We start from the raw sequence: 70,370 nt of genomic DNA, 5'->3' as shown, positions 1-70,370 counted from the left end.
TAGTACATGCGCACAGGGGGTTGACATGACAACATCATACACAGATGATGGGACTCACGTATGTGCACAAGGGCTTAGCTGAGTCATACTGGATGATGCAACCACGCATGGGTCATGGGGGTGGGTGTCCCTGGGGCCATTAGGCCCTTCTGCCTGAGAGCCTGTCCACACATGCAGGGCCCTAGAACCCAGAAGTGTCAGCCTTATATTGTGGCTGAAATCATAGCAGGTGAGGCTTATTTAGAAGTGTGGGTCACCGAGAACATGTTCTTGAGGGCTGTGTCCCATCCCAGGCCCCTTTGCTTCCTGTTCATCAAGACACTAATGGCTTTTGTCACATGCTCTGATTGCCATAGTGTTCTGCCCCATCATGGAGCCTGTGGAGCCAAGGACTATTGGCTGGAAGCTCTGAAACTAAGTCAAAATATATCTTCTCACATTGTGTACATCAACTATGCAGTCTCGTGCCACACAAATCATCTCCTTGAGGATAGGTGAGGAAGGGGGGGATGTAGCATTTACTTGTGACCGTGAGCCTCGTCTGACTCAGTCAGGTACTGTTCACATCCCTCCAGGACGGTCACATGGGCCCTTTCTCTGGGGCCCTTTTGGAGTAACATTCCCTGGTTCTTTCTGGATGCTTAGAGAACTGTCCTTCCTTTTTTTCTGTGATGACTACTCCTCAACCTACATAATCAATGTATATCCCTAGCTGTTGAGGGGGGCTGGGGAAGCAATACACCCCCACATTTGACTTCACCTATGTCTACATTCACAAGGTGGAAGGAAGGCCATTGGCCAGGCATGGCCTGTGTGCAGCTGGCATATCAAAGGGTCTGTGATTCATGTCAACACTTTGCAGTAAGAAGTAGGTTTGTTATTCTGTTTTCTCCTGCTTCCCAGTTTTGCCTTCTGTGTGTCTGTTCTAGTTATCTATTTTGTGATGAATCGTCCTAAAATTTAATGACTTAACAATTTCAGAGTTACGTAATCATTGACTTTTACAGTTCTGGTCTTGGGCCTTAGCTAAGTGATCTCACATGGGGACTCTCCTGTGGCTGTGATCAGACAGTAGCTGAGGGCACAGCCAGCTCAAAGGTTTCCTAACTCACGCTTCTCACTCACATTCAACTGGGATCTTTTTGTTTTGTTTTATTTTTCAAGATGGTTTCTCTGCATAGTCCTGGCTGACCCTCTCTGTAGACCAGGCTAACCTCAAATCTAGAGATCTGCCTACCTCTGCCTCCTGAGTGCTGGGATTAAAGGTGTGTGCCACCACCACCTGGCTAAACTGGGCTCCTAGGTTAGGATCGTCAACTGGAACATAGGGTCTGGGTGTTGTACCAGGCTTTTTCTTTTGGGCTGCTACCCAGCTCCACAATCATGACACGGAGACTTACTAGTTCTGCATGCTTTGCCTAGCTTAGGCTCCTTTCTGGCAGCTCCTTTAACTGAACCAGTTTCCCTTTATCTACCGTTTGCCTCAGGCTTTTTACTTTCTTCCCTTCCGTATGTCTTGTCTTACTTTCACTGCTTCTGTCTGGTTGGTGGCGGCACGGCTTCTGGTCCAGGTGTCTCCTTGTTCTCTCCTCTCTCTCATTCTTAGATTTCTCCTCCTATGTATGCTCCCCCCCCCAGCCCTGCCTATCCTCTCTCCTGACTAGCTATTGGCCATTCAGCTTTTTATTAGACCAATCAGACATAATTAAATACATGCAGCATTGTGGGGGCCAAATTATTCAGGCCCATATTCCATATTGTCTGGCGTCAGAGAATGTAAGTAACTTTCAAGGTGCAATTTGCACCTTCCACACAGGAGGTGGTGGCCTGGCTCTTTGATAAAACAACCTGATGCCATCCTAACAGGTGGTCAGGATATGCTAATGTCCTTCTGCTCCTTCTATTGTAAATTAGGAGGTCACCTGGGGAACAGGTGTTTTCAGTCTATGTGACAAAATAGGCATGGACAGGATGTGGCCTAAGTCATTCCCCCGCTACCTAGGAAACAATGCTAAAAAAGTCTGTGTTACCTGCCCCCCTCAGTTTATCTTGATAAAAAAGCTCTTTGGAAAATAAACGCAGGTGATTTCAGGATTTAAATAAACCCAAAACTCCCTCCCCATACTGTCGTGTAAATTGCACCTCATTTATCCCCACACCTCCACTCTAGTATGAGAAGTGTTTTTTTTTTGTTTGTTTTTTTTTTACTTATTTATTTATTTTTATTCTTTTTTAATTAAAATTTCCACCTGCTCCCCATTTCCCATTTCCCTCCCCTCCTCCCAAATATTGCCCTCCCCCCACTTCCCTCCCCCTATCCCCACTCCTCTTCTCCTCCCCCCACTCCATTCCCCCTCCCTCTCGTTACTGAAGCGCAGTCCAAATTCCCTGCCCTGCGGGAAGACCAAGGTCCTTCTATCTACATCCAGAAAGGTGAGCGTCCAAACAGGCTAAGCTCCCACAAAGCCAGTTCATGTATTAGGATCGAAACCTAGTGCCATTGTCCTTGGCTTCTCATCAGTCTTCATTGACCGCCATGCTCAGAGAGTCCGGAATCAACCCATGCTTATTCAGTCCCAGACCAGCTGGCCTTGGTGGGCTCCCAATAAATCAGTTCCACTGTCACAGTGGGTGGGTGCATCCCTCGTGGTCCTGATTTTTTGCTCATGTTCTCCCTCCTTCTGCTCCTCATTTGGACCTTAAGAGCTCAGACCGTTGCTCCAAATTGAGACTCTGTCTCTACCTCGATCCATCGCCAGATGAAGGTTCTAAGGTGATATGCAAGATATTCATCAGTATAGGATAGGGTCATTTCAGGTTCCCTCTCCTTAGTTGCCCAAGGTACCAGCTGGGGACATATTCCTGGACACCTGCGAACCCCTCAAGAGTCAAGTCTCTTGCCAACCCTAAGAGGCTCCATTAGATAGGATATATACTTCGCTGCTCCCGTATCCATCCTTCCTATATCCCAACCATCCCAATCCTCCGAGCTCCTCCCATCCTCCCCTTCTCATATTTCTCATCCCATTTCCCCTTTGCCCCATGCCACCTCACCCGCAAGTTCCCAGTTTTTGCCCTGGAATCTTGTCTACTTCCCCCTCTCCATGCGGATGACTATATGATTTTCTTTGGGTTCACTTTCTTATTTAGCTTCTATAGGATCACACATTATATGCTTAATGTCTTTTATTTTATGGTTAGAAACCGATTATGAGTGAGTACATCCCATGTTCCTCTTTTTGAGTCTGGGATACCTCACTCAGGATAGTGTTTTCTATTTCCATCCATTTGCACGCAAAATTCGAGAAGTCATTGTTTTTTACTGCTGAGTAGTACTCTAATATGTATATATTCCACACTTTCTTCATCCATTCCTCCATTGAAGGGCATCTAGGTTGTTTCCAGGTTTTGGCTATTACAAACAATGCTGCTATGAACATAGTTGAACAGATACTTTTGTCATTTGATGTGGCATCTCTTGGGTATATTCCCAATAGTGGTATTACTGGATCTTGGGGTAGGTTGATCCCAAATTTCCTGAGAAATCGCCACACTGATTTCCAAAGTGGTTGCACAAGTTTGCATTCCCACCAGCAATGAATGAGTGTGCCTCTTTCTCCACAACCTCTCCAGCAAAGGCTATCATTGGTGTTCTTGATTTTAGCCATTCTGACAGGTGTAAGATGGTATCTCAAAGTTGTTTTAATTTGCATTTCCCTTATCGCTAAGGAGGTTGAGCATGACCTTAGGTGTCTTTTGGCCATTTGAATTTCTTCTGTTGAGAATTCTCTGTTCAGATCAGTGCCCCATTTTTTTATTGGGTTCATTAGCATTTTAAAGTTTAGTTTCTTGAGTTCTTTATATATTTTGGTGATCAGACCTTTGTCTGTTGCAGTGTTGGTGAAGATCTTCTCCCAGTCAGTGGGTTGCCTTTTTGTCTTAGTGACAGTGTCCTTTGCTTTACAGAAGCTACTCAGTTTCAGGAGGTCCCATTTATTCAATGTTGCCCTTAATGTCTGTGCTGCTGGGGATAAACGTAGGAAGTGATCTCCTGTACCCATATGTTGTAGAGTACTTCCAACTTTTTCTTCTATCAGGTTCAGTGTGTTCAGACTAATATTGAGGTCTTTAATCCATTTGGACTTGAGTTTTGTGCATGGTGATAGATATGGATCTATTTTCATTCTTCTACACGTTGACAACCAGTTCTGCCAGCACCATTTGTTGAAGATGCTCTCTTTTTTCCATTGAATACTTTTAGCTCCTTTATCAAAAATTAGGTGTTCATAAGTTTGTGGGTTAAAATCAGGGTCTTCTACTCGGTTCCATTGGTCGACTTCTCTGTTTTTATGCCAATACCAAACTGTTTTCAATACTGAGGCTCTGTAATAGAGTTTGAGGTCAGGGATGGTAATGCCTCCAGACGATCCTTTATTATATAAGATTGTTTTGGATATCCTGGGTTTTTTGTTTCTCCATATAAAGTTGATTATTGTCCTCTCAAGATCTGTGAAGAATTTTGATGGGATTTTAATGGGGATTGCATTGAATCTATAAATTGCCCTTGGTAGAATTGCCATTTTTACTATGTTGATCCTCCCTATCCAAGAGCAAGGGAGATCCTTCCATTTTCTGGTATCCTCCTCAATTTCTTTCTTCATTGACTTAAAGTTCTTGTCAAATAGATCCTTTACTTCCTTGGTTAGGGTTACCCCAAGATATTTTATGCTATTTGTGGCTATCGTGAAGGGTGATGCTTCTCTGATTTCCATCTCTGCTTCCTTATCCTTTGTGTATAGGAGGGCAACTGATTTTTTGGAATTGATCTTGTATCCTGCAACGCTACTAAAGGTGTTTATCAGCTGAAGGAGTTCTTTGCTGGAGTTTTTGGGGTCGCTTATGTACACTATCATATCGTCTGCAAATAATGAAAGTTTAACTTCTTCCTTTCCGATTTGAATCCCTTTGATCCCCTTATGTTGTCTTATTGCTATTGCTAGAATTTCAAGCACTATATTAAAGAGGTATGGAGAGAGTGGACAACCTTGTCGTGTTCCTGATTTTAGTGGAATAGCTTTGAGTTTCTCTCCATTTAATTTGATGTTAGCTGACGGCTTGCTATAAATAGCTTTTATTATAGTTAGGAACGACCCTTGTATTCCTAATCTCTCTAAGACCTTTATCATAAAGGGATGTTGAATTTTGTCAAATGCTTTTTCAGCATCTAATGAAATGATCATATGGTTTTTTTCTTTCAGTTTATTTATATGATGGATTACATTGATAGATTTTCGTATGTTGAACCAGCCCTGCATCTCTGGGATGAAGCCTACTTGATCATATGGATAATTTTTCTGATGTGTTCTTGGATTCGGTTTGCCAGTATTTTATTGAGTATTTTTGCGTCGATGTTCATGAGTGAGATTGGCCTGTAGTTCTCTTTCTTGGTTGTGTCTTTGTGTGGTTTTGGTATCAGAGTAACTTCAGCTTCATAAAAGGAATTTGGCAATGACTTCTCTGTTTCAATATTGTGAAATACATTAAGGAGTATAGGTATTAGGTCTTCTTGGAAGTTCTGGTAGAATTCTGCATTGAAGCCATCTGGACCTGGGCTTTTTTTGGTGGGGAGGTTTTTTATAACAACTTCTAATTCTTCGCGACTAACAGGTCTATTTAGATTGTTCACCTGGTCCTGGTTTAACTTTGGTATATGGTACTTATCTAAAAAAGTGTCCATTTCTATAACATTTTCCAATTTTGTGGCATACAGATTTTTGTAGTAAGATCTAATGATTCTCTGAATTTCCTCTGAGTCTGTGGTTATGTCTCCCTTTTCGTTTCTGATTTTGTTAATTTGCGTATTCTCTCTCCGCCGTTTGATTAGTTTGGATAGGGGTTTATCAATCTTATTGATTTTCTCCATGAACCAGCTTTTTGTTTCATTGATTCTTTGGATTGTTTTCTGTGTTTCTATTTTGTTGATTTCAGCCCTCAATTTGATTATTTCCAGTCTTCTACTTCTCCTAGGTGAGTCTGCTTCTTTTTTTTCTAAAGCTTTCAGGTGGGCTATTAAGTCTCCAATGTGTGCTTTCTCCGTTTTCTTTAAGTGGGCACTTAATGCTATGAATTTTCCTCTTAGCACTGCTTTCATAGTGTCCCATAGGTTTGAGTATGTTGAGTCTTCGTTTTCATTGAATTCAAGAAAGACTTTAATTTCTTTCTTTATTTCTTCCTTGATCCAGGTGAGGTTCAGTAGTTGACTGTCCAGTTTCCATGAGTTCATAGGCTTTCTGGGGATAGCATTGTTGTTGAATTCTAACTTTAATCCATGGTGATCTGATAAGACACAGGTGGTTACCGATATTTTTTTGTAACTGTGTAAGTTTGCTTTGTTACCGAGTATGTGGTCTATTTTCGAGAAGGTTCCATGAGCTGCAGAGAAGAAGGTATATTCTTTCCTATTTGGGTGGAATGTTCTATAGATGTCTGTTAAGTCCATTTGATTCATTACCTCCCTTAATCCTCTTATTTCTCTGTTAGGTTTCTGTTTGATTGACCTGTCCATTGGTGAGAGAGGAGTGTTGAAATCTCCTACTATTAGTGTGTGTGGTTTGATGACTGCCTTGAGTTTTAGTAACGTTTCTTTTACATAAGTGGGTGCTTTTATATTAGGGGCATATATATTCAGGATTGAGATTTCATCCTGGTGAATTGTTCCTGTTATGAGTAAAAAATGTCCATCTCCATCTCTTTTGATTGATTTTAGTTTGAAGTCAACTTTCTTAGAAATTAGTATGGCCACACCTGCTTGTTTCTTAGGTCCGTTTGCTTGATAAACCTTTTCCCAGCCCTTTACTCTGAGTAGATGTCTGTCTTTGTGGTTGAGGTGTGTTTCTTGTAAGCAGCAGAATGTTGGATCCTGTTTTCGTATCCAATCTCTTAGCCTGTGCCTCTTTATAGGTGAGTTGAGTCCATTGATATTAAGTGATATTAATGACCAGTGGTTGTTAACTCCGGTCATTTTTCCTTTCTTTCTTTCTTTCCTTTGGTAGTAGAGTTTGTGTGTTTCCCTTCTTCAAGTTGTGCTGGTGAAGGGTCTTTAGATGTCTGAGTTATTGTGGGCATTGTTGGACTCCTTGGTTTGTGATTTTCCTTCTATTACTTTCTGAAGGGCTGGATTTGTGGCTACGAGAAGTGTTTTATGTCCGGGCTGGTCCCTGACACAGCATAAACAAAAGTAACATACCTTTACACCGTTAAAGTAATATTCTGCAACATAAACAAATTAATGCATCTTTGCCCAGTTAAAATAATATTCCACAGGGGGCTGGAGAGATGGCTCAGTGGTTAAGAGCATTGCCTGCTCTTCCAAAGGTCCTGAGTTCAATTCCCAGCAACCACATGGTGGCTCACAACCATCTGTAAAGAGGTCTGGCGCCCTCTTCCGGCCTTCAGGCATACACACAGACAGAATATTGTATACATAATAAATAAATAAATATTTAAAAAAAATAATATTCCACAGCAGTGTGTCTTTATCGGATGGCCCCAAGAGTGAACGTAGTAAAACAGATATAAGGGATTGCACGACTGGTCTCAGAAATCACAGAGCAGTCCTTCTATTGAGTTCTGTTGCTGCTGTCAAAGGTCTAGCCAGGTGCACGAAGAAGGGGAGATAGAGGGTCCCCAATGAGAGGGGTAGCATGAGTTCTAATTTGTCTTAATAATAAAAATCCAGAGTCAGATATTAGGAGGTGAAGGCTGAAACATCAGAAAAGTAGAGCAGCCAGCCACTAGAGTTCTTACCTCTATGAAATCCTCAGCCCGAAAAGAGGCCAAGCTCCTGTCTTCTCCTGCCTTTCATTCCTCTCTCCACCCAGCCATATCACTTCCTGTCTGTCTGTACAGACCTCCAGACCTCTATGGTTAAACTAGTGGTTAGCTCCACCCTCTAAACTTCGGGCACGCTTTATTTGTTAGAGTACAAACAGGATATCACCACAGAGAGAAACATTAGTGCCATATAAGGGAACATGAGATGCTGTATATGTGGCCATATCTGGAAAAGAGTCTGTCACAGTCTGGTCTCTGACCACAGGGCACATCCCTCCTACTTACAAACGACATTCAATTCCTTCTCAGAGCCTTGATCTGGTTATGGCATTGGTTTAAGGTCCAGGGTCTCATCCAAATGCAGACAAAAACCCCTGGGGATCTTTCTCAGGCAAAACTCTTTTTTACGTCCTATGAGTTCTTTGTGGCTTCTGGCTTCAGCTTTCAGGAATTCATTTATTCGTGACATGAGTCTATGTATGTGTGTGAATGTGTATGAGGGGTGTCGCACACGTGCAGAGGGCAGAGGACAACCTTTGAGTATCACTGCTTACCTTTCCACTGTGTCCTCCCATTTCTGTGTCAGCTGGGATGACTGGCCCATGGGCTTGTAGAGCATTTCAGGTCTCTGCCTCCGGTTTCTACATGGGTCGCAGGTGGTCAGGCTGTGGGCAAGTGCCTTAACCGTAGTCTCCCAGGCCAGCTTTTAGGATTTTAGCTCCCTCTTGGGAGTCATCCTTCTACCATGTTGATTGACAGCTCTCAGTGCGATTCCTGTGTACAGAAGTTGCAGGTCCAACGCTTGCTTTTGTCTTTGTACTATTTCTTTTCCTTTCGGTCCAGGCTTGTTAGTCATGAGCAAACAATAACAGTGTCAAGTCTGTACACATTGTATGTCTCAGCTCCAATCCTGCCTGTCCATTAAAACGCTTAGGCGTTTCTTTATGATGCCCTTTACTAGTTTGGATTGGAATAGTCTTTTTAAACAGGTGAGAGAGCATCTCATGCAATTCAGACTGGCTTCAAACTTGTTATATAGCAGAGGCTAGCCTTGAACTCGTGTTCTTTCTGCCTTGTCCTTGAGAGTACTGGGAAAATACAGGTAAGCACCGCCCATTGGCCTTGATTTTCTCTGTTGTCCAGGCCTGCCCTGATGAGGCTTGTCTGTTTAAAGTAGTGGTGCTCAACATGTGGGTTGTGACCCTTTGGGGGTCGAATGACCTTTTCACAGGGTCACCCCACCTAAGACCATCGTAAAACACATTTATATTGAGTCATAACAGCAGCAAAATTAGTTCTGAAGTATTAACAAAAATAATTTTAAGGTTGGGGTCACTACAACATGAACTGCTGTCACAGTGCATGTGTGTGCTGTCACAGTGCGCGTGTGTGCTGTCACAGTGCGCGTGTGTGCTGTCACAGTGCATGTGTGTGCTGTCACAGTGCATGTGTGTGCTGTCACAGTGTGCGTGTGTGCTGTCACAGTGCATGTGTGTGCTGTCACAGTGCGCGTGTGTGCTGTCACAGTGCATGTGTGTGCTGTCACAGTGCGCGTGTGTGCTGTCACAGTGTGTGTGAGCTCATGTGCACATTGTCTCTGTTGAGTCTAGAAGATTCTTCCCTGGAGTCATCCTCCACCTCTGTCTGACTGCCTGTCACCTACCTCTGCCCCATCTTCTACAGAGATTCCTGAGCCTTGAGTGAAGGATTTGATGATTGGGTCTCGTTTAGGACTGGGTGCTTCAAAGTTTCTTGCTCTCCGCACATTGTCTCATAATTCGTTTTCAAAGTGGTAAATATTAACTGTTTTCTTAATCCGTTGTGAGTTTGTTAATCGTTAAATTAAAACTTTCATCCTGTCATATTGGCATTCATTATAGTTTATGTTAATTAAACTTAAAATATATATTTAAAATATGATAGATAGCTTGGTCATGGGAGACACGATGGGGTCAGTTTAGGCATCTATTACCCACCCTCTTATGTGGAAACCCACATTTCATGATACAGGAACCCGGAAAAGAAGATCTTTGGGTGGAAGAGTGCTTAGTATCTCTCTTTACCTCACCACCCCACCAGGGCAGTCCCAGCTCTGCAGAACTGAGTAGCACAGCGCCTAAGACTTGAGATGTGCCTTGTGTTGAGCAAGAAGGCTGAAGAAAATGGACCTCGGAAGTTGGCAAGAGTAGGCAAATACTGAGCAGGAAGGAGCTGGAGAGAGGAACCCTGAATTGTGTCTATGAACTGATACAAGTCCTGGGGTCATTGCAGAGATGTGCATGCCAAGAGCAGGTTAACATTAGCATAGCAATCGATGCCGCTGAGAGACAGGATTATGACGTCATAAACCATGATTTAGGTTCCAGACCAGAAAGCAGACAGAGTCCATATGAAGCGCCTTAGGCAAAGGTGACGCTGAAAGCACAGAAAGCAAGAGAGTCGGTGAACTTGAACTCACTATCGTGTGGCTTCCCCTGGGGAATGGGGAATCACCTGAACCAGTGCGTCAACAACCAAAGAAACCGTTCCACCCAAGCTTGGCAAACATGGGCGGCTAAAAGACAGCTGCATTTCCAAGAAGCACCCCAGCGTGAGTGACCGCTCACAAAGGCTGTTTTTTTTTTTTTTAAGTTTGAAATGATGTTTATCGCCCCCCACCCCCACTGCACACATCATGTGGAAGTCAGAGAATATAGGAGTCTGTGTTCTTCTTTCAACTTGTGGATCCTACATATCAAACTCAGGTCATCAGGACTGGCAACAAGCACCCATACCCACTGAGCCAGCTCACCTGCTCAGAAAAGCAGCTTTTAGACCAACTTGTTTGATAGCTTTGGTGAGAGATCTCATGAACCTTGTGACGTTCAGGAGAGCCTAAACTCTGTTAACTTCCTTTACTTCCTGGGCCTTTTATGTCTCATTTACTTCCTGAGTCTTGTGTGCTTCCTTGCCCTCTCCAGGAGAGAGTATTTTAGTTTGGAGAATAGGGTTCACAAAGCAAAACAAGGCAAAACATCAACGTTCTCAGAAAATTTGATGGACCTGAGAATCTCTCTTTATAGTTTTCAAAATGTTTGGGATATGATTCAAATTACTCCATATAAAGAGAATCTAGAAGATTGGCCTAATGCTTAAGAAAAAAGCAATTAACAGAAACCAGCCACGAAATGACACACTTACTAGATTTTAGACGAAACTAAAGCAGCTCTTCAAACCGTTCTGTGAGGTGATGATAATGGACAGACATTCTCGCAGAGGAGTGGAGCTACCCGAAGATCTTAGAACGGAAGAAAACAGGGTCTGAAATGAAATTTCCCCGGGATGACTCAGGAGTGGAGTGGAGATGACGGAGGGGTCAATGAATGGCGAAGCGCATTTCAAGCTGATGACAATATGGAACAATGAATTGAAAATAACAATCCGTGGCTCTGTGATCCATGGGGCAACACTAAAATGTCTTGTCACCACATCACTGAAGTCCATAGAGAAGAGAACAAAATGCAGAATGGTTTTTGAACAAATAATGATTGAAACTCCCCAAATTTAGCAACAGACAAATGCTCAGATTCAAAAAAGAAACCCTGAAGCCGGGCGGTGGTGGCGCACGCCTTTAATCCCAGCTCTCGGGAGGCAGAGGCAGGCAGATCTCTGTGAGTTCGAGACCAGCCTGGTCTACAAGAGCTAGTTCCAGGACAGGCTCCAAAACCACAGAGAAACCCTGTCTCGAAAAAACAAACAAACAAACAACAACAAAAAAAGAAACCCTGAGTTCAGGCCTTCTATCTTAGTAGTTTCTGTTTGTTCTGTATTCTAGTCTTACTTTCTGTCTCACCACAAGAGAACCAAGCTACATAACTATCACATACATGCCGAGGGCCTAGGTCAGCCCCATGCAGTCTCCCTGGTTGTTAGTTCAGACTCTGCGAGCCCCTATGAACCGAGTTAGTTGTTCCTGTGAGTTTTCTTGTGATGTCCTTCACCCTTTTGGCTCCTACAATCCTTCCTCCTTTCCTTCATCAGGGTTCTCTGACCTCGGGCTAGCTAGTGTTTGGCTGTGGGTCTCTGCATCGGTTTCCATCAGTTACTGGGTGAAGGCTCTCTGACGACAACTGGGTAGTCACCAATCTGATCGCAGGAGAGGGCCAGTTCAGGCTAGGTAGCCACTATTGTCAGGAGTCTTGATTGGGGTCATCCCGTAGATTGATGGGAGTTTCCCTTGCATCAGGTTTTGACCTGACTCCAAAACGCCCTCCCTTACAGCCATCTCTTTCAGTACTCTCCCCCTCCATCCACCCCCCAATCTGATCCCTCAAGTTCTCGTCCCCACCCACCCCAGTCTACCCAGGAGATCTCTTCTATTTTCACTTCCTAGAGAGATCCATGCGCCCCCTTGAGCCCTCCTTATTACCTAGCCTCTTTGGGCCTCTGGATTGTAGCATGGTTATTATTTACTTTACAGCTGGAAATAACCTGTATGCCCCTTGATCATGTGGGGTTCCCCTCTGTATGTTGTGAATATGTTTTATTACCATTGGTTGATAAAGAAGCTGCTTTGGCCTGTGGCAGGGCAGAATAGAGCTAGGCAGGAAAACTAAACTGAATGCTGGGAGAAAGCAGGCAGAGGCAGACGCCATGTAGCTGCCAAAGGAGAAACATGCCAGAACCTTACCAGTAGGCCACAACCTTGTGGTGATACGTAGATTAATAGAAATGGGTTAATTTAAGATATATTAAATTTTATAGGTAGGAATATGCCTAAGCTGTTGGCCACATATTGTTGAAATTAAGGTAGTTTCTGTGTGATTATTTGGGACCGGGCAGCCAGAAAACCAAAGAACAGTCTCCTATTGCACCTCAACCAAAGAATGGATAAAGAAAACGTGGTCCATTAACACAATGGAGTATTACTTATTAATTAAAAACACTAACATCTGGGGCTGGAGAGATGGCTCAGTGGTTAAGAGCATTGCCTGCTCTTCCAGAGGTCCTGAGTTCAATTCCCAGCAACCATATGGTGGCTCACAACCACCGGTAATAAGATCTGGTGCCAAGTTCTGTCTGCAGGGACACATGCAGGCACACCATTGTATATATAATAAATAAATAAATCTTTAAGAAAAAAAAAACACTAACATCAGGAAATTTGAAGACAAATAGATGGAGCTAGAAAAAAAATTATCCTGAGTGAAGTAACCCAGACCCAGAAAGACAAATATGGAATGGACTCACTCATAAGTGGATATTAGCTGTACAGTAAGATTTAGTTTTATCTTATGTTTTTTAAAATAAATCTTTATCTGTTTATTATGTATACAGAGTTCTGTCTGCATGTATGCCTGGACACCAGAAGAGGGCATCAGATCTCATTATTGATGGTTGTGAGCCACCATGTAGTTGCTGGGAATTGAACTCAGGATCTCTGGAAGAACAGCCAGTGCTCTTAACCTCTGAGCTATCTTTCCAGCCCTATTTTTGTCTTATGTTTATGAGTGTTTTGCCTACATGCATGTCTGTGTACCACTTGTGTGCCTGGTGCCAAGGAGGCCAGAATATCCTTGGATCCCATGGGACTAGAGCTAAAGATGATGTGTACTGCCGTGTAGGTGCTGGGCTTGTTCAAACTCGAGTCCTCTGGAGGAGCATCCACCACTCCTAACCGCCGCGCTGTCTCTCCAGGTCCTTTCGTCTATACTAGTCACACACCAACACTCCGCTAGGCAATGCACTGGGTTGTGTTTTCAATCACTAGTGCTTATTTGAAATGCCTTGAGAGAGGAGCATAGTGCTCAGACGCTTCCTGCTGTGCTCTTCCGTCCCTGCCTTGAGAGAGGAGCAGTCTAGCACAGTGCCCAGATACTTACTGCTGTGCTCTTCCGTCCCTGCAGCTGTTCTACCTTTTAGTATCATTTTCCTTCGGCCCCAAGAAAGTCCCATCAGCACTTCTCATGGAACAGGTGTGATGAAAAAATCCTCAGTTGTATTTCATCTACACAACTGTAATCCCAGCACTCTTTTTTTTTAAAAAACAAATTATGATTTATTTATCTTTATTTTATGTGCATTGGTGTGAAGGTGTCAGATCCCCTGGAACTGGATTTTCAGACAGTTGTGAGCTACCATGTGGGTGCTGGGAATTGAACCCGGGTCCTCTGGAAGAGCAGTCAGTGCTCTTAACCGCTGAGCCATTTCTCCAGCCCCTAATCCCAGCACTCTTGTGGCAGAGGCAGGAGGATAACAAGTTTGAGAGTAGCCTGAGCTATATAACAAGGGAAATGGGTAGGAAGGGAAGGAGAAAATGAGGGAAAGTGTTTTTTTTTTTTTTTTTTTTTTTTTTTTTGATTTTTGAGACGGGGTTTCTCCGTAGCTTTTTGGTTCCTGTCCTGGAACTAGCTCTTGTAGACCAGGCTGGCCTCGAACTCACAGAGATCCGCCTGCCTCTGCCTCCCGAGTGCTGGGATTAAAGGCGTGCGCCACCACTGCCCGGCGGGAAAGTATTTTTGTACCTGAATAATTTCCTTCCTTTGGAAATAGAATTCTGAGTTCTTTTCTCAATTTTCCCCCTTAATACAAGATTGGAGTTTACAAAGATAATGTTTCGTATAGATGGACACACAGACAGCTCTTTTTTTAAAAATATGTATTTATTTATTATGTATACAATATTCTATCTGTGTGTATGCCTGTAGACCAGAAGAGGGCACCAGACCCCATTACAGATGGTTGTGAGCCACCATGTGGTTGAACTCAGGACTTTTGGAAGAGCAGGCAATGCTCTTAGCCTCTGAGCCATCTCTCCAGCCCACACAGACAGCTCTTTAAGTGCTCTGAAGGTGCCATCTATTGCCTTCTTCCTGCTCCATTCCCAGAGGGAAGTCTATGGTAGCAAACCATTGCTGCCCTGCCCTATATGTCAGGTGTCATTCTGCTCTTCCATATTTAACTGGAAATTATAGAGATTTATTTTCTCAGTCTTTGACTTCAATAATATACTTGATTCTTGGATATGACTTTATTAAGTTTACCAACTGGGGTTTAAACACACACACACACACACACACACACACACACACACACACACACACACAGTGTTTACTTATATTGTTTTATTATTAGATAAAACTCAGGAATTGATATGGGAGATATGGGATAAAAATCTGATCAGAAAAACAGTGAAGCAACCAGTATCTCCTCTCTCTCCTTCCCCAATCCAAAAGGGTCTGTGAGTCTTTCTAAGGCCCTCCCCTACTACTTACTTCCTGTGTCTCTCTGTATGTATCCTGGGTCCTCCAAAACCTTTATGGCAATTCTGGTCAGCTAGTCCCTAGTTTTGCCTTTTGATTCAAAGTAAACTTTATTGGCAGTCTTGGAGTGTCAGTGTAAACAAATATCCTGCAACATTTCCTTCTTTTTGTCCAAATAAAAAGGAAAGATTTTCACTCTAACATAGTAAAACTATTTACAATAAGAACAATTATCAAGTATTGTCTAAATAAAAAGGAAAACTTTTAATTTTAAACAAAGTAAAACTATATACAATAAGAATAATTGTCAGGGCGGATCTCTGTGAGTTCGAGACCAGCCTGGTCTACAAGAGCTAGTTCCAGGACAGACTCCAAAACCACAGAGAAACCCTGTCTCAAAAAACCAAAAAAAAAAAAAAAAAAAAAAAGAATAATTGTCAGGTAAGAATTACACTCACAGCCAGGCAGTGATGGTGCATGCCTTTAATCACAACACTCAGGAGGCAGAGACAGGCAGATCTCTATGAGTTCAAGGCCAGCCAGGTCTATAAGAGCTACTTCCAGGACAAGCTCCAAAGCTACAGAGAAACCATGTATCAAAAAACAAACAAACAAAAAATACATTTACACTGTCTAGTCCATTTGTATTTGGCAAATTCATGAAAATACTCTATTATCTATCCTATCTTGGTGAGTCAAAAGTTTTGTACCTAATTTACTTTCTATCATAACTTATATTACCAACCTAGAAATATCATTTTAGACCTTAACACATTTTCTTAAACACCTTAAGTTTTTATGTCTCTCAACCTTATAAACCTTACAACTCCTTTGTGAGTTTATCTTCTGAATTTAGTAATAAGGAAAGCTGTGATTATAACTGTTGAGTCTTCAACCCCATTACCTGAGTGAAGAGGAAATTCAGAGCAAACAGCTTTCCAAACTATAGCAATGACAGAGACATCGTGTTGCCTGGACAGTCACCTAAAGATTTCTCTGCAACACTGGTGCATCCATCTTCAGCCTAGAGGCCTAGAATATTTGATAGACTTTTCTATGAAGCAGGAATTTTGAAGGACTGGACTACTTTATCTTAGCAAAGTCTGGCAGTTGCCTTCTTTTGTGTCCTGCAAGTCCAATTTGGACAGCATAATGTCAGCAGCTGAGGCAAGGGCAGTTTCTTGCCCAGTATCTAGCTTTGCCACAAAGAAAACCAAACTTCATATGGAGGTTCTTCAATGCCCATCATCCTTTTTGAAGTAAATTGGTGCTGTCGGGAACATATATGTTTCATGGCCATGTAAAACTTTATGCTATTAAAACATATTAGCCAGGGATTGTAGTACACACCTTTAATCCCAGCACTTGGGAGGCAGAGGCAGGTGGATCTCTGTAAGTTTGAGGCCAGCCTGGTTTACAAAGTGAATTCCAGAACATCAAGGGCTACACAGGGAAACCCTATCTCAAAAAAAGCCTAAGGAAAAAAATCTTAAGTGCCATATTCTGTAGGTCTCTGAAGTGTTTAAAGACCATCTATCTACCTAAAATTTATCTCTGTTTGGCCTTGAAACTTTCATACTGTGGCCACAAACTTGATTGTTATATATGGCTTACTACTAACCTGTCTTTCTTTCTTTCTTTTTTTCTTTCTTTCTTTCTTTCTTTCTTTCTTTCTTTCTTTCTTTCTTTCTTTCTTTCTTTCTTTCTTTCTCTCTTTCTTTTTCTTTTTTTTTTTTTTTGGTTTTTAGAGACAGGGTTTCTCTGTAGCTTTGATGCCTGTCCCGGAACTAGCTCTTGTAGACCAGGCTGGTTTCGAACTCCCAGAGATCCGCCTGCCTCTGCCTCCCGAGTGCTGGGATTAAAGGCATGCGCCACCACCGCCCAGCTAACATGTATTTCTTAATTATCTTAAATAGTTTATAATAACAACCTTTCAAGGACTAAAACTTCATATTACATTGTTGAGTGAACTGCATAGGTATACTACCTTAAACAAAAGTAGAAACATACATACAGTATAAAAAAATAACCTTAAATTGTATCAACTTACAAAAATCAATACCGATGTAAAAATATTTGAGATTAGTAGTTACTTTTTTTAGTTTAAAAGAAGATTCAATAATCTACCACTTGTCCTATCATTCATTCCTATATCCCTACTTTTTCTTTTCAGAATGAGATCCCTGAATCTAATATACTTTGTGTAGTTTCCTCCCTGACCATGACCAATAATGACTTTCAACCAACCCCCCTAAATGATGATAAACATTCATAGTCCACTAAATGACCAGAATCCACTCACACCACCTCTTGGTAATGTGGGCATCATTTTTCTAGAACTACCTCCTGTCATATGGAGATGACTGCATCTTTAGGGGACCCTGAGAAAATTGAGATACTGGTAAAGTGCTGGGAGAACTAGCTGTTATTCAGTCTTGAATTGATGGGAAATTGCAGGGCTTATTTGAAGTGCTGGATGGAGCAGTCTATGAGACTGGACCAACTTAGCTAACTACTTTGAAATTGTCCTCAGCAGTTTGTAGTGCAAGGCTGATCTTTGGGCGGTGTTTGTCAGCTTAATGTTGCTACCACAATTCAAGTGGAATCATCATTGCAGGGCTCTATCATCTTCTTGGAGACCTCAAAGGTCATTGCCAGGAATGGTCACATTTCACTGCAGAAAACGTAAACATTTTCAATGTCTGTCAATGTAATTCACCATATAAACAAACTGAAAGAAAAAAACACATGATCATTTCATTAGATGCTGAAAAAAAACCTTCAAAAAAATCCAACACCCCTTCCTGATAAAGGTCCTTGATAGATTAGGGATACAGGGAACCTACCTAAACATAATAAAGGTAATATACAGCAAACCAATAACCAACATCAAACTGAATGGAGAGAAACTCAAAGTGATTCCACTAAAATCAGGAACAAGTCAGGCTGTTCACTCTCTCCATATCTATTCAATATAGTACTTGAAGTTCTAGTTAGAACAATAAGATATCAAAGGGAGATCAAGAGGATACAAATTGGAAAGGAAGAAGTCAAATTTTTGCTATTTGCCGATGATACGATAGTATACATAAGTGACCCCAGAAGTTCTACCAGGGAACTCCTACGGTGGGTAAACACCTTCAGTGGTGTGGTGGGGGTACAAGATTAACTCAAAAAAATCAGTAGCCCTCCTAGACAAATGATAAACCAGTTGAGAAAGTAATCAGAGAAACAACACCCTTTACAATAGCCACAAATAATGTAAAGTAGCTTGGGGTAACTCTAACCAAACAAGTGAAAGACTTGTATGATAAGAGCTTTAAGCCTTTGAAGAAAGAAACTGAAGAAAGTATCAGAAAATGGAACTATCTTCCATGCTCTTGGATAGGTAGGAGAAATGTAATAAAATGGCAATCTTAGAAAAGCAATCTACATATTCAATGCAATCCCTGTCAAAATCCCAACACAATTCTTCGCAGACCTCAAAAGAACAATATTTGACTTCATATGGAAAAACAAAAAAACCCAGTATAGCCAAAGCAGTCCTATACAATAAAGGAACTGTTGGAGGTATCACCATTCCTCCCTGACTTCAAACTCTACTATAGTCATAAAAAACAGCTTGGTATTGGCATACAAACAGACACATGGACCAATGGAATAGAGTTCATAACCCTGACATTAACACACACACCTATGTGTAATGGTTTGTTCTGTCCCTTTAAGAGATAAGTCCCACCCACTCCCTCCCCCGTCCATGGAGGCAAGCTGATCTTCAGCTTCTAGCCTGAGCCCCTTCCTTTTTCTGTCTGTCTCCCAAAGAGGCAGTTTCTGCTTCTCTCTCTCTCTCCTCTCTCTCTCTGTTTTTTTTCTCTCTCTCATTCTCTCTGCCTCTCTCTGCTCTTCCCCTTCATCCCTTCCCCCATCTCCCTTTCCCCTCTATAACCCACTAAATAAATACCCACTTTCTATGCATGGCATGCCTATCTGTCTCTGTCTCTCACCTGCCTCATGTGGCTCCCTGCCTGGGATCTGTTGGCCCTCGTGGCCCACGGGCCACATGGGGAACCACAGCATTTTACCACCACAGCTCTTTGTCACTGCTGCAGTCACTCGGGAAACAGCAATGTTTTATTTTTACCATAACACTATGAACACCTAATTTTTGACAAAGAAGCCAAAACTGTGCAATGGGAAAAAAAAGCATCTTCAACAAATGGTGCTAGCATAACTGGATCTCAACATGTAGAAGATTGCAAAAAGATCCATATCTGTTGCCTGCACAAAAATCAAGTCCAAGTAAATCAAAGTCCTCAACATAAATCCAGTAACACTGAACCTGGCAGAAGAGAAAGTGGGAAGTAGCCTTGAATGCATTGGCATAGGAGACCACTTCCTAAATATAACTCCAGGAGCACAGACACTTAGAGCAACAATCAGTAAACAGTACCTCCTGAAACTGAAAAGCTTCTGTAAGGCAAAGGACACAGTCAACAAGACAAAACAGCAGCCTACAGAATGGGAAAAGATCTTAACCAGTTCTACATCTGACAAAGGGCTAATCTCCAAAAAACACAAAGAACTCAAGAACTAAACATCAAAACAACAAAAAACAAAATTAAAAAATATCCAAAGTGGCTATCCCAGTTTGCATTCCCACCAGCAATGCAGAAGTGTTCCCTTTTCCCCACGTCCTCTCCAGCATAAGTTGTCATCAGTGTTTTTGATCTTGGCCATTCTTACAGGTGAAAGATGGGATCTCAGAGTTGTTTTGATTTGCATTTCTCTGATGACTAAGGATGTCGAACATTTCCTTATGTGTCTTTCAGCCATTTTAGATTCTTCCATTGAGAGTTCTCTGTTTATGCCTGTACTCCATTTTTTTTTTTATATTGGATTATGTGTTTTTTGGTGACCAGTTTCTTGAGTTCTTTGTATATTTTGGAGATCAGATCTCTGTCTGATGTGCGGTTAGTGAAGATATTTTCCCATTCTGTAGGCTGTCGTTTTGTCTTGTTGATCATGTCCTTTGCTTTACAGAAGCTTTTCAGTTTCAGGAGGTCCCATTTATTAATTGTTTCTCTCAGTGTCTGTGCTGCTGGGGTTGTATTTAGGAAGTGGTCTCCAGTGCCAATGCGTTTAAGTGTATTTCCCACTTTCTTTTCTATAAGGTTCAGTGTGGTTGACTTTATTTTGAGGTCTTTGATCCATTTGGACTTGAGTTTTGTGCATGGTGATAGATATGGGTCTATTTTCATTCTTCTACATGTTTATATCCAGTTATGCCAACACCACTAGTTAAATATACTTTCTTGTTTTCATTTGATTTTTTTTGCTTTTTTGTCAAAAATCAGGTGTTTGAAGGTGTGTGAATTGATATCTGGGTCTTTGATTCGGTTCCATTGGTCCTCCTGTCTGTTCTTATGCCAATACCAGGCTGTTTTCAGTACTGTAGCTCTGTAGTAGAGTTTGCAGTCAGGGATTGTGATGCCTCCAGAAGTTCTTGTGCTGTAGAGGATTGTTTTAGCTATCCTTGGTTTTTTGCTTTTCCACATGAAGTTGAGTACTGTTCTTTCCAGGTCTTTGAAGAATTTTGCTGGGATTTTGATGAGCATTGCGTTGAATCTGTAGATTGCTTTTGGTAAGATTGCAATTTTTACTACATTAATTCTGCCTTCCTAGGAGCATGGGAGATCTTTCCACTTTCTGGTGTCTTTTTCAATTTCTTTCTTCAAAGATTTAAAGTTCTTGTCATACAAGTCTTCCACTTGTTTGGTTAGAGTTACTCTGGGATATTTTATGCTATTCTTGGCTATTGTGAAGGGTGTTGATTATCTGATTTCTTCCCCAGCCCTTTTATCATCTGTGTACTGAAAAAACCAGGTGTTTGTAGGTGTGTGGATTGATATCTGGGTCTTTAATTTGGTTCCATTGGTCCTCTTGTCTGTTCTTATGCTAATATCAGTTCGTTTTCAGTTCTGTAGCTCTGTAATAGGGTTTGAATTCAGGGAGGGATTGTGATGCCTCCAAAAGTTTCTTTACTGTACAGAATTGTTTTGACTATCCTTTTTTTTCTTTTTCTTTTCCAGATTAAGTTGAATATTTTTTTGATGTCTGTAAAGAATTTTGCTGGTCATTACATTGAATCTGTAGATTGCTTTTGGTAAGATTGCCTTTTTTACTATGTTTATTCTACATAGCCAATAGCATGGGAGATTTTTCCATTTTCTGGTGTCTTCTTCAATTTCTTTCTTCAAAGATTTAAAGTTCTTGTCATGCAAGTTTTCCACTTGTTTGGTCAGAGTTACTCTGAGTTATTTTATGCTATTTGTGACTATTATGAAGGGTGATGTTTCTCTGATTTCTTTCTCAGCCCATTTATCATCTGTGTAAAGGAGGGCTACTGATTTTTTTTTGAGTTAATCTTGTATTCTGTTACATTACTGAAAGTGTTGTAGAAGTTCCTTGGTAGAATTTTGGGATCATTTATATAAACTATCATATTATCAGCAAACAGTGAGAGTTTGACTTCTTCTTTTCTGATTTGTATCCCCTTGATCTCCTTTTGGTGTCTTATTGCTCTAGCTAGGACCTCAAGAACTATATTGAATAGATATGGAAAGAGTGGACAACCTTGTCTTGTTCCTGATTTCAGTGGGATCACTGGGAGTTTCTCTCCATTTAGTTTGATGTTGGCTGTTGGCTTGCTGTATATTGCCTTTATTATGTTTAAGGACAAGATATGTCCTTGTATCTCTGATCTCTCCAAGATCTTTATCATGAAGGGTGTTGGATTTTTGTCAAAGGCTTTTTCAGCATCAATGAGATGATCATGTGTTTTGTTTTTTTTTTTCATTTTGTTTATATGGTGGATTACACTGACAAAATTTTGTATGTTAAACCATCCCTGCATCTTTGGGATGAAGTTGACTTGATCATGGTGGATGATTTCTTTCATGTGTTCTTGGATTTGGTTTGCCAGTATCTAATTAATATTTTTGCATCATTGTTCATGAGTGAGATTGGTCTGTAATATTCTCTTTCTTAGTAACACATTTGTGTGGTTTGGGTATCAGGGTAATTGTAACCTCATAAAATGAGTTTGGCAATGTTCCTCCTATTTCTATTGTATGGAACAACTTGAGGAGTATTGGTATTAGCTCTTCTTTGAAAATCTTGTAGAATTCTGCACTGATATCATGTGGCCCTGGGTTGTTTTTTTTTTTTTTTTTTTTTTTTTTGTGAGTCTAACCATTTTTTTGTTTTGTTTTGTTTTGTTTTTGGTTTTTGGAGACAGGGTTTCTCTGTGGTTTTGGAGCCTGTCCTGGAACTAGCTCTTGTAGACCAGGCTGGTCTTGAACTCACAGAGATCCACTTGCCTCTGCCTCCCAAGTGCTGGGATTAAAGGTGTGCGCCACCACTGCCTGGCGAGACTAACCATTTTAAAGATAGTGCTGTTAATATCTTTGAAAGCTCAACAGCTGTTGTACCTTGCTTATGTACAACCTGAGTGCCTGGTGAGTGTTCCTGGTAATACTTTTTGATATTTCTCTCAGAAGCATTCTTTATTTTATGGCTTGTTTCCTGAGATTGGAGGAATGTTAACTGTGTTTTCAAGGCTGTAACAAATCACATACCAATAAATTCATTGTTATATTGGCCACATATGGCTTTAATTTTCCTACCTGTCCTTCTGGTCCTATACACTTGCTCCACTTTGTACTTTGTTTTACCTGAGATAAAGTTTCAATCCCTAGAAGCTAAATGTTTACCTCCTGAAGAAGACAAACTGGATGCCAAGATTTTGGTGAAATATTTGTTACATCCATGCCTGTGTCAACCAAACCTTCAGTCACAATGCCATTTATTCATACTTTTACTTTGGTCTTTGAACATTGATAGAAGTTTGCCAAAATGCTTGTTTTACGGTCTCTCCTGAAAGTTTTGTTTTATCTACTGAAACTCTTCCTTTATCCAGTGCAGTGTGGTTTTTAACAATACATTGTCTTCTCATTGCTCTGTGAATGAGTTTTCCCAATGCTGACAGGGAATGATTGAACCAAGTTTGCTATTTGGGCTTGTGAGAGGCCTCCTAAGGCATTTCTCAGTGGCAAAGGGTTACCTTGCCTGTCCCTTGTTTATCTGTATTCATGAGCACAATGCCTGTCTTTGCCACACCTTCTGCATATTCAGAAGGCTAGACCTTCTGTTTGGATTATCTCTAGAAAAAAATTTTTTTTTTCTGAGAATGCCTTACCTACAATACCTTTTCAGATGACCTTGTTTACCACAATTAAAAGTCTGATCTTTTGATTTTAATTTTTTTTTAGAAATTACTTCTCCTATTGAAGTAGCATCATATTTGTGAGATTCAATATCAGCTGTATTTTTGATCCATTCATCTATGAGTGCTGACCTTGCCTTTAAAAGCCTTATCACTCTTTTGAACTCTGAATTGGCATTTTAAAAGCCAAATAGTCAATTAATATTTATCTAACTGCTGTATCTGTTATTATTCTATTTATAACTGAGGTCAATTTTTGTAAAAAAAAAATGAAGGCTTCTTTTGGGCCTTGTATAATTTTAGAAAATGACTCAGTCTTCTTTGCTGATTCTTCAACCCTGTTCCAAGCATTCAAAGCTGCTGTACAACACAGGGCCAAGATGTGATCATCAAATCTGAACTATCTTTGCAAATCAGCGTACTGACCTCCACTGAGAAGCTGATCTTGGGAAATTTCCATGCTTCCAGCCATATTTTGTTGTTCTATGATCCCCTTTCTACCATGTTCTCCATTATAACTGAGACCAGCTTCCAATATTGCTGTAGTTAAATCTTTCCAGTCTTTGGAATAATTCTCTTCAGAGTTGCCTATGAATTTAACATCTGCTTCACTTAGATGAATGCATACCACATGAAATGATTGCTTCCTTAAATCCTCTCAAATATGTTTCTACAGGATTCCTGTTAACTTCTGCATAGTCTTGGGAGTGTCTGTTATCTGGTGGTCATTCTTGTGTGGTAACAGAATGAGCTAAGGCTGGTTTTCTAATTACCTTGGGCCTCTCCTCTTCATTTTCAACAGAAGTTGTGACCTCATTTCTTTTTCCGTGTGTAAAGGATCATAGATTTAAGGTTAGCCTGCGCAGTGTAGTAAAATCTAGTCCCAAAATAATAAAAAAAAAAAGTAGAGACTATCTTCTATCTCCTTATCAGGCATAGGCAAAGAAACCCATAAAAAGCAAAAAAAAAAAAAAAATTAATAGTCTATTTTATTATGACTAAAAACCTTGTTGCCAAGAATAGTGGCACACACCTGTCATCCTAGCCTGGATTTGTAGTCAGTGTGGTTCTCTACCATGAGATCTTGTCTCAAAAACACAAACAAAAATAAAAGCCACAATCCAGGGCTGGAGAGATAGTTCAGTGGATAAGAGACCTGGCCTCTCTTCCAGAGGTTCTGAGTTCAATTCTCAGCATCCACATAGTGGCTCACAACCATCTATAGTGAGATCTGATGCCCTCTTCTGGCATAAAGGTGTGCATGCAGACAGAGCACTCATACATGAAATAAATAACAAATATTTTTTTTGTTTTGTTTTGTTTTTCGAGACAGGGTTTCTCTGTGGTTTTGGAGCCTGTCCTGGAACTAGCTCTTGTAGACCAGGCTGGTCTCGAACTCACAGAGATCCGCCTGCCTCTGCCTCCCAAGTGCTGGGATTAAAGGCGTGCGCCACCACCGCCCGGCAACAAATATATTTTTTACAAAAAAAAGATTCAATGATTCACTGGGTGGTGGTGGCACACACCTTTGATCCCAGCACACAGGAGACAGAGGCAGGATGATATCGGTGAGTTCAAGGCCAGCCTGGTTACAGAGACAATTCTAGGACAGCTAGCTACACAGAGAAACTCTGTCTGGAAAAATCAAGCAAACAAAACAAAACAAAAAACAAAAATAAAAAGTCAAAATAACAAACAAGAACCTCAAACCACCAAAATCAACAATAAAAACACTGCTCTGCTAAAGACATTGCTTAGAGACGAACAGCATCCTCACATACTAAGTCTGCTTGTTGGGAGACAATGTCTTACTAGTATCTAAAATACATAAAGAGCCCTTAACACTCTAGAAGAAAACAACTTAAGTATCAGCAAAGCTGGAACAGACTCCTCATCAAAGCAGATATGCAAACAACATACACAGAAATGACCACGACAACTAGTCATTTGCAAGTTTAAATTAAAACCACAACAGCACATCCCTGACACATCCATTGGAGTGGTTGGCACACACCCACAGACCCTGAGCCCCAAACAGCACTGCCTCCAAGTCAGCAACGCCAAGCGCTGACAGAGTTCTTAGAGCAATTGAAATCACACATTACTAGCAAGAGACTAAGCACTGAAAAGCGTCTAGAATCACATTGAAAACCAGACCTTCGCTGGTCAAGCTGTTTCTGACAAAGGCCCCAGGGCAGCTCCATCTTTTCTCCTTTCTCACAGTCTTAGATTTCAGTGGCCAGTTCTGACTGCAAGCGCCAAGTCTCTAAGTCATCCCCAGTCTTCTATTTCCTGGACACATCTCACGTTTCTGGCAGCAGATGGCCACAGCCAGACCCTCTTATCCTTGCCTCACACTCTGAGTAAACTTCCTAAAATCCCTGTCTCAGCAAAAGGGACAGTATGAAGGCTGTTCTGACCCCAGCATGTCACATATGCTTCCTCAGAGCAGGTCATGGTGGCATGTTTGTAATGCTGGCACTTGGCAGGTAGAGGCAAGAGGATCAATAATTCAAGTTATCCTGGGCAACACGGTAAGTTCAGGCACAGCCTGGGGTACATGAGACTCCATCAGACACACAAAGTACGTGCATGTGTGTCTATGAATGTTTCTTGGCAGATTCCATCCTCTTTCTCTCTCTTTTTTAAAAGATTTATTTATTTATTACTTATACAGTGTTCTGCCTGCTTGTATGCTTGTATATCAGCAGAGGGCACCAGACTCATTATGGATGGTTGTGAGCCACCATGTGGTTGCTGGGAATTGAACTCAGGACCTCTGGAAGAGCAGCCAGTATACTTAACCTCTGAGCCATCTCTCCAGCCCCCAGATTCCATTCTCTTAAGAAAAGGCCTGCAGAGGCTGGGGAATAACACAGAGGCTCAGTGTCCATCAAGGTTTTTGCTTAGTTTTGTTTTCTTCTCAGAGTCAGGGTCTCATTAAGTAGCCCTAGCTGCCCTGGAACTCACTCTGTAGACCAGCCTGACCTCAGACTCACAGAGATCCTCCTGCCTCTGCCTCCGGAGTGCTGGGATTGAAGCATGTGCCTCCATGCCCGGCTACCCATCAAGTTGATAAAATGATGTGCACATAGGTTACTTATGGTTTATTGGCCTTTGAACCATCCAGCTTTAGACTGTGGTTCCACCAGTCACTGATAGCTATAAAATTGATTTCAGCATTATTTGTACAACTTTGCTTTGTTTATGGAGGGGATTTCTGGAGCCATAGCTGGCTGAAAGCATCAATACCATGACATCAGTTAGTTCTGACTGGGCAGTAGTGAAGAGGATGCAGTCACCTTCAGGGTCAGGATGCAGGCAGTTAACTCACCTTTGTTCACACTGCCCCTAATGGGACTTTGAGCTGTAGCGTAATCATCAATTTGGAACATTCTGTGCTCTTGCATTTTAGGGAAACTTTCCTTATTTCTCACATTTTCATGACTAGAGGAACCCAAAGATATTCCAAAGTCCTTTGGAACCATTAGAATGCCAGCGGCTTCTAGGCCCAGCTCCCAACACTATGCCCCCGGATGACTCTGTGTTGCAAACTAAGATATGAAACTGAGTTACTTCATTCAAAATCCCGTCCCATATGGTACTCCCTAATTTTTATGGAAGATCCGGAGGTTTACTGGAGGAGGCTGGCAGCGTGGCTGCAGTTGCCCTGTCTCATCTGGCCGCCATTCTCCCAGCCTGGCGGGAGCAACAGTTATAGCCCACGGATTACACAGCTGGGCCCTGCTGACGCGATGCTTGCACAGCGGTGATGCGCGTGCCTTCATGGTCCTGGGACGTCCTGGATATTTCCTCTGGACCTTTTCACTTGAGTCTCAGTTTAGAATTTCTGGGTTCCAAAAAACAGATGCCAGTGGATGAAGAAATGCTTGTCATGCAAGCACGAAGACCCAAGTTACAGCCCCAGAACCATTGTGAAAAGCTTGGACGTGGTGGTGTGTGTGATCCCAGTGCCGGCGGTGCAGACACAGGCAGGTGGCTGGAGCTCACCGTCTAGCCAGTTAGCCTACGTGGTGAGCGCCAGGCCAGCGAAGACCCTGCCTAAGGAAAAAAAAAGTGGACAGTGTTCCTGAGGAATGACATCAGAGGTCATAGCCTATGACCTCTACACACATGTACATATGTACATTTGCACACACAGGAACATACAGGAAGTAGAGGTCAGAAGCTATATGGAGGGTCAGGGTCTTCTCGGCCTTTAACCAGCTGGTACCATCTCTGTTTGGTGTCCAGGAACCATGTGGGGACGGAGGAGATACTGCAGACGCGGTCAGTGGACCTCACCTGTGCAGAGAAGATGCTGTTCAGAGCCTGTGTGCCCTTGGCTGCAGCCGGTGTTGCCTGTAGACAGTCTCGTCTTTGAACACTGCTCAGACTGTCTCATCACAGGTGATGTCCTTCCTGCTACACCAATATTTGTCAATTGCTTTTCTATGATAGCCCCTCAATAATTCTATGTCATCTCCTCTGTGCCCTTTTGGTGCAGAGCCTGGGGATTTGTACACACTCCGCAAACGTTCTTCCTCTGAGCCACATCACCAGCCCAAGGTTGTCTTTTAAAGACTGATAGTTTTATTCTGTGGCTAATGGACTGGGCAGGGTTAGGGAAGACGGACTTTTGTAAGCAATCAGCTCATCATACATGCTTTTGGTAAGCTTGTGAGGTTGAATTTGGAAATAAGGGTGTAGACCATGTTAGCTGTCTATTGCCATATTACCATTGCTCAACACATTATGCTGCAAAGCAACAGACCTTAATTTATGTGGTTTTGAGGGCCTGCCTTGTGGTTCTAGTTCAGGTCTCTTATAAGGTTTCAGTCAAGATGTTATCTGGGACTTGGGTCATCTGAGGGGCTCACTGGGGCTGTACACTCTCAGGCTGTTGGCTGGACGCCTCAGTCCCCAGTATTCTCATGATGTGGAGCCGACTTCTCCCAGTTTGTGGTGGACTGAATAAGAATGGCCCCATAGGTTCACATATTTGAGTGCTCAGTCACCAGGGAATGACTCTTTAAGGATTAGCAGGATTCGAAGGTGTGACCTTATTGGAGGAAGCATGTCTCTGTGTCACAGGGTGGTAGTGATGGGCTTTGAGGTTTTCAAAATCCTATACCCAGTCCAGTTTCTTTCTCTTGGCCTGTGGATCAGGAGGTAGCTCTCAGCTACTGATCTGGCTCCATGCCTGCTACCATGCTCCCTGCCATGATGATAATGAACTAAATCTCTGAAACGATACACCAGCCCCCCATTAAATGTGTTCCTTTATAAGAGTTGCGGTGGTCACGGCGTCCCTTCACAACAGCAGGGTTCTGACTAAGACACAGTTGCTCAGGGTGGGGCAGAGGAGGTCAAGAAGCCGACTGGCTGTAAGGCCAGCTTGGGAAGTCAGCCCTGCCACCCAGCCATGTCTCGGGAGGAGACCCCTGAGACAGTGACATTATCATAGTCATGCCTATAGTGCTAAGACTGTCAGGAGGTAGAGAGCACCAGCGGCACTGTGAAGCCCAGCCTCCCGAGCCTGGACTAAGGGCTTGCACCTCTGCTGCCTGGCCTCTCACATTGGAACTTCATCTCACGGCAGCTGCCACAGCCTTCGTGAATGACTTTTGTACATCTTTCCAACTCGTTGATCACCCTTTAGGGTTTGTGTCTTGTCTGTGGATGCGTAATTTTATTTATGATGTTTTGACTTTTCTGAATTTCATTCATGTATAAGAGGAAAGTTGGACATTATTTGGGGGACTTCCCTGGACCTGTGCTTGGTTCTAGTCAATGCCTGTGTGACACCCAGCACAACCTTGTGCTTTGTCTAAGGTTAACTCTTTGAGATTAAAAAGTAATCTGCGCTTTTTTGAAACTTCTAGAAATTCAAGGTTTATAGGCAATGTGCGTGCTTCCCCACCTCTCCCTACTCCATAGATTGATCATTACTGAAGCTCAGTACGCAGCCTTTGGAGCCTTTATCTGTGTACTTTGTTGACAGTGTATGTTCGTCACTACTAGGCAGAGATCTTTTGCATTCGAGGCAAGCACTTCTTTAACACTGACCTGTCTTAGAGTGTCTATTGCCATAACAGAACACCACTTCCATAAACGTCTTGGGAAGGAAAGGGTTTATTTCTTTTTGCTGCTTACAGTCCACCATCCAGGGAGGTCAGGACAGGAGCCTAGAGGCAGGCGCTGAAGCAAAGGTCACAAAGGAGCTTTCTCAGCCAGCTTTCTCCTAGCATCCAGGACCAGAGACCAGGGCAGCACTGGCCATGGCGAGCCGGACTCCCTCACACCAATTATCAATCAAGAAGAATGTGAGACAGGTGTGCCTTTCAAGTGAGCCGCTTTCTTACCAAATGATTCTAGCTTACGTCTCGTTGACATCAAACATGCCAGTCAAAGCCCTCTTTAAAAAAACAAACAAAACAAAGCAAAACTCCAGCTTTTTGTTTTGAGGCAGGGTCCACTAAATTGCCCAGGTTGGTCTTGAATGGTCTCTGTAACCCAGGCATGCTTTAAACTCCTGCCTCAACGTGCTAAGTAGTGGGGTGACAGCCTGTACCCCTCGGCCTGATACTGGTAGATGGTTTAATGTTTAGGGATATCACTGTCTATGAAGAGAACACTGACAAACACACATTTTATTTAATGTTCATTTTTATGAACATATTCACAACAGTTCCATGCTTGCCTATCAAGTCCAGGACATAAACCTTATTATAGTTAGGCTTAAATCTGCCAGAGTGAAACATAGGAGGCCGAGGCAGGAGGATTGCATTTTTGAGATCATCTTGGGCTACACAGGGAGAGCCTGTCTCCAAGTAAACCAACCCCAAATTATATATAAGTCTATTTTAAAACTCTACCCCAGTGGTTCTCAACCTGTGGGTCGCGACCCCTTTGGGTCAATTTGTAACAATGAAGATACATTCTGTATATCAGATATTTATATTATGATTCATAACAGTTACAAATTCACAGTTCTGAAGTAACAACGAAAATAATTTATGCTTGGGGGTCACCACAACATGAGGAACTGTATTGAAGGCTCACTGCATTAGGAAGGCTGAGAACCATGATCATATGGCTTTAGTTCATTGCTCCGTTTTTGGTTTACTTGTTCTTGCTTTCTCTAGGAGTAAGACACTTGCTGTTAAGAGGCAGGGGCTCCTGGTACCACTCACAGTGGACCCAAACTCTTGGGTCAAGTGAGCATTCTGATTAAAGTCCAAGGTCACTAAAACACTTCCCTTAATGTTTTCTTTGAGTTATTGAAATCTTGTCAGCTCTCTCAGAGAATAGTGTGTACTGTCCTCAGCTCTGCGCGGCCTGGGAGCTGGGTTCTTTTAGAAACTGCTTGTGGTTGGGGATCTGATATTTTCCATAAAACTTCCGCTGCCTCGATTTGGTGTGCGTGCGCGTGTGTGTGTGTATGCGCGCGCGCGCGCGCGCGTGTGTGTGTGTGTGTTCTTTATCTTCCTCGTAAGCTTTTCGTTTTCACTCCAAGTTTTCCTCTGAAATGTATTCATTTCTATCTGTCTGGCCAGGGTTATGGAGCCCTCGTTCTGTTGTTATGGGGTGTGTTGTAGTGTCTTGCTCTTTGAGTACCATGAAAGCGAGCTGCGAGCCTAGTTAATTCTTTCTGATGCTTAATGGGGGATCCACCAGGGTCTTCTGAGGGAGGAGGGCTGTGTTTGCACACTGATGCATCTCGAAGAACAGTTGACTACCTCTGAATCTTAGGGCCTCTTTTCTTCTTGATAAGGGTGTAGAAGGCCCAGTCTGGCTAACTGTTTAGAATGTTTTCCTACCGAGTTATCATATATGAGCACATGTGCCCTTCAGTCCTTCTGGGTTTTAGAAGTAGTTCAGTGTTTTCCAGATCTAGTTGGCTCACATACAGGTCTCTGTTTTTATCTGTTTACCAATGGAAATAAATGTATCTTGGTCTCTATAAACAGCTACATATTTAGAAGAAATACAAACATGTAATACTACTCCTTTTTAATTAAAACCTATAAAGATGCCCAAAGTCATAATTATTCACTCCTTTTTGTATTAAAAAAAAACACTGAAAAGATTTATTTAGTTTATGTGCATGACAGTTTTTGCCTGAATGCTTGTGTGTGAGGTCAGAAAGGGGTTCAGATCCCCTGGAATGCAAGTTACAGATGGCTATGAACCACCCGTGGATGCTGGGAACTGAACCCAGGTCTTCTGGAAGAGCAACAAGCGTTCTTAACTCCCGAGCCATCTCTCCAGTCCCTTTTCCTTGTGAGCTTAGCCTTTAACAAATGAACTATCTTCAGCCCCAAAATACCTTCCTGTAAGGGCTGGCAGTAACTTTCCCTTTTGAGTGGTATTGTGAATTCAGACCTACACAGACTAATCACGGTGGACACACTTGGTGTTTCCTTTCCAGTCCCCCAGCCTTCTTGCCTGTGTCAAGCAGCTTGTGGTTATTTGGGTGTCTGTCCTTGTTCTGCATTCTGGGCTGGTTCCTGACAAGGTTGAAAGAATCGCAGTGTTTCTATTTCTCTTTTTCACTTAATGGTTTCAGGGAGGGTACTCAGTTTTGTGAACATTGTCAGAATAAAAAGAATAATGTGAACATTGTCAGAATAAAATTGGAGTTTTCTATCTTTTCCCTTGCCAAACCCTAAGTAAATGAAGTTGAGAGGCCTTGTGGGGAGAAGTCGTAGGAATGTTGCTTGTCACAGGAACTATGGCTGGGAAACAAACCAAGACCCCTGCAATAGAATAAGTGCTCTTAGCTACTGAGCCATCTCTCCATCCAAATCAGGGGGTTTCTTAATCTCTGCCAAAACTACATATATATTTGCCCTATAAATTCCACCTTCAGGATTTTGTACCATTGATGTATTTGCCTATGAATAAGTACTAGATTTATAGCTATAAGCAAAAAATAGTTGCAGAAGATTGCTAATAACTCAAATATCTATTTATAAAGGGCTGGTAGAGTATGCTATGTCAAAACATCAGCAACCTTCAAAGATGAGTGAGATCTTTATGTGTTAATATGAAATAATTTCCTGATTTGTGTTAAAATGTGGGAAAAAAAACCCAAAAAACAAAACACAGAGGTGTATATCAGCTTGGGAGCGTTCTTAGGACCAACAGATAGAGGCAGCCGCTGTCCTTCACAGACTTATTCCCATGGACTTCGTTTGCTCAGTTAGCTTTATAATACTCTGGCCAGAACAGCATCAAAGGTTACTTTGTTATTCTTTAATAGCCACATGGCCTGAAAGTCATCTGTGCAGAGCAAGGAGTGTATAAATTGTGCTATCATGTGTGAGACAAAGACAGACAGAGTGTTATAGCTGGGTGTTCACCTAAGAGAAGGCCACCAGGGTTGGCGCTTTATGAATTTGAAGTTTTTATTGAGTCACACAGACCCAGTCAGGAGCATGCACTTTTGTACTACCAGGACAGAGGCAGTGCTGAACTGAGTGAGCGGGCTGAGTGGGGGTTAGAAAGGTAAACCCCACAGGGTTGGTGCCTCCTTTTGACGTAGCTGCAATGGCTGTTAGCAAGCATGACTGGATATGAACTTTTAATAAGAATAGGGCATAGTTGTATCACCAAGGGCTCACTCTGATCAGGAAACCACTTCCAGAAGCAGAACAATGCGGGTTAGCAGAAGTTCCTGTAAGTACCGCGTGCCTGAGTGTAATGCTAACCTCAGTTTAACAGGAGGTCAGGCCAGGATTTAGCAAATATGCTGCTCTCATTTCAGTGGGAGGCTTATATTAGCTTGGGACATGCACAGGACAGACTTATGCCCATTGACTTCATTTGTTTAGTTAGATTTATAATACTCTGGCCAGAACAGCACCAAAGGTTATTTTAATAGTCGCATGGCTGGAAGGTCTTTTGTGGACCCTCGTCTCCTCAGGAGAAGGATGTGTTTATAGTGCAGTTTCAGCTCAGTGGGTTTTAGGGGCAATAGCAACAACAACAACAACAAGAAGGAATGAGTAAGTCACGCTGGGATGTGGTCCAGGCCTAGAAGGCGCTCCTGTCAGTGGGTGATACAGACTCACAGCTGATCACAGCAGCAACTGGGATGCAGCAGGAGTGCCTCTGAGGGGCAAGCAATGGGCAAGCTGCCTATCTCTGGTGAGGGGGGTGGGGTGGGGAAGACATTTCCCTGAGAAGCTGCAGTCTCTTCAGGATTTGGAAGGACGAGCAGAGCTGACCCAGAGTACAAGTTTATCCAGCAAACAGCGAGGGCCTGTGGTGGTGGTTCTGGGCAATGCAGGGCTTCAGTCCAGAAAGTAGCGGTGGGAATGTGGGGTTTTATTTTGCAGACATCAGGAGGCAGAGGCTTTAAAACTTTTAAAGGTTTGAGCCCAGAGCCTGCCTCAGGATGGGCAAAGTGTGCAGAGTTGCTGGAATTGGGTGGCTAAAATATACATCCTTCAAATGCTGTGGAGTAGCTTCATCCTTCCCTGCAACCTTATTATTATCTTTTTTTTTTTTTTTTTTTTTGGTTTTTCAAGACAGGGTTTCTATGTGGTTTTGGAGCCTGTCCTGGAACTAGCTCTTGTAGACCAGGCTGGTCTCGAACTCACAGAGATCTGCCTGCCTCTGCCTCCCGAGTGCTCCTTATTATTATCTTTAGACGTAGGTGATCCAACTTGTGATGTTTAGCCACCATACATACACACACACACACACACACACACACATATATATATGCAGAGAGAGAGAGAGAGAGAGAGAGAGAGAGAGAGAGAGAGAGAGAGAGAGAGAGTTTAGGCGAGTGGCACTTTCTAGCCCCTTCCTCTAGAGTCAGCCAGGGTCTTTTCATTCTGCCTTCTTGTTGGACCAGATGTTGAGTGTTTCTTGCATTTTTTTTTTTCAACTCCCCATCTACGTCTCCTTCTTATCTTGCTCTCACCAAAATGACTTTTGGGAGCTCTGCTTTGGCCAGGGCCCCGCCTTTTTTGGGGCTGCAGCTAGGCTTCCCGGAGGTGGTGGGGGCCACAGCACGTGTCAAGGTGGGGTTGATTGGCAATGTGTCAAGGTGGGGTTGATTGGCGATGTGCCACCCTCTGCTCAACCCTAAACAAGACTTCTGAAGGGTGGGGCCTTGGCTCTCTTATTTAGCGCATCTACCCCTCTTGACTCTCAGAAGGGAGAAAACTACATCCGCAAGATGGGTGTCTTCTGCATCCGTGTCTCCACTGGGTGCTCGCTGTACGCGGGCTCCATAGACAAAGTCCACCTGTGGCTGGTGGGCGAGCATGGAGAAGCATCTCTCGGGATGCTGCCAGCACCCCAACGGAACTCGGTGAGCTTCACAGAGCTGAGGCTAGGCTGGCAGGGGGTAGGGTGGGAGAGTGTGGGGGGGTAGAGGGTGGGTGGGGGAGGGCAAGGCCAGAGAAATCCCAAGGAGCCCTGTGCTGGTTCCTTACCTCCGCAGAAGGCTCTCACAGCCCTGGAAAGCAAAGCACATGCACAGAGGCATTCCGTGAGCGCTCAGTAGGTGTTGGCGGCTGCCTGGCAGGCATAGTCCTGCGTGTCCCTCATTTCACAGAACTCCACGGGACAACTATCTGTACTGCCGGCTGTCGGACCTCTCTATTTTTAGAAGTTAGAATTTCCCATCTTCTCTGCAGATACTGGATCTTTAATCTTAGGGCAGAGTGGGTAGGAAGGAGGGTATGGAGTGCACAATACTCTGTGCTGTCCCCTGTTTATATGTGGCTGGTCTTGCTTTCCTTTTCTTCTTACGACTCTCAAATCCGTCCAGATCTGGATGCTGTCTTATGTTCACTTCAAAGGAAGATAGAGAAATAAGGCACTTACTGGGCTTCTCCTTGTCTTGCCCTTCATCTATACAAGTGTTGAGCAAGCTGGGTCAGTTCTGTTCCCCAAGCATTTCACCTGAGTTTTGCCCAGTCCTTGGCCACCAGCGAATGTCCCCTAGACCTGCTAGACCCCAGGTCACCTTGAACTCTCCCCAGTCCATTCCTACTTTAAAACAACCTGCCTGTTAAAGCCTTCCAAGGTCTCCAGTTCTTCCTCTGTACTAACTGCCAAACTTCTTGTTTATTCTATGTCCCTCAGGATCTGGTCTTGTATGGTTTCCCAGCCCTAGCTTCACGGCCCAGGTGTCATGGAGGCTTGGGGCAGGGCACGAAGACACAGGCGCAGGGGACAGTCAGGCTGGCTGAAGGAGGGTCCTTTTAGCCTCTTCTCTCTCCATGGACTCTGCCTGGTGTCTACTCATCCCTGACCTCGTTCTCTCTATCCGACCCTCTCTTCAGTCCAGGTTTCGGCTTAGAGACCATCCTCTAGAAATTCTGGCTCAGCCTACACGGAATTCCTATGGATCATTTGCTTTGGTGGGGTCTCCCATCTCACCTGTGCTCTCACTGGGCTTCAGGCAGGGTTTCACCCGCCCCCAGCCTACCTCCAAGGGGATAAAGGGAAGGAAGGAGAGAGAGGGTACCTTTTCATCTTCTGTCCCCAGCGCTCTCATCTTGGTTGAGTCGACAACCCAGAGTGATGCTGTGGGGCCCTGCTAGGGTGTGCTCCCTTTCTCTTTCTGGCTTCCTTCGCTTGGCTTTCCCTGTGGCCCAGTGGAAGCAGAACTCAGCCTGGACACCCTGTCCTCTGCCCCTTGTGTTTGCCTGCAGGAGGTGGAATTCCAGGTGGATGTGCCAGAGCACCTGGGGCCCCTGCTGTTCGTGAAAGTGCAGAAACTCCATTACTTTCTGGATGACGCCTGGTTCTGCAACTGGATCTCTGTGAAGGGCCCGGGAGACCAGGGAGCAGAGTACAGGTTCCCCTGTTACCGATGGGTGCAGGGCACCCGCATCCTGAGCCTCCCTGAGGGCACCGGTGAGCAGAGGGGTGAAGCCTCAGTTATGTGAGGAAGACCAGGCAGGGTGGGAACTGGAGTCTGGAGGTGTGTGTGTGTGTGTTGTTTGTTTTAAAGGAGTTGTCAAAGAAGTGTGTTGCTGGAGCTGGCCCAGGTGCCATGGAGGCTCTGGGGAGGGGCGTGCAGCTGCAGGCACAGGGGACAGCCCGAGGTGGCAGGGACCAGAGAGAGGCTCCCAGTAGACATCCCAGAACGCCTCCCTCCTCCACATCTAGGCTGCACTGTGGTTGAAGACACTCAAGGCCTGTTCAGGAAGCATAGGGAAGAGGAACTGGAAGAGAGAAAGAGTCTGTACCGGTGAGCCCGACCCCGGTGAGCCACGGTGATGAGCTGGGCAGCTCCTGTAGAGCCCAGGCTGACGTCGTTTCTGCCCCGCAGGTGGGACAACTGGAAGAATGGCGGTGTCCTGAACGTGGCCGCGACCAGCTTGTCTGACCTCCCTGTAGATGAGCGATTTCGAGAGGACAAAAAAGTTGAATTTGAAGCTTCGCGGGTTTGGGGGTAAGAGCCAGGGTGCCTGGTGTGAGGGGAGGTGAGCTGGTCTAGCCTGTGGCACAGTCACTGTATGGTTTGGTTCTAAGTATAACTGTTGAGCCCTTTCTCCCATTCTTCCCTGAAGGAAAGCAGATGTCCTTCTCAACTTTCCTATAAATTCTCTGACCTCCTGGAAAGACCTAGATGACTTCACATGGGTTTTCAAGCTTGGCCGCACCAAACTGGCTGGTTAGTTCACTTACTCCAACATCACTCTTACCCCCAAGTCCTTCCCAGTGCAGGGTGATGAGAAAACTGGGTTGCGGGTGGGGGCAGAGGCTTTTGTCACTCTGGTAAATCTGGGCCAAGCTGGGATGATTTGGCGGGTATGGGAAGGACCAGGAACGTGGATCTTAGATACACTCACCTCCCATCCCTAGAGCGGGTTCGAAGCTCCTGGAAAGAGGATGCTTTCTTTGGGTACCAGTTTCTCAATGGTGCTAACCCCATGGTGCTGAGGCGATCTACTCAACTTCCTTCCCGTCTGGAATTCCCTCGGGGGATGGAGAAGCTGCAGGCCGAACTGCACAAGGAGCTGGAGGTGTGAACACGGGAGCCCTAGAGAGACCAAGCAGGCAAGCGGAGGCAGCGCTGTGCCAGCCGTTGCTGCTCTCAGATTCACTGTGGAGTCTCAGAACTCCCTGCTGGTTGTCAAGAGGGGGATCCTGCAGGCGAAATCCTAGACAGATCTGGAGAAACGGAGAGCCGTGACTTTCCTACCACAGGAGAGTGGATGGCGGAGGATGGAGTCTTAGTCGGGGTAGAGACAAACTGAAAGTTGGGAAATGGTCCTCGAGTTCATGGGTCCAGAGGGATGCAGGGTAAGGGGATCCAGGTCAGGGCTGGTGTTGTTAATTAGGAGCGAATATGGGACAGAGACAACATTCACGGGGCAAGACAGACCCCGCCCCTCTGCTGAGCCCACTGGCGTCTCTCTTTCCATCCAGAGGCAGCCATCATTCTGACAGTTAGTGTCAGGTGACTGCAGGAAACAGGTCGATTTTCTTTTTTCTCCTCTCTTTGTTGGGCACCCAGGGTGGGAAGAAGCCTCTCCATGCCAACAGCAGCCCCCATTTCCCTCCCTATGCAGGAAGGCACTCTATTTGAAGCCGATTTCTCCCTTCTGAATGGGATCAAGGCCAATGTCATCCAAAGCAGACAGCAGTACCTGGCTGCCCCTCTCGTCATGCTGAAGCTGCAGCCAGATGGGCAACTCTTGCCCATGGCCATCCAGGTGAGTGGCCTCCTCTGATGAGCCTGCTGCCCAGGTTCTCTCTCCCTTCTCCGTAGTGCCATTCCCTAAGCACCGAGGAGGCACCAGAGGAGATGGGCAGGCTCTGACTTTAAGGGTGTGTGGCTGGAAGAGACAGGCTCCTTAGCTGTGTAAGCTCCGATGCCAAGGATAGGACCAGTCCAGGAAGGATCCTGGGAAGAGTGTTGGGGGGATGGGTGGCCTCTATCCCCAGAGCCCTAGGAGGAGAAGGCGGGAGACTTCTGGGGATTGCACCGAGATGAGAAAGGCCAGCTAAGCTGAGCTCAGGAGGTGGAATGTGGACCACTGGGAAAGGCGCTCCTCCACATTTTCAGTGTTAGAATGGATAGAAGAAGGGGGTTACTAATGCTGGGTTTAGGGTCTCAAGTTAAGACTTGGGGGGCAGTCCCAGGTGAGTAGAAGTCATAGGGAAGAAGAGGAGGTGGAACAGAAGGAGAATCAACTGAGCTAGAGTCAAGGACACAGGGAAAGTGGGAGTCAGGTAGGTTTCTCCAGAAACAGAACACTGAGGCCAGAGAGACACCCACGTAGGCTTTGGTCCTGCCAATCTTGAGGTCATGAGGACACATACAAATCCTCTAACTAGCAGCTGAAACCTGGAGACTCACCTTTGTGAATAGGAGGAGTTGAAAGATGAGGGAGAGGCCAAGATTTCTGCACAAGTGTGGGATGGAGGAGAGAGGGATCGCTGAGCCTCTAACTCACAGCTCCTCACTCAACACTCTGGCTTTGCTCCAGCTTGAACTGCCCAAAACTGGATTGGACCCACCGCCAATTTTTACACCCGCGGATCCCCCAGTGGACTGGCTCCTGGCCAAATGCTGGGTCCGTAGCTCTGACATACAGCTGCATGAGATACAATCTCATTTCCTGAGAGGACACCTGATGGCTGAAGTCTTTTCTGTGGCCACCAGGAGGACCCTGCCTTCAGTGCACCCTGTTTTTAAGGTAATGTCTTATTCATTTTGTTCTGCCTGTGTTTCTCTCTGCCCAAGACACATTTTTGCCCCTGAAGCGTCCCTCTGTGGCATCTCAGGGTCCAGGGAAGTAAGATGAGTGGTGGAGATGAACGAGCAAGGGAGTGGGAGGTGGTCTCCTCTACATTTCAATGATGATATTAATTCCCAAGGGGGTGTGATGAAGGTAATTCCCAAGAAAAGATGTAAAGATTGTATTCTTTTAATATACAAAACATAAATATACACACAGTACAATAATAGTTGCAAATGACTTAGAGATTCCATCCAATCAGAGAAGACCGTGCACAACCACTACAGATTCCTTACAGCTGTCTTTGAAAGGTTCTGAAGCTGTAGCCTAAGGCAACAAGAGTAGCCTGGTTGACTACAGCCAATTAGAGCAAAGAGCTCATCCATTAAAAAAATGGGTATTGGATGTCTCTACTCAGAACTAGTCTAGATGCCAGTGGAAACATCTGATTTTCTGGGAGTTTTATGTCTAGTAAGAGAGAAAAAAAGACGATAATGATTGTATCCAACATCTTGGCCATGATGGACAGTGCAGAGTCAGAGCAGCAGCCTGAGGGTGAGTTTCTTCTGGGGATCAGAAAGACTGTTGAAGAGAAGCCCAGGGAGGGAAAGCCATGTCGGAAGGCAGTAAGTTGACGCCGTGGTACCAGCCAGGCAGCACAGATCAGCACACTCCCAGTGCAGAGGACCAGACTGCAGCCTAGCAGCCGGGCTTCCCTCCTTGTCAAGTTTGTTTCCTGCAGCGACCTGGCCCAGATTTCTTCGGATTTACCCCTCCCACCTCTTCTCCTTCTAGCTTCTAGTTCCTCACCTGCTCTACACCTTGGAAATTAATGTCCGGGCCAGGAGTGATCTGATCGGAGAGAGTGGTTTTTTTGACAAGGTATGGGAACAGAAATGGGTTTCAGGTTCACTCCGTCCTCTGACTTTAGGGCAGCTTGATTTGACTGCATCTGCCTGTCCTTGGTCCTGTAGGCTATGAGCACAGGCGGAGGAGGCCATGTGGATCTTATCAAGCAAGCCAGCGCCTTTCTGACCTACAGCTCACTGTGTCCCCCTGACGACTTGGCTGAGCGGGGGCTCCTGGATGTTCAGTCTTGCTTTTATGCTAAAGATGCCCTGCGACTCTGGGAAGTCATAAATCGGTGAGGCTGATGGACTGCAGGACGGGTATGGGTGCTGCTGCAGGTAGAGAAGACCAGGGGGATAGGAGGTCTGTGCCTTGGTTGGGGGTGGATGCTCTGACTTGGCCATCTGATCAGGGAGCAGAGGGCTTCATTGCTCTTGCCTGACCTTTGCTGGCAGGTACGTGACAGGAATATTTGATCTCCACTACAAGACTGATGCAGCCGTGAGAGATGACCATGAACTGCAGAACTGGTGTCGAGAAATCACGGAGATTGGGCTGCAAGGTGCCCAGAAGAGAGGTAATAGGGGTCCCTGGCATGAGAACTAAGACACAAGTTCTGAGACCTCTCCAGAACCCTCTCTACCTCTGTGGAATCTTCCAGAGGCATTTCAATCCTTAGGAAAACCCTCAAAGGCTTTTCTAGGTGCAGTAGGAACAGTGCTCATAAAAGTTTAAGGCTAACCTCACCCTGAAAGAAAGCTGACCTCCCTCAGAAGCCATCAGCTGTCCATAACTCCTCATTTAGGGTGCGAGGTCTCATGAGCCCCTTCCCACTTTTCTTTATAATGCTGACTTGATGCTGTGTGGGCAACCGGCCACCGTGAGCTCATGAATACACCCACCAGGCCTGTCACACCCGGAAGACACCATTTTCCTCTGTCTCTATCTCCTACAGCCCATCTGCCCTCTCTTTCACCGTGATCCCCAAGCCTTGGGTGGGGTGTGATATAGTTGCCATGGCTCCTCTCTTCCCTCACCGCACCCACTCCCGTGCCAGCTTCCACAAGCTCCTGGCATCCCTCCTCACTCCTCCCTAGGCCTCACTTCTAGCGGCTGTGGTGATGTCACACACTAACCGTCCACACCTCTCGTAGGGTTTCCCATCTCTCTACAGTCTCGGGCTCAGGCCTGCCACTTTATCACCATGTGCGTCTTCACCTGCACCGCCCAGCACTCTTCTGTCCATCTAGGCCAGGTACTTCCAAAAGGGAGGCAGTCAGGAATTTGGGTCCTGTAGCGGGGGAGGGAAATGTGAACATGTGGGCCAAGGGCCTTCGTGTTTAGCCAGCCTTGACCCTAGATCACTGTCTCCCCAGTTGGACTGGTTCTATTGGGTCCCTAATGCACCCTGTACCATGCGGCTGCCACCACCTACCACCAAGGATGCGACAATGGAGAAACTGATGGCCACACTGCCCGACCCTCATCAGTCTACTCTCCAGATAAATGTCGTCTGGCTGCTGGGCAGACGCCAGGCTGTTATGGTGAGAGTCAGCTATTCAGGGTCCAGAGGATGGATTCAGAGGGGAAGCCATGTGCCCTCAACCGGTCGGGGTCACAGGTTCTAAGCTGCTTCGCCCCCCCCCCCTGCATCCCAGGTGCCTCTGGGTCAGCATTCAGAGGAACACTTCTCAAGCCCCGAGGCCAAAGCTGTGCTGATGAAATTCAGAGAGGAGCTGGCTGCCCTGGAAGAGGAAATTGAGATTCGTAATAAGAGCCTGGACATACCCTATGAGTACATGAAGCCCAGCCTGGTGGAAAACAGCGTGGCCGTATGAGCAGCTCCAGCTTTTTCCTGTTTTAGTCACCCCTAGCGAAGCACTGCCCACGCTTGAGTGGTTGCAGTCCTGCCCTCCCAAGCCCCATCCTCTGCCCCTGCAGGACCCCCTCTTAGTGCCAGCTTTCCATTGTCTGCTGCAGTGAACAGTTTGCTTTGGATGTGTTACTCAGGAGAGCCTCTCTTCATCCATCCTCTCTTCTTTTCCTTGCCTATAAGGTAAATAATGGCCGTGCTCAGAGCAGCACACCAGGGACTCAAGAGGGCGATGCTAGCCACTGCTGTACACCTTTTATGAGTTGGACAGACTTCAGACCCGAGTAGAAAAGATGGCTTGGATTAATGATAGAAAAGAGCGTGGATTGAATTATTGTAAATAAAATGTTGGCAAAGATTATGGAGCATCCAGACTGTTCTTCCTTTCTACCTGGGGGGATTTGGAAAAGAGTGTAACCACAGCAATTGCCAAGCTGTTTGGATTCTCAAAATTTTAATTTTACAAATCACTTTGAAAATGTAAATGGAGGAAAACCGGTAAATCTTTCAAAATTGCTTCTGGCTGGAGACGTTTGGCTTCAAGGATGAAGAGACATGTCTATAAGCTATTTCCCATTTGCCAGTTGGGAAGCGCCAAATCAATTTGACGAGTCTAGAAAACCTCATGGTTCTCTTAGTACAGCATGACTTAGCAATGGCTAATTGGGGCATCAGGATGACATTTTGGAAGAATGAACTGGGGGTTTTCTTTTTTCCTATGACAACAACCTGTGTGAATTTAAAGACAAACAGCACAGATAAGGCCAAAGTGTCCCTGTAAGGAAAACAAGTCTGCTTGACCCAGTTCTTAATTCCACGAAAGACATGTGCACTTGATCTGATCTGTGTGGGTGCCTGTGTGTTATTCAGGATAGAACCTAGGGCCCCAGCCCGCTTGGTGAAAGCTCTACCATTGGACTCTACCTTCATTTAACCCTTGGTTCAACTCTCTCTCTCTCTCTCTCTCTCTCTCTCTCTCTCTCTCTCTCTCTCTCTCTCAATTTTAAACAATCTTTTCTCATTTTACATACCAATCCCAGTTTCTACTCCTTCTCCTCCTCCTGCTTCTCACAACACCTCACCTTTCCCAGACCCCACCCCCCATTCACTCCTCAGAGAGGGTAAGGCTTCCCATGGGGAGTCAACAAAGTCTGACACATTACTTTGAGGCAGGACCAAGGCTGTCCCCCAAATATCTATGCTGAGGAAAGTATCCCTCCAAAGAGAATAGGCTTCAAAAAGCCAGTTCAAGCAAAAGGATAAGACCTGGTCCCACGGACAGTGGCACCACAGTCTACCCCAGCCACACATCTGTCACCCACATTCAGAGAACCTCATTTGGTCCTATGAAGGTTCTCCCGCTTTCAGTCTGATAGCTTATGCTGGAGAGGATATGGAGTAAGGGGAACACTCATCCATTGCTGGTGGGAGTGCAAACTTGTACAGCCACTTTGAAATCAGTATGGCGGTTTCTCAGAAAAGTGGGAATCAATCTACCTCAAGACCCAGCAATACCACTCTTAGGCATAAACCCAAAGGACGCTCAATCATGTCACGTGGACATTTGCTTAACTACGTTCATAGCAGCGTTATTCATAATAGCCAGAGACTGTAAGGAACCTAGATGCCCCTCAACTGAAGAATGGATTTTTAAAAATGTGGTACATTTACACAATAGAGTGCTACTCAGTGGTAAAAGACAATGACATTTTGAAATTTGCAGGCTAATGGCTGGAACTAGAAAAAACTATCCTGAGTGAGGCAATCAATTCTTGAAGGAAGAACAGGGAAGACTTGAGGGGTGGGAGTGGAGTGTAATGTTAGACTCTGTGTGATGGAGGAAGGTCATTGGTTAAAAAATAAAGAAACTGCTTGGCCCTCATAGGTTAGAACATAGGTGGGTGGAGTAAACAGAACAGAATGCTGGGAGGAAGAGGAAGTGAGCTCAGATGCCATGCTCTCCTCTCCAGAGCAGACGCGATGAAGCTCTGGCCCAGGATGGACGTAGGCTAGAATCTTCCCGGTAAGCGCACCTTGGGGTGCTAACAGATTATTAGAAATGGGATAAATTAATACGTGAGAATTAGCCAAGAAGAGACTAGATATAATGGGCCAGGCAGTGTTTAAATGAATGCAATTTGCGTGTTGTTATTTCGGGGCATAAGCTAGCTAGGCGACCAGGAGCTGGGGCGGCAGGAACACAGCCCACAGCTCCCCACAACATCTGTGAAAACCTTGAAAGTCAGGGGAACATACTATAGTTTCCATAGCAGAACTAGAGTCTGGCAGTGTAGGTGCTAGGAGGAGCCGTGGGCAGTGGGGTGAGGACCATAAGGCCAGGAAAGTTAAGGCTCCTCTGAAACTGCTGCTGGAGGCTCTTCAGTAACCCAGAGCAGGGTCCTGAAGGGGACACCACAGAAATGCCAGCTTCTCACTGGGAGCCTGCCCCCCCCCAGAGGCCACACCTCCACTGGTCCTTGCTCCTCAGAAACCACACCCTTTTCCTTGGAGTCCTCTATCTCCCTGGAGCCCATGCCCTTCTGGGAGGCTGTGCCCCATTCCTTAGGAGCCACACCCTTCCCCTTGGGTCCCCACATGTTTGGTTCCTTGCTCAATTCTTTTACATTTTTACAGGTTTTCTCCTCAGTCTCTTATAGAGAACAGCCCAAGTCTCCTTGCTTTCTGCAAATAAACTTTGTAGATACTCGGGTTTGTTACAAACGGACTTGTAGAATGAAAGCCAAGAGACCTGGCTTTCATGGGGGTTGACACTAGAGTCAGGTCCTTTAACGTCCCGTGGTTGCTGAGTGGGAAGTGGGGTCATGGCTTATGAGCTGCATTACATGCGTGTATGGAAACATGATTTCTTGCCACAAACATAGCCTGACAAATACATGTTTCTGTCTCTCTGTCCTTCCCTTCTCCTTTCAGCAGGGTCTCTAGGCTGACCTTGACCTTGATCTTCTCTGGCCTCAGCCTCCCAAATCCAGGGTTCACAGCTGGGCATCCCTTTCTAAGGTTAACACGTCTGTTTTCTTATGACAGGTCATTAAGAGTCAGTAAGGCCAGGCATGGTTGTGCACACCATTAATACCAGCTCTCAGGGAGGCAGAGGCAGGTGATCTGTGAGTTCAAGGCCAGCCGGGGCTGCGTAGTGACACCCTGTCTCAAAACAACAACAACAACAACAACAACCCATACCAAGCTTAGCCTCCTGACAGGTGAGACCTGGGTATAGTAAAACACTTTTGTCAGAATGACTTAATAAAGATTCTTACAAACAAAAGATTCTGAAACAATACACAGGGTAAGTTTACACTTGGCGAGAAGGAAGCATCATTCCTCTTATTCTTAAAATATTGGGGTTTCCCCCACCCGGCGGGCTCACGGAGCAGCAAGCTCCGGAGGGTCCCCAGCGGTAGTCCGGCACCCGAGCGGCGGCAGAGGGAAGCCACGCGGCAGAATTCCCAATGCACGGAGGTTGTGAGTAGACCCATGGACACAGAAAGTAGCCATAAAAGCATTTATTGAAGGGGAGAAAAGGGGGGGGAGGGAGGGAGGGAGGGAGGGAGGGAGAGAGAGAGAGAGAGAGAGAGAGAGAGAGAGAGAGAGAGAGAGAGAGAGAGAGAGAGAGAGAGAGGGAGGAGAGAGGTCAAGCCCACACCGGGAGAGAGCAAAAGAGAAAGAGATGGCAATTCCAACCTGGTTCTTGTTTTACTCTTAGGTAATCTAGCCAATAGACTCCAGAGTTTTGCCTTTATCTGGAAAAACATGTTTACCAGCTTACTGCACCACGGGTCCTCTTACTGCATGATCCTTTCCGGGGCATCCTCTCAGAGGTACCCATTAAGAATGTGACCTTGTGGTAAGCTGTCTGGGAAGAGCAAGACAAAATAAGGCAAAGGCAGAGCCAACAGCGGTTGGTGATGCTTGAGATTGCCACAGGACTAGTTGCTGGTTGGCTTTTTGTCAGCTTGACACAAGCTCCAGTCATCTGAGAAGAGGGACCCTCAGCTGAGACAACGCCTCCATCAGATTGTCTGTAGACAAGTCTATGGGGCATTTTCTTGATTGATGATCGATGGGGAGGGGCAGCCCACTGTGAGTGGTGACAGCCCCGGGAAGATGGTCCTGGGGTGTGTGAAAATCAGGCTGAGCAGGTCATAAGCAGCAAGCCAGTAAGCAACACTACTCCACGGCTTCTGCTCCAGTTCCTGCCCCCAGATCCCTGCCTTCGCTTTCCTCAGTGACAGACAATGACCCAGAATATGGAAGCCAGTCAGGCGGTGGTGGGCATATCGTTGATCCCTGTACTCATGTCGTGCCCCTCGTGTGAATCCATTCCACCTTGACTGAAGGTCAGAGCGTTCAGGCTTATTCTTGCTCCTTCAAGGTTCTGACAGGAGGTTTGACCCAAGGAGTGACTACCTATGGGATGTTTGGCCTAAGGTGTGGTTGCTGCATGTCCTGCCTAAACGTCAGAATACTTAACTCAGGATATAGCTACTTGATGTTTCAGGGGATGAAGAGGTAATTGCTTTGTTTGTTCTTGGTATCATCGTAAAGCAGTCTTTTACCTTCCTCCCCCATTTTGTGTTGGGATATATAAGCTTGTGAAAAATAAACAGGGGTGAATTCAGTATTCACTGGGTTGCCCTCCTGACTCCATTCTGTGTCTCTGTCTATTTCTTTTGTATCTCTGTTTTTGTCTGCCAAATATTCCTAATGCATAGGCCCTTGACCTGGAACACACGAACCCGTGGAGGCTGAACCCTGACAGGTGTCACCCAAATGCGGGACCTTGATGTACCCAGGAGGTAGAAGCAGGCAGATCTCTGTGAGTTCAAGGCCAGCCTGGTCTACAGAATGAGTTCCAAAGCAGCCAGGTATACACAGAGAACTGTCTTGACAAACCAAACCAAAACAAACCAACAAAACAACAACAACACCACAAAATCTCCACACACACACACACAGAAAAAGGAAGACAAATAAAGCCTTCTTGACCCAAATTGCTTTGTTTTGGTTTGTTTGTTATTGTCACAGCAGTATAAAGCAACCAAGACAAACAGACACGAAGAAGGAGGGAAGGATGAACCCAAAGCTTTAGACTGGCTTTGATGGACAAAAGGACGTTTAATCTTAAGCTTTCAACATTGAAACTGAATATATAATCCAAAAAGTAGGTAAAATGTAAAATATGACCTTCAATTGAAAATGCAGCATTAACAATTTTTTTTAGTGTAGCAGAAGGTAACTTTTCTTGGTCATGACCCAGGGGAACCCCCATTAAACAATTTCAATATACTAACTCAGATCCTTGGAGCATCAGGGCTGTAATCATTGAATGGTATTCTCCGGGCTCCTCTAGGCTGAGATTTTCTGGGTGGTTGGGCCAGCTTCTGTGTCTGGCCCTCTCCCAGATGCAGACTACAGAACAGATGGCAGCAGTGGGTAGAGGAAGCTTTGGGGTCTTTGTCTGAAAACTTTCCCACAGCTCTTTTTTGGACATAGTTATCAAAGGAAAGTATGGCGAGTGCATAAAAGTGAAACTTGCGTTGTTTTTGGATTTATGCCCAATAATCCATCATGGTTTCCAGAAAATGTGCATCCATTCCTGGGGAGTCCTACATCCTTTGCAACCCCCTCGCACTCTGTCCCCAGGCAACCAAGACTGTTGTGGGATTAACTGCTTTGCCTATGACAATCCCCTTTTCTGGTGTCCTCCCCTTGGTGTGATGAGTTGAGATTCAACATGTGGCTGTTGTAGTTTTCATTCTTACAGCAGAACAGTGTTCCTTGGTAAACGTATCTCACAGCCTGCACACACAGTGACACTGTTCTTCCCCAAGCCCCAGGACTTCCCCTTTCCAGAATTTTCTTACATATTAGGTGTGATATTGAATGGGAGTGTTTAGAGAGAGCTCTTTGTCTGGTTCCAGGTCTTGAAGAGAAATAAAACCCTTTAGGTTTTTTTTTTTATCATTATTATTAGTTATCGTTTTGGTAAATTTTTAAAAATTAGGGAAATTTCCTTTTACTACTAACATGCAGGAGGTATGAATGGATTTGGGTCAATTTTTTCATATTTGATGTGTCCGCTTTTCTTCACCCCTCTCTTTCTACCTCTCCCTTCCTTTGCCTTTCCTTCCCCTTCACACACGCTGCCTTCCTTTCTCTGCCGTTCACCACCAACTCATCTGGGTCAGCTTTGTGGTTCAGGATGGTATGGAACTCAGGCTAACATCAGAACTGAACGAAAGTTCCCAGGACAAAGGCACACATGTGCTAAGGATTCTACATAGCTGATTGACCAGGCTACTGATGTATTTGAGTTAATCTTGTATCCTGCCGCATTACCGAAGCTGTTTATCAGCTGTAGGAGTTCCCTGGTAGAATTTTTGAGGCCTCTTATGTATACTATCTGTTAGTATGCAGGCATCTGTACTGGCCTGCCCTTGGGGTTCTGAGAAGCTATGTCCTCAGCTGTAGCCAGTAAGAACACCTCCTGTGCACATTCACTATGTTCCCTTTTAAAAGGGCTCTGTCCACCTCCCATATATCTTTCTTTCTCTCTGTGTCTCACTCTCTCTTCCTCTTCCTCTTCCTCCTCTCCTCTCCTCTCCTCTCCCTCCCCTCCCCTCCCCTGCCCTCCTCTCCTCTCTTCTCTTCTCTCTTCTGCCACTCTTGTCCCCAGAGGCCCGTCTCTCCTCTCCCCCTCCTTCCCCTCCCCTCTCCTCCCCTGCCCTCCTCTCCTCTCTTCTCCTCTCCTCTTCTTTTCTCTTCTCTTCTCTCTTCTGCCACTCCTGTCCCCAGAGGCCCATCTCTCCTCTCCCCCTCCCCCTTTTCCATTCCCTTGCCATTAATAAAAATATCTCCACACGAACTCTGCTGCATGGCATCTTTCTCTCTCATGCCGTTTTCTGTTTTAAATTACAGCACTATCATATTATCTGCAAATAGTGAAAGTTTGACTTCTTCCTTTCCATTTTGAATCCCTTGATCTCCTTTTGTTCTCTTATTACTTTAGCTAGGACTTCAAGCACTGTATTTAATAGATATGGAGAGCGTGGACAGCTTTGTCTTATTCCTGATTTTTGTGGAATCACTTTGAGTTTACTCCCATTTAATTTGACATTGGTTGGTGGCTTTTATTATGTTTAGGAATGTTCCTTGTGGGGCCTGGAGAGATGGCTCAGAGGTCAAGAGCATTGACTGCTCCTCCAAAGGTCCTGAGTTCAATTCCCAGCAACCACATGGTGGCTCACAACCATCTGTAATGGGGTCTGCTGCCCTCTTCTGGCCTTCAGGCATACACACAGACAGAATATTGTATACATAATAAATAAATTTTTTTTTTAAAAGGAATGTTCCTTGTATCCCTGATCACTCCAAGATCTTTATCATGAAGGGGTGTTGGATTTTTGTCAAAGGTTTTTTTCCAGTATCCAATGAGATGATCATGTGTTTTTTTTTCTTTCAGTTTGTTTATATGGTGATTACACTGACAGAATTTTATATGTTGAACCATTCTCGCATCTCTGGAATGAAGCCTACTTGATCATGGTGGATGGTTTATTTGATGTGTTCTTGGATTCGGTTTGTCAATATTTTATTGAGTACTTTTGCATCAATGTACATGAGTGAGATTGGTCTCTGCAATTCTCTTTCTTGGTTGAGTCTTTGTGTAGTTTTGGTATCACGGTAACTGTAGCCTCATAAAAAGAGTTTAGTTACAAGCTAGTAGTTTCTATATGTCTTTTTTATACCTCTTTGTTATGCTTACTGCTTATTTTATTTTAGAGCAAGGGTTTTATTATGTAGCTCTGGATGTCCTGGAACTCATTGTATAGGGCAGGCTGGTCTTGAACTCTGAGACCAACGCTTGCCTCCCCAAGTGCTGGAACTAGAGGTGTGCACTCCCATACCTGGCCTCGGTGTTTTACTATGAGGATATTATAAAAATACAGATAAAGAGCTATACAAGGTGACATGCAAGGGACAGTGTATGGCACTTCTGTGAGTACTACCACCTTCTAGAAACTTCCATATGCTCAGCCCTAGAAGCTCTGTGAACTCTTTCCTTCTGTCTTTTAAGGAGGTTTGAACTCAGAGGTATGGTTCATAATAGGCTGGGTGGAGAAGAGGGGTGCTGTGTGTTCAGAATCTCCTTGCAGAATTTGTTCCCCCGGGTGTGAGAAAGGCCTGCATCTTGCTGTTGGACAGAGGTAGGTCACAGTGTTTTTTCATGGCCATTGTTACAATAAGCAGCCTGCTTACCCACTGCTCCCCCTCGGAGCCTCATGCACAGCCAATCTTCTGTCTTGAGGTGTATCCAGTCTTTATATCAATGTAATTAAACAATGTGTGATACTTTTAGTGTGTGTGTGTGTGTGCACATAGGTGTGTGTGCATGTATGTGTGTGTATGTGCACGTGTGTGTTGTTGAGTGCAGGCATGTGCATGTGGGGGTCACGGCCAGCTCTCAGCAGTCAGTTCTCCCTTCCACTGTGGGTTCCAGGAATCCAGCTCAGGTGGTCATGGATACAGTAAATACTTTTTCCTGCTGAGCCATCCCGCTGGCTTTGTGTGATATTTCTATTCTGTTTTGACTTCGTAAAGTTTGTGGGGTTCACTTATGTTGTAGCAGATGTTGGAACTTCACCCATTTTCATGGCTGAATAGTATTTCCTTGCATGGAGGGTCCACATTTTATTATCTATTTTCCACTTTTTGCCTATTTTAAGTAACAATGCCATGACATTCATAAACATGTATCTTTTGTGTATTCTTAATTCTTCTGGGCACATATCTAGGAACAGAACTGCTGATTATACAACAATTCTATGTTTAATTTTTTTTGGAAGAGCCACTAGACTGTTTTCCATAATTGCTGCTGTTCTTTACATTTCTGTTAGTGAGGTTTTAGGACTCCAGCTTGCCCATGACTTGCTGACACTGATTTTTCATTAAAAATTACGGTTGTTTAGCTTGGTGTTCTTGTGGGGGACCTAACAGTGAGTGCGGGTGTTTCTGACTTTTTCGTATTCTTTGGTTGCCTCGTCCAGCCTTGATTAGAGGATTTGTGCCCAGTCTTGCTACATCTTGTTATGCCATGTTTGGCTGATATCCCTGAGGGGCCTGGTCTTTTCTGAAGGGAAATGGAGGAGTGGTGGATTTAGGAAGAAAAGGAGGTGAAAGGGAAATTGGGAGGACCGGAAGGAGAGGAAATGTAGTTGGGGTGTGTTGTATGAAAAATGAATAAATAAGAAAAAAGGAAAAGAAAAAGAAACAATACTGCTATCCTAGTGAGTGTGAAGTATCTTATTGGGGTTTAGTTGGTGTTTCCCTAAGGGCTAATAATGAGACATTTTCATAGACTTATTGACATATGTATGGTATTCTTTGTAGATAGGTGTCTTAGTTAGGGTTTTTAGTACTGTGAAGAGACACCATAACCATGGCAATTCTTTTTTAAAAAATAATTTATTTTTGTCTTATGTGCATTGGTGTTTTGTCTGCATGTATGTTTGTGTGAGGGTGTCAGATCTTGGAGTTTTAGACAGCTGCCATGTGCATGCTGGGAATCGAACCTGGGTTCATATGGGAGAACAGCCAGTGCTCTGAACTGTGAAGCCATCTGTGTAGCCCAGATCATGGCAACTTTTATAAAGAAAGCATTTAATTGGAATGGCTCACTTACAGTTGCAGAGGTTCAGTCCATTATCATCCTGACGGGAGCATGGCGGCGTGCAGACGGACGTGGTGCTGGAGCAGCTGAGAGTTCTACTTCTTGAAGGCAACAGGAAGACGGATGAAACATTGGCCGGTCTCCTGAGCATAGGAAACCCCAAAGCCCATCCCCACAGTGACACACTTCCTGCAGAGATCCGCCTGCCTCTGCCTCCCCGAGTGCTGGGATGAAAGGCGTGCACCACCATAGCCCGGCTGACATTTTTGTTGTTGTTGTGTTGGGGAGGTCCTATTCTATTCTGTGGGTGCCCTGGAGCTGAAGTTGCAGGCAGCGTGGCTGTCTGCTGTGGGTGCTGGGATCTGAACTCAAGTGCTCTGGGTGCAGTCACCCTAACTACAAAGGGCAGCAAGCACTTCTAACCACTGAGCCATCTGCCCAGCCCAAGAGACGCTACTGAAAAAGGCTTTCATTTAAAAAAAAATTCATTTATGGTGATATGCAAGATATTCATCAGTGTGGTTATAGGATAGGGCCAGTTCAGGTGCCCTCTCCTCAGCTGCCCAAGGAACAAGCTGGGGACATCTCCTTGGACACCTGGGAACCCATCTAGAGTCAAGTCTCTTGCCAACCCTAAAATGGCTTCCTTAATTAAGATATATACTTCCCTACTCCCATATCCACCCTTCCTCCATCCCAACCATCCCATTCCCCCAAGCTCTCCCCATCCTCCCCTTCCCCCTTCTCTCTCCCCATCTCTCCTTACCCTCACCCCACCCCCACCCCCAAGCTCCCAATTTTTTGCCTGGCAATCTTTTCTACTTCCAATATCCAGGAGGATAACTATATGTTTTTCTATGGGTTCACCTTTTTATTTAGCTTCTCTAGGATCACGAATTATAGGCTCAATGTCCTTTATTTATGGCTAGAATCCACTTATGAGTGAGTACATACCATGTTCATCTTTTTGGGTCTGGGTTACATCACTCAGGATAGTGTTTTCTTTTTTATTTATTAAAAATTTCCACCTCCTCCCCTCCTCCCATTTCCCTCCCACTCCCCCCACTCCCTCTCCCCCTCCCTCTCCAGTTTTAAGAGCACTCAGGGTTCCCTGCCCTGTGGAAGTCCAAGGTTCTCCCCCCTCCATCCAGGTCTAGGAAGGTGAGCATCCAAACAGACTAGGCTCCCACAAAGCCAGTACATGCAGTAGAATCAAAATCCAGTGCCATGGTCCTTGGCTTCTCAGTCAGCCCTCATTGACCACCACGTTCAGAGAGTCCGGTTTGATCACATGCTCCATCAGTCCCAGTCCAGCTGGCCTTGGTGAGCTCCCATTAGATCAGCCCCACCATTTCAGTGGGCAGGCATGCCCCTCGCGGTCCTGACTTCCTTGCTCATGTTCTCTGTCCTTCTGCTCCTCATTTGGACCTTGGGAGCTCAGTGCAGTGCTCCAATGTGGGTCTCTGTCTCTATCTCTGTCCATCGCCACAACCTGGTGATGTGACAGAATTCATTGACTTCCCACGGGGGGGATTTACCATCTCTGAAGAGTGTATGGGGGGTGGGATGAGGGGAAGATGGGAGGAGCAGGAAGAGAGGAGGATGGGGGAACTGGGATTAGTATGTAAATATATATGTAAAACATATATATATATATAAATTTATATATATATAAAACAAAACAACAATAATAAAAGAATCAGTCTTTCAGCAGAAAATAACTTCCCTTGGAATCACCTGGGAGGAGCTGTTCTACATTCCGATGTTGGTCCAGCCTAAGGCACGTGACAACATTCCTGCTTCCAGTGAGGGCAGAGAGACTTGACTGCGGTTTGGTCCAGTCAATAATGAGTCACAACAGCTAAGACGGGAGTCACCCTGACTTCTCAGGCATGAGAAGAACGGAATCTTCTCACTGAGGAAAATGAAAGGCACCTGGGAACGATGCATTAGCGAAATAAGCTTGACTCCCTAAGACAAACACCACCCATTCCCTCTCTACTGACCTGGGCCTAGAGTAATGACTACAGGAGGGGGCAGGTGGAGGAACAGTAGGAGGTGGGACAGCAGTGCTAAAACAGAATGAAGGTAGGAAGAGCAAATGCTGGTTTCCTCTAGCACAACGGAATGACTAACAGTGTAACACTTAGCGTAAGCAGAAGGTAACAATGGGTTTTTGAGATGTGGATGTTAAACATCTTGATTTGATCATTACACATATTGAATTATTGTAGTAAACCACTTTGCCATATACAACTAAAACAATGAGTGGTTAAACATAAAATTCTTTGCTCCAGTCGCCTAGTGAGCAGAAACAGTTCTTATGGGATTTATAAGACAAAGAGCAGGAGTGTGGAGGGTCTGTGTCTGGCTTAGTTTTATCTAAGCTGTATGGGGGAGAGTGGTCCTTTGCAGCCAGCCCTTTACTGAATGCAGAGTGGGTGGGAGATTTTTTTTTTTTTTTTTTTGGTTTTTTGAGACAGGGTTTCTCTGTGGTTTTGGAGCCTGTCCTGGAACTAGTTCTGTAGACCAGGCTGGTCTCGAACTCACAGAGATCCACCTGCCTCTGCCTCCCGAGTGCTGGGATTAAAGGCGTGCGCCACCATCGCCCGGCTAGGGAGATATTTCTTTAACTAACATGTTCTCCAGGATCACAGGGCTTAGGGAAAGTTCAACACTGTCATATGGCCCCATGGGGGAAACTTATCCCAACAGAAGTTTAGACACTGTAGAGGGGTTCTTACCTGAGAGGGCTTTCTCTTAGAGGAGGTGCAGGCAAATGATGCCAGGAGTACAGCCACATCTCAAGATTTAGGACAGTGAATAAGTCTACACGCCAGCAGAGAGAGTTGCCAGAGGCTCCGTCTCTCATTCTACATCTGCTGTCTTCCCAGGGCCACACGAGTTCTCACAGGAGAGATGAACGAGCACTCTTGACTAGAAGGAATGAAGTTGCTTTACCCGTGATGACTGTGAGGAGAGACATCAGCACACCAGTGACAGCCGTGAGGAGTGAAGTCACCAGTGACGATCATGAGGAGTGAAGTCAGCACGCCAGTGACAGCTGTGAGGAGGGTCATCACCAGTGATGACTGTGAGGAGTGACATGGCCCCACCAGTGATGGCTGAGTGGTTGATTCGGCTTTTCTTTCTGATTAGGAAGGGTTTTGTGAAGACTGAATTTGGTGAAAGACCAAAAAGATGTCAAGTGGCTCTCTCAGTGTCACTAAAACCATCTTTGGAATTTTGAGTGGATGAAGCAATTGTGTTGTCTCCTGGCCTCTGCATTGTCAAGGGCTTTTAGGTGAAATCTTCACATTTCTTCAGTTAGGGCGTCACCTGGCGAGGCAAATGGATTTAATTTCTGGTCTGATTGTCTTGGGATTAGCACAGATATACAAATTGCTGAGGTTGTATGTCAACTAAAGGCTTTCTTCTAGCCTAGGGTTCTTATTTTTGTTGGTATAAACTTCTGTTTTTAGTCTGGCCAGAGCTTGTTTTGCAAATTAGGTTGAGGGATTGGAGAGACAGTTCAGAATTTAAGATCATTTGCTTGGAACTCATGAGAACCAGAGGTGAGGTGTCAGCCCACTTGTAACAGGCTTTGTGGCCAGCAAACAACTGTGCTTCCCCTCCTGAGGACCCCTGGCCTCCTGTGGCCTCTGTGTGCTCACAGTACGTTCACAGTGTGTACACACACACACACTTTAAAACCCAGGCCTCAAGACAGTCAGTCACCTGTTTCTCACAGAATGAATCACGAATTCTAGGTGAGTGGATTTTGTTTAGGTAGGGCTCATACTCCGGGCTAAGGAGGTCTGAAATATGGAATATAAGGGTGAGTTGATACTTCTGCACCCCACAGAGTTTCCAAGAAGACTGTCAACATAGAAGGTGAGATCTTAGAAAGAAAAAGGGGAACTTCAGACAGATCAGACAGGGAAAGGGCTTGGGCACTTGTGACATAAATGGGTTTTATTTCTTCATGTACAATAGAATTGTGAAAACTAAGCCTTTGATACAGCATAATAGATGGAGTGAACAAAAACAAGTCCCAGAAAAGAAGGTTTGGGAAGTGTTGGGAGCTGCCATCGGGGGAAGGGTTTGGACTTTGTGTGGCACGTAAATATGCAAAGAACAGCACAGTGCAAACTCAGTTGTTTGTTTCTTAAATCAAATTTACTGTCACTCTGACCCATCAGGAGCATAGAAGCAAGCTGTGGGGACCAGTGTGAGGGTAACATAGTAGGAAGTTGCTGGTTCCCCATCTTTCTTTTCTTGCTTGCTTTGTTTTTGTGATGGGATCTCCTGTAGCTCATGCTAGCCTTGAACTTGCTGGGTTGTTGGGAATGACCTTGAACTCTTGAATGTCTTGCTCCTCACACCCAAGCACTGGGATTCTGGCTACCATCCACCCAGCTAGTTTCTCTGCTTCCCTTTTCCTGAGATGGGCTCTCTAAGATATGTCCTTCTGATGTGGGATGTCCTTCTGTATGCTGCAAATATTGCTTGTATTGGTTGATGAATAAAGATGTTTCAGCCAATGGACAGGCAAAATGTGGCTAGGTGAGAAGTCTAAACAAAGATACACACACACACACACACACACACACAGAGAGAGAGATGTTGTAATAGGAGCGGCGGGTCTGCGTCCCCGGCACCCAGCCGCCCGCATGGCTAGCTTATGCCCCGAAATAATTACACGGAAACTGTATTCTTTTAATCACTGCCTGGCCCATTAGTTCCAGCCTCTTATTGACTAGCTCTTACATATTGATCTAACCCATTTCTAATATTCTGTGTAGTACCATGAGCTGGCTTACCAGGAAAGATCTTAACCTGCATCTGTGTCTGGTGGGCGAATCATGGCGACTCCCTGACTCGGCTTCTTTCTCCCAGCATCCTGTTCTGTCTACTCCGCCTACCTAATTTTCTGTCCTATTAAAGGGGCCAAGGCAGTTTCTTTATTACTTAACCAATGAAACAACAGATAGAAAGATGACCCACCTCCATCAGAGAGAGAGAGAGAGAGAGAGAGAGAGAGAGAGAAGGCAGAGTGCAGAGTGCAGAGTCCGAGAGATGCCATGTAGCTGCTGGGGGAAGTAGGATGTGAGGTAACAAGCCCTAAGCCTCATGGTAAAATATAAGATTAATAGATAGTCATCTATAGTAATCAAACTTTTAGTCATGTTAGGTTTTCTAGATGTACAGAGATATATTTCAGTTAGATAATCTTCAACACTTCAAAGACCTACAGAATATGACATTAAAAACGTCATAATAACAAACTTTTCTCAACAGTAAGACGTGTCTTCTTCTGGCAGCACTTCAAGAGGATGATGGGCATCAAAGAGGCTGTTTATGGAGTTTGTTAGCCATTTGGGCAAGAAACTGTTTTTACCTGTGCTGATTGACTGTATGTTGTATAAACTGGACATGCAGGACCCATAGGAAAGTAGTGCTGAATTTTCCAGAAGATGGGATGGTCCTTCCTTTGGGGTTCCTGCTTCACAGAAGAAAACAACTGATGAACTTTGCCAGTACAAGGCAGAACAGATCTTCAAATTTTCTGCTCCATTGAAAAGTCTGTCAGATACTGTGGGCCTATAGGTTGAAGATGGATGCCTCAGTGTTACAGAAGAACTTCGGTGACTATCCAGGCAGCAAGATGTCTCTGTCATTTCTAGAACTTTGGAAGTTGCTTGCAATGTACTTCCTGTTTACTTAGGTAATAATATCCTTCTAGGATCTTTGATGGAGTTGAACGTAGTTATAGTTTTCTTTAGTTGTAGTAAAAGATAAATTAGATATAAAACTTTAGACTCACAAAGATAGGATAGATGATAGAGTATTTTCCTTAATTTGCCAAATGTAAATGGACTAAATATTGTAACTATAATTCTTGCTTGATAACTGTTTTGTATATGTAATTTTACTGTGTTAAAGTTAAAACATTCCTTTTTACTTAAACAGAAAAGGAGAGATGATGTGGGATGTTCTTTTGCTGTGACTATATGTTGCTTTTATAGGTGATTAATAAAGCTGTTTCAGCCAATGGACAGGTAAAATATAGCTAGGCGGGAAGTCCAAACAAAGATAGAGAGAGATAAATAAATAAATTAATTAATTAAAAAAAAGATAGATAGATAGAGAGAGAGAGAGAGAAGGCAGAGTCAGGTCAGGGAGACACCATGTAGCCACCCAAGGAAGCAAGATGTGAGGTAACAAGTCATGAGCCTCATGGTAAAACATAAACAAGTAGAAATGGGTTAACTTATAGTCAGAGTTAGCCAATAAGAAGCCTAAGTCATTGGCCAATTTAATATTTAGCTTCTGAGTGATTACTTCATAAGTAGTTGCAAGGACCCAGTGCACAGAGAGAAACCAGACCAGGGGACCAGCGGGACAGAGAATATTTCTAGCTACATCCTTCTTTCTCATAACTGTGAGGTCTGAGCACAGGACCAGAAGGAAGGGAGTTTTTACAGGGTCCAGGGCTGTTACAGAGAATTAACCCCACCAAAGGGATCAGACACTCATTTAGTCACAGTCTATGAAGAAGAAAGCTGTGGCAGGGAAATTAGGACTCAGGAGGCATCTCATTGTTTTGGATAATAGACATTTAGATAATAACAACGATGATCTCAGTACATCTGGGGATAAAGCTCTGTATTTCATCTTGAAGCCAGCAATACGTGTACACGTGTACTTTGTCTCTTGAACCTCACAACTGTCTCAGTCGAATCCTTCTAGGTCCTGGACATGTGTCACTGAATTACCAAGTGTACAGATGAGGTCGTCTGCACACTGGCTGAGCATTCAACTATAACATGAAACCAGATCCTTTCTGGTTACTTCATAGAGACCCTGAGAAGATTAGCGACCTTCCATGGGTAGGGCATGGATGGAACTGCACTCCAGCATAGACTCTAAGGCCTGTGCCCTTATCCACTGCTCCAGTCTTCCTCTCTTATCTCATGTCCAAGTTTATTCCCATACGGCAATCACAAAATCTCAGGTTCAGCTCTTGCATTAATGTGTTCTAATCTTGTTTTGATTTGGAGGAGTTTCCTATTGCCTGATGTTTCAAGATGGTGAGGATGAGATGGGCGTTCCAAAGACCACCTGGAAAAGCTTCGTGCTGGCTTGGTAATTCCCATTTTATAATTTGGAATAATAGATGCTGATAATTGGTGGCTTTTCCTCCTAGAAAGGAATTTCACTGTGGGCACAATACTATAGCAGCCTCTCGGTAGTTGCGCCTATGTGCCGATGGTATGAAGAAAAACAGATATAGATACGTAGCTAGAATAGATGAGTTTAGATATCATCACTGATAGCTGGCTACAGGCGCATCTGTGGGTCGAGCCATCTTCTCCGTGATGTCGTCTATGAGAAGAGGTGATGCAGAGTAGGTTCAGTGTACTAGCTAGCATGAGTTGAGGTCAGAAACCTAAAGGCCAGAACTGAGCTGGGTAGAGCTTAGGTTTCTTAGCCTGGAGAAAGCTTAGGTGCTCCAGGAGCCTCTGCCAACACCTGTTTTATTGCCTTGACCTCTGGCCTTAAGGAAGAGTACAGGACAGCCAGGAAGCACAGCCCTGAAGCTGGGGAGCACAGCCCTGAAGCTGGGAGCACAGCACCTGGAGCACCATTCTCCCTTCTCTATAGGAGAACACTTCACCACCTTTGACCCTCTGTAGGGCGCGTGCAGAGACAGGATTTGAAATAGAGTGACTGAGTTTTGGGAGAGAGCTCTGCCTCTTTCTTTGCCAGGATTTTCTGTCTTCCCACTTCATCAACTTCACTGGTCTGGGAGCCAATCGTCAATAAAACTGACAACCATCTTGTGTTTGGCCCCAGTGGTTTCAAATAACTCAGTAGAAGAGCAGGGTTTACTCAGCCGATTATAGAGATCCGCTGCTTTCCTTCATCTGCCTTCAGACGGACAGACGGACAGATGGAAGCTGGGATTTCCTCTTCTGATGCACGTTAGAGTCACAATGCTGATGTTGCATGTCCCCAGATCTTGTCTCCAGCGGTCATAAACTTGAATGTCCCCACACAGCTCACTGCTTAAGCAACATCTTTGTCACTGCTTACTTCTCCCTCTAGGATGGCCGGGGCAGGGAGAATGACACTCTTCTCTGCACCTCACCTCATCCCAATTTCCCCACTCTTACACCCACTGAAAGTGATAGTTCTGAGAGGATCCCGGGCTGGTGAGATGACTCAGTGGGGAAGGATGCTTGCACCAAACTGACAACTTGAGATCTCACGGTGGAAGGACAGAACTGAGGCCCACAGGTTGTTCTCTGACACACACGTGTGCCCACTTGTGCACACACACACACACACACACATACACACTGTGGCAGGAGCTCTTCTCCCCTCAATAAACTTTTAAAAAGTTATAAATGATCCTGGTATTAACAGCTGTGAGGTTAAAGACAGTAAAGCAGGAGGGGTTCGTAGCATTTTAAGGAGTTTGGTGCTTTCAAATGGGAGAGAGGGGAGGGGGTTCCTTTGTTCCTAAAGCCGAGGTGGATGATCTAAGAGATGTCGTCATCAAGATTGGGGATGCCTACAACAGAAACATTATGCCCAAATTATTTTTGGGTCTCTCTGTCCTAGTCTGATGTTCTGCTGCTGGAATAAACACTGACCAAGAGCAACTTGGGGAGGAGATCTGATTTCACCTATTTCATCTCACGGTCCAATCCGTCACCAAGGGAAGCCATACAGAAGCTCAAGGCAGGAACCTTGAGGTAGGAACTGATGCAGAGACCACAGAGGAATACCAATTACTTACTGGGTTGTTCTCCATGGCTTGTTCTGCCTGCTTTCTCGTACAGCCCAGGCCCCTCTGCCTAGGGGTGGCATTGCTCACAGGGAGCTGGGCCCCCTCTTATGTTTCAGGAATCAAGAGATCGATGCACAGGCTTGCCTGCAGGTCAGTCTTTGTGGGCAACTCTTCAAAGCTCAAAAAGTGAGACAACCTCTTCCTTGTGCTGAGCTGGCAAACACTAGCCAGCTCACTCTCTAAAGCCATTTCCACCCTTCTGTGCCCCTCTCTTCCCTGGGAGGAAGGTGGAGGGTGTATTAATAGGCTCTAATGCTCTCTGGTTTCTAGCTGGGTTTGTTCAATGGGTCGCGGGTCGGCGGGGAGGGGGTGCTCCAGCAGATCATAGAGGGAGCAAGGGAGGTGAACTATAGTGCATACTCTCCGGCTTCCTTCCTAGAAGACCATTAAAGGCTGAGAGGGGCCAGAGAGATGGCTCAATGGTTAAGAGCACTGACTGCTCTTTCAGAGGACCTCAGTTCAGTTCCCAGCACCCACATGGTGACTCACAACCATCAGCTACTTCAGCTTCAGGGGATCCAATGTCCTCTCCTGGTTTTCATGAGCATTGCATGCTCATGGTGTACCTTCATACATTTAGGGAAAACACCCATACATATAAAATAAGAAAAACAGAGTTAAAATAAACTAAAAACAAAGTAGATAAAGGTTCCTCTGCTCACTTTTAATAAAATACATTAATCTCATGAAAGTTGAAACTGGGACGGAGGTTACCAGGCAACTCAGGACACAGAGTGAGAGGAGGCATGGGGAAGACTGGCCAGTGGGTGCTGCAGGTAATTCTAGAAGCAGGAAGTTCTGGGGTACTATAGATGCTTTATAGATGCTTTGGGGTGATTATAGGTAATAATTATGCACTTTACCTCCAGAAAGTAAAGAGAAAAGATTTTTTTTAAAGCTTTATTGCAAAGAAATGGCAAATGTTTGAGGAAAGAAGCATGTTCAACCTGATTTAAATGAAGTATACACGCATCGAAATGACAGGTGTCCCATTAATATGTATAGCTTTATGCTTTGTGTATCAACTGGAATTTAGAAAAGGAGATAGATGGAGGGGGCATGAAGAGCACAGGGGCTCTCTCTTTTACTTTCAAACCTCTAGGTCCAAACAAGGGCAGGCTGAGGCAAGCCGGGTAGACAGGGTGATGGGTGCGAGGGGAAGTGAGAGAATGCCTCAGCTGAGGAAACCAGGAGCCCCACTGCTGAGGCCGGCTTGCTGCCATTGCCCAATTGCTATCAATCAACCACATCTCCCTGGGGCAAGCGGTTCATAAAGATAACACTGCCCTGTTGAGATAAACAACCACAGGAAAGGAAGCCATTGCAATCCGCTCTTCTCAACCGAAGCCCTTTGTCCACCCCTTTGAGAGCCCTTATCAGCTTCCCCTCCCCGCAGACCCTCTGTTCCCAAGGCAGAGATATTGCCAGCCATGATTAGCTCTAATAAATGCAATCTCATCTCTTGAGGTCAAACTCTGGTCTCCTTCCTCACTGTAGTTCCTTTATTCTGCTCTCCTAAATCTAACAAAAAGAGCTCAGAGAGGACTTCAAGATTTATTTTATCTGATTTGTCATCATTGTGTGTGCATGATGTATGTGTGTGGTGTATGATGTGTGTGTATGTGTGCGTGCATGATGTATGTGTGCATGCTGTTTGTATGTGAATGTGTATGGGTGTGGGGTGTGTGCAGGTTTGTGGGTGTGCACAGCATGGTTGCATGTGGAGGTCAGAGGATAACTTTTGGGAGTCTGTTTTCTTCCTCCACCATGTGGTGGGTGAATCAAATTCGGGCCGTCAAGCGTGTGGCAAGCCCTTTTTCCTGCTGAGCTAGCTCTCTGGCCCCAGAATGGACTCTAAGGTGGGAATTACAAAATAAGTAACCTTAATATTGAAATGGAATTATATTATCAAAGAAGAATGATTGAGAAATTGTTGGTTTGAGTAAACCACTAATCAAAAGGAGCGGGGGTTAATAGGGAAGGGACCCCACCTCTTGAGACTCAATACTGAGTCCCTTATTTCTCCCCGCTTTTCTTGTGCATGTTTTTAAACTTCCTTTTTACTTATCCTTTGTGTCTTTCACATCACGTATCGTGATCCCATTCGTTTCCCTGCCCCTTTGTATCCACCTTCTGCCCTTGTAGCCTTCCCCCCTCAAGTAAAATAAAATAAAATAAAATTTAAGAGATAAAAAGAAAATAAAAGGAAAAAAACAATCTCTTCATGGAAGCTGCAGTGTGACACATTGAGTCACACAGTAAATCCTTTTGTCCATGTATCTTGTAAGTGTTCATTGCAGAGAGTCATTGGTCGGGTTCAAGGCCTCTGGTTTCTGCTGCACTATTGATGCTGGGCCCTCACGGGAACTCCTCTTGGGTATCTTGTTGATGCCTTGTGTCGTAGAGATCCTGCAGCTTGGGTCTGTAGGACCTGCCCTCTCACGTGCTCCAGTAGACCATAGATGGGTGGACATTGGGGTGGGCCAACTCACACCTGGTTCTGGGCCTGGGTAGTTGCGGGGTTTGTCAGCCCGCCAGCTGTCCCCTGTCATCACCAGCGTGAGCTCTCCAGCGCTGCCCCAGTTAGTTCATCTGCTACAGTGATGAACACGGGGCGGGGCCAGCTCTTTCATGCCTGCGGGGGGTCTGCTCTCCCACACCTACACCAGCAGGGCCAGCTCCCCTGTCTGCCCAGGTGAGGTTCAGGGCCAGTCCTCTCCCTAGTGCTGCAGCTGGTGTGGGGCAGGGACAGCTCTCCCACTCTCGTGACCAACTGTCACAGGCACCATATATGCCACACCACCACATGGCAGATGAAGGGCAGGGCCAGTCATGTTCTCTGGGCCAGTTCACCCCCACTCCTGCCAACAGGGTCAGCTCTGCTGTGCTGCCCAGGCGAGGAGCAGGGCCCACTTTCCTGAGTGCTGTAGCTGGTAAGGAGGCGGGGCCATCTCAGGCATCGAGGGGTAAGGCGGCATCTCTCCCTCGTCCATGCCATCGAATGACAGATGAGAAGTAGGCACAGCTCTCCCATGCTCACAACTTCAGGGCTGGCTCACTACACCTCCGCCAACAGAGTCTGCTCAACTGTGCTGCCCGGGAGGGGTGCAGGACCTGCTCTCCTGAGCGCTGTAGCTGGTGAGGGCAGGGGCAGCTCTCATGCCCTTATGACCTCAGGGCCAGCTCTCCCACCTGCCTTAGGCACAGAGGGGCATCTCTCCCCCTCTCATACCACCTTATGGCGGATGACAGGTGAGGCCGGCTCCACCAAGCCTGTCAACAGGGTTAGCTCTGCTGTGCTGCTCAGACAAAGTGCAGGGACTATTTTCCTGAGTGTTGTGGCTCGTAAAGGGAGGGCGGACTCCCTCATCAGCTGGAGGCAGTAGGGGGAGAGGGGAGGGCGTCTTTCCCTTGCCCCCACCACCACACCACAGACGAGGGAGGCTGTACCAGTTCAGGGCTGCTCACCAGAGACCCTGTTTACAAGTTCAGCTCTATGGTGGTGCCCAGCGAGGACCAGGGCCCATTCTCTTGAGTGCTGCAGCTGGTGAGGGGTTGGGTCAGGGCCCCCACCTGCTGCAGGTGGCAAGGACCGAGGGGAGGCATCTTTCCCTCACCACGTGGTGGTCCTGACCTGCCTTCAGATTCTCATGCTCTCAGGACCAGCTCGTCCATGCCCCAGTGAATAGGGTCAGCTTGTTGTGCTGCCCAGATAAGGTGTAGGACCCTCTCTCCTGAGTGCTTCAGAGGGTGGGGGGCAGGACCAGTGCTCCTTAGTGTTGCAGCCAGTGAGGGGGCGGAGCCGACTCTGTAAGGCCTTATCCTCTAAGGCCTATCAACACAGACTGAGGCTGTTATCAGGGCCACGAACCTTGACATGGTCCCAACAGCAGCTCAGACCCAGACATCACCAAGGTGCTGAGTGGCAATCAACCAGACATCACCATGGTGCTGGGTGGCAATCAAGCCACCCTCATCTGCCTGCTCCTCACCGCTTTCACCCCTTCAGATCTGCCTCTGCACACAGGACATGAGCCGTTCTGTCTCTCTCTCTCTCTTTCATACCACACCATACAGTTGCTCACCATAAAGTGCTCATCTGTCTGGCACAAGGTGCCAAGAGGCCCGCGCTTTCCCCGTGGAGTCTGTGCAGAGAAGACTGCCCCTGCCTGCATGTGGGTCTCTCTGTTCTGCCCAGTCCATCACTGAGTCATTTCTTTCCATGTTTCTGTAATTTGGACTCAGTCCCGATAGGAGCTCAGTCTTGTTCTGGAAGCATGTATACTTCAAGGTGAGGTAAGCAGCAAAGGGGAGGTTTGTTGGAAGGACGTGGGCATCTTCTGGAACCTATGTTGGTCTCAGTCCTGGGGAAAGGGGAGCGGGTGGCACAGGGAAGAGAAGACCAGTCATACTCTATGCAATACTGCCAGGGATGAAGTCTAAATTGTCACTGATGGATGGGCGACTCAAATGTGAGAATGAAGGCTCAGAGGAAGAGTAGGGGAGGAATTCGATCCAGCCACCGCCTGGAGACCCTCCCTCTCTGAGCATGGCTGCACTCAGGGTGAGGCTGGGAACGCAGGCACTCTTGAGGGACATTTAAGATCCAAACCCTTGATTAACATTTCAGGCTATTCGCTCTGTTACGGCCTCCAAAAAGATGTCCTCAGCATGGCTCATACACCTACGTGGGGAGGTTGGGAGACACTGTGCCCACCAGGTAAACTGTATGCCCATGAAGAACAGTTGCTTGGGGCTGGAGAGATGGCTCCATGGGCCATAGTGCTGACTCTGAAGGCACAAGGACCTAAACTTCAATCTCAGCATTCACAGAACAAGCTAGGCGCTAGGCTCGGCTCTGTGTGCTGTGATCCCAGAGGGTAGACGTGAGCCGCTCCTGAGATCTCATTGGTTAGTCGCCCAAGAATGAACAGTGAGCTTCTGGGCCAGTGAGAGACCCTGTCTCAAGGAAATAAGGTAGGACACAATAAAGGAAGACACCCCTAAAAGTTCCGCATACACACACGCATGCACGGACGCAAGCACGCACGCACAGACACAATAAACACACTATATAAAAAAGGACATTTATTCAGGACTCAGGATGCTGAGGCAGAGGTAGCCTGGGCTATATTGTATACATTGAGAACGTGTCTCAAGAAAAAAAATGTAAGCTTTCAACAGTATCATCTGTGATTGTTGTAAAACTTTGCTATTCACAGACAAATGCTAGCAATGAAATGGTAGCATACCCATATAGCATAGCTATGGTTTTTCTTAGAATCAAGTAGAATTTTATCTGACTTTATAAACAAGAATCATTTAAAAAGAACACCAGGTTTCTGATGAGAAGTAATCAAGACAACTTTAAAAAGAATAATAACAAGAAGGCCAGGCATGGTAGTCCACGCCTTTAATCCCAGCACTGGAGAGACAGAGGCAGGTGGATTTCTGTGAGTTCGAGGCCAGTCCCTTCTAAAGACTGAGTTTCAGGACAGTTAGGGCTACACAGAGAAACTCTGTCTCAAGAAACAAACAACCAAGGTTGAGAGGAAAGCGGTAAAGATCTAGAAGGATGCTTGGCATAGTGTGGGTTCCGTAAGATCCTTCAGGGGCATGCTCACTGTGAATCAGTGTCAACTCACCATGGAAGTCCAAGAAAGCACCTACTTTAAGATTCAGGTTTCAGCCACCAGTTTTGACCGACTCTTTGAACATGAGGCAAGAGCAGTTCTTAAACAAGACCCACAGTGGATTCAGGGACTTTGGCCCACAGAAACACAAGGGGACCTGGACAGAGGCAGAGAGTGCCATAGTGAGGGAGACTGTACCTGTGAGTCCAGTCCTACTTATTCTGAGGAGGAAGGTGGTCAAACCCTGGGAGGTGGGGTGGGAAGACTTAGTCCTGAACGGAGTACACCCACGGGGCACATTATAGATGTTCAGCCTAAAGCCTTGATCTCAAAAGTCCCTTTTCAGGGTGTTCCAAGGGAAACTTCAAACTCCCTCTCTAGGCTATCCTGTTCGAACAATGAACACACCTACTGTACCTGACCTCAACAAAAGCTCTGCGTCTTTGCCAAGGCTATGCTCATTTCCACTGAAAAGCACGCCCCCATCCAAAGCCATTCCACTTCCCTCATCGCCACCGCCCGCTGCTCTTTAACTGTGTTCCACTAAAATTGGGTGGGTGTGGGGCTCAGCTGGCTGCTGTACTTAGCTCGGGACTGGGCATGAAGACCTAGCCAAGTGAACAAGATGGGGCCGTATCTTTGCAAACTGCTGGGAAACCCAGAAAAGCAAAGGTGGGTATCAGATACCTGCAGCTCAGTGGGGTGGGGAGGGACTTGTGGGCGGGGGAACCCAACAACACCAAACTCTGGTCTAGGCGTGGCTCCGTGGAGGCTGGCTCTCAGATCCTCTTAAAAAGCGGCTTTTCTCCCAGGTCCCAGGATTAGCCGAGATGGGCAAGTACACGATCCGGGTGGTCACTGGAGACTCACTTCTGGCGGGTTCCAGCAACCCGGTGCAGCTGTGGCTGGTGGGCGAGCATGGGGAGGCGGACCTCGGGAAGCAGCTGCGACCAATGCGGAGAGGGGTGAGTGCGGGCGACCGCTGGGCTCGCAGAGACCTGGTGACCAGGGACTCCTCAGGGGTCTTGGGGAATGCGGGGGAGGAAAGGAAGTCTGACCTCCAGAGAAGGCGGCCAGGGATAGTGTCAGGCTTAGGTGAACCTACTCCGAGGAAAGCCGACAGTGAAAGGAACCGGAGAGACTCCTGGGGAGAAAGAGGGACGAGGATGAGTTACTTCTGGGGGCGCAGCAGGTGCACAGGGAGCCAAGAGCCCAATAGAGTGCCCTGTTCCTTCCTCGCCGCCACTTAGTTCAGGTCTCTTTTCTGGGGTACTTCTTAGAAGCAAGCAGAGCCAAGCTTCTCTGAGGGTTTACTGACACCGCTGCCCTCTCTGAGGACCCCAGACTTGCTGAGGAACTGTGTCCTATCCCACAGGAAACGCAGTTGGAGATCGACGTCCCCGTGCATCTAGGACGCCTCCTGCTGGTGAAGATGCACAAACACAGAGGCCTATTTGATTCTGACTGGTTCTGCAAGTGGGTCACTGTGCAGGGCCCTGGGACCCAAGGAGAGGTCTTTTTCCCCTGCTACAGTTGGGTGCAGAGCAACGAGACGATCTGTGTATCCGAGGGCACTGGTGAGGACTCTGGGGGTCCCGCTGAAGGAAGAAGGAGGTCGTTGGGCTTGCTATGGAATAAATAAAAGGAAAAGATTAGAGAGATGTGGGTGAGGGGAGGAGAGAAAGGATGAGATTGAGAAGGGAAGATGGAGCAACCCTGGCACAGAGCGGAGTCCTGAGAGGAGGCAAGCTCTTGTGTCGGCCTTTCAGCCCTGAAGGTGAACGATGACACTCAGAGCCTGTTTAGGAAGTATCGCGAACAGGAGATGGCGGATCGAAGGAAGCTGTATCAGTGAGTTCAGGAAAGCCTTTGATCGTCCTCCAAATCCGCACCCCCCCCCCCTCTACTTCCCCATTCAGGACTCTGTATTCGTCCGCTAGGTGGGGCTCCTGGAAGGAGGGGTTAATCCTGCCTGTAGCAGGGAGTACACAGTGGGACCTCCCCAGGAACCAGAGATTCATGGAAGATAAGGATTTCGATTTTTCCTTCACTCTGGTTAAAATGTGAGTACGTGGTTGTGTCTGCGCGGTTTCGCCTAAGCTGCAAGGTGGCCGCATGAGTGATCTTCTTACATGCTGTTCTTTGCGCAGGTTGAAGGAATTTGCCATTAAGGGGACTTTAGATTTTATAAGTTGTGTACAAAATCTGGAAGATTACCAAAAGATATTCCCACGTGGAACTACTGCTCTGGCCGGTCAGTTCCCACAACTTCCCAAAGTCTCTACCCAGAATTCCAAACCAGGGATTTGAAAGAAGAGGGGAGAGGGCAGAAGATGGGCAGACTAGAGGGAGGACAAATTTAGAGGTCACAGTGTTCTCCACCTATGCCCTCAGAGCGGATTCGTGAATCCTGGAAGGAGGATGCCCTCTTTGGGTACCAGTTCCTCAATGGTGCAAACCCCATGCTCCTGAGGCGCTCTAAGAGCCTTCCAGACCGGCTGGTGGTGCCTCCAGAGATGCAAGACTTAAAGACCCGGCTGGAGAAGGAGCTCCAGGTGCGAACCGCCTCTCCTTACCGCCCCCCACCATTCCCACCGCTTTGCCTTCTACTCCCTCCCCTCCTCCCCTCCTCTCTTCCAAGTGTACCTCCATCATCAGTACCCCCTTCCGCCTGCATCAGAGTCCCTTTGTGAAACCAGTTTCTTTAGACTAGCCTGCAAAGTGATGGGTTTCCTCAGCACTTGGGGTTTCTCAGCTTTGGTACTATGTCGTTACTATGACCTACGTAACCCTTTGTTTCACAGTACTTCCCTATGCAGTAAGGTCCTAGCAGTAGCCCCAACCGCTTACCTATTAGATGTCAATAACACATCCTTTGTGACAACCAAAAAATAATTCCAGACATTGCCAAATGTTTTAGGCGATGAGGTGCAAAATTAGCCTGCGGTTGAAAGCCTTGATCAATATAGTCTTAGCTCTTTTTCTACCCTCTTTCTCATCTCTACCTTCATCCATTCCCTTCTCATGAGACAGAGCTCAGCCTTAATCCTAAGAAAAAGCTTCTGGAGAGAAAGTCCAGAACAAGCTGGATGTGGTGGCTCTTGCTTGTAAACCCAGCATGTAGGAGGCAGAGGCAGGCGTAGCCACATGAGTTTAGGGCCAACCTGTTGTACATAGTGAGCTCCAGGCTAACCAGGGCTATGTTATAAGATCATGTCTCAAAGAGACTGTTCCAAAGAAAGGAAAAGAGGAAGAGGAGAAAGAGGATGGGGAGAAGAAGGAGGAGGAGGGAGAAAAGGGGAAAGAGAGGGGAAAAAGGGAAGAGAGATAAGAGGAGGAGGGGGATTAAGTAGAGCCTTGAAAAAAAAAAAGACTTAATATTTGGAGGAGGGAGTAAAGGAGCAATTAGTGCTACATTTGGCTAAAGCTTGTCAAAGGTGTGTGAGGACACAGGCTGGGAATTGTGCTCCATGGTAGAAGGCAGAAACTTCACCTCAGTGAGGTTCAAGCACCAAACAGCGCATCCACGGCTTTACTTCTGGGGAGATCAGTCATGTAAATTGTTGGGTGGTAGAGAGAGGATTCACTTTGGCAAGTGGGTTCAGATCTGACTCAGCCTCTCTGTCTGCCCGTGACCCGACCCCACAGGCTGGAACTCTGTTTGAGGCTGACTTCTCCCTGCTGGATGGAGTCAAGCCCAACATCATCATTTTTAAGCAGCAGTATGTGACAGCCCCTTTGGTCATGCTGAAGCTAGAGCCGGATGGAAGGCTCTTGCCCATGCTCATTCAGGTACGAGGAACACATGACTTCCCTAACGTTGACTCCCTTTAGGGATTTAGACACGCAGGCTCTCAACACCTATCCTCTCTCTTCCCCCTGCGCCAGCTCCATCCACCTCGACACGGATGTTCCCCACCTCTGCTCTTCTTGCCCTCGGATCCTCCCATGGCCTGGCTCCTGGCCAAGATCTGGGTTCGAAGCTCTGATTTCCAGCTGCACCAGTTGCAGTCACATCTGCTGAGGGGGCATCTAATGGCCGAGGTCATCTCTGTGGCCACAATGAGGAGCTTACCCAGCCTGCATCCCATATACAAGGTATGTCAGGGCATCTGCCCCTGGGCATCTGCTGTTCACAGTTCACAATACAACCCCAGGAGGCCGCTCTTCAGGGTCTGCTCTGCAGCATATTGGGAGAAGCAGCCGCCTTGGTCTCTGTGTGGATACATGAACACACACACATGCGCGCGCACACACACACACATATACACGCACACAGAAACCCTTCTATGGAAATCCTGAAGATGCGCTCTTGCTATGAACTAGGGAAAAAGTAAGAATAAGTTTTACATAGGAATTGCAATTCAGAGTGAGGGGTTGT

General features: G+C 45.6%; 2 protein-coding genes across 2 annotated transcripts in view; both read left to right on the top strand.

The window, feature by feature from the left end:
- Nucleotides 1-34,545: 34,545 nt before the first annotated feature.
- LOC130877572 (polyunsaturated fatty acid lipoxygenase ALOX15-like) lies at nucleotides 34,546-42,151 on the top strand. The gene is made up of 14 exons (XM_057774996.1): nucleotides 34,546-34,690; nucleotides 36,042-36,246; nucleotides 36,502-36,583; nucleotides 36,665-36,787; nucleotides 36,906-37,009; nucleotides 37,201-37,361; nucleotides 37,911-38,054; nucleotides 38,832-39,041; nucleotides 39,879-39,965; nucleotides 40,058-40,227; nucleotides 40,388-40,509; nucleotides 41,087-41,187; nucleotides 41,309-41,476; nucleotides 41,591-42,151. Exons 1-14 carry the CDS (start codon nucleotides 34,556-34,558, stop codon nucleotides 41,768-41,770), a joined length of 1,992 nt encoding a protein of 663 aa, XP_057630979.1. The 5' UTR covers nucleotides 34,546-34,555; the 3' UTR covers nucleotides 41,771-42,151.
- Nucleotides 42,152-66,565: 24,414 nt separating this feature from the next.
- LOC130877626 (polyunsaturated fatty acid (12S)/(13S)-lipoxygenase, epidermal-type) overlaps nucleotides 66,566-70,370 on the top strand; it is a 7,043-nt gene continuing 3,238 nt past the window's right edge. Inside the window, exons 1-9 of the mRNA XM_057775077.1 lie at nucleotides 66,566-66,661; nucleotides 66,802-66,954; nucleotides 67,365-67,566; nucleotides 67,759-67,840; nucleotides 67,930-68,052; nucleotides 68,140-68,243; nucleotides 68,384-68,544; nucleotides 69,638-69,781; nucleotides 69,878-70,087. Of these exons, the coding sequence (XP_057631060.1) occupies nucleotides 66,820-66,954; nucleotides 67,365-67,566; nucleotides 67,759-67,840; nucleotides 67,930-68,052; nucleotides 68,140-68,243; nucleotides 68,384-68,544; nucleotides 69,638-69,781; nucleotides 69,878-70,087 (1,161 nt within the window). The 5' untranslated portion in view covers nucleotides 66,566-66,661; nucleotides 66,802-66,819. The remainder of the gene's footprint in view (nucleotides 66,662-66,801; nucleotides 66,955-67,364; nucleotides 67,567-67,758; nucleotides 67,841-67,929; nucleotides 68,053-68,139; nucleotides 68,244-68,383; nucleotides 68,545-69,637; nucleotides 69,782-69,877; nucleotides 70,088-70,370) is intronic.

Source organism: Chionomys nivalis, chromosome 7 (genome assembly GCF_950005125.1).
Source record: "Chionomys nivalis chromosome 7, mChiNiv1.1, whole genome shotgun sequence".
Classification (NCBI taxonomy): Eukaryota; Metazoa; Chordata; class Mammalia; order Rodentia; family Cricetidae; genus Chionomys; species Chionomys nivalis.
This window is presented reverse-complemented; position numbering and strand designations above follow the sequence as displayed.

What these genes read in the sequence shown, in the direction of transcription:
- LOC130877572 (XM_057774996.1), top strand. Translation starts at nt 34,556, where the DNA reads ATGGGTGTCTTCTGCATCCGTGTCTCCACTGGGTGCTCGCTGTACGCG. An exon ending in GAGCCTCCCTGAGGGCACCG is followed by an intron (nt 36,247 to 36,501) that starts GTGAGCAGAGGG and finishes CTCCACATCTAG; the next exon opens with GCTGCACTGTGGTTGAAGAC. An exon ending in TCTTGCCCATGGCCATCCAG is followed by an intron (nt 38,055 to 38,831) that starts GTGAGTGGCCTC and finishes GCTTTGCTCCAG; the next exon opens with CTTGAACTGCCCAAAACTGG.